The 72089-nt window shown below is 33.1% G+C and overlaps 1 protein-coding gene across 1 annotated transcript; it reads left to right on the top strand.

Moving 5' to 3' along the window:
- Window positions 1-13601: 13601 nt before the first annotated feature.
- LOC134694140 (scavenger receptor cysteine-rich type 1 protein M130-like) lies at window positions 13602-56010 on the top strand. The gene is made up of 7 exons (XM_063555136.1): window positions 13602-13635; window positions 14874-14994; window positions 21048-21192; window positions 24739-24922; window positions 25781-25901; window positions 54421-54593; window positions 56000-56010. The coding sequence occupies exons 1-7, from the start codon at window positions 13602-13604 to the stop codon at window positions 56008-56010; spliced, it is 789 nt and encodes a 262-aa protein (XP_063411206.1).
- The last annotated feature ends 16079 nt before the right edge of the window (window positions 56011-72089 follow it).

Here is a 72089-nt window from a genome sequence, read left to right as displayed (position 1 = left end):
AATCATCAAACCAAATGGATAACAACGGTCATATTCCTGACATGGTACAGACATGTTTCGTATGTAGAAAATGATGGGTTAAACCTGTTTTTTGAAATGTAGCTAGCCAAACCTCTCATTTGTATGACAGTCATGTCAAATTCTCTTATATTGATCCCGATGTGTGAACAAAACAAACAGACATAATGTGTAAAAATGTCAAAAAAAAGGGGAATGGTAGTCAATTTAAAATGTCAAAATCAAAAGCTGAAACACATCAAACGGATGGATAACAACTGTCAGATTACTGACTAGGTAGAGGCAGTTTCGTATGTAAAAGAAAAGGTGAGTTAAACCTGGTTTTATAGCTAGATTAACCTCTCACCTGTATGACAGTCGCATCAAATTTCATTATATTGACCACGTTGTGGGAACAAAACAAACAGACATATTGTGTATAAATGTAAAAAAAAATAGGTGAAAGTCAGTCAACTTTGTGTCATTTTAAAAATAAAAAAATATCCACAAAGAGGCACACACACACACATCAAACGGATGTATAACAACTGTATTCCTAACTTGGTAGAGGCATTTTCGTATGTAGAAAATGGTGGGTTGAACCTGGTTTTATTGCTAGATAAACCTCTAACTTGTATGACAGTCGCACCATATTCCATTAAATTGACCACGATGTGGGAACAAAACAAACGAACATAGTGTGAAAACATGTAAAAAAGAGGGGAACGGCAGTCAACATTGTGTAACTTTAAAAACAAAAACAAAATATAGCAAAGAAGCACAAAAAGACATGTAGAAAAAGCACATTAGCAAAAATAAAAGACAACAGTGCAACAACACAATGACGGAATATCTAAGTACAGAACCACGTCATATGTATAATGCCTTTGAACAATCTGCTTAAGATATTGGGACAGACTAAGATGTCAAAAACATGAGGAAAATACCGGCCGCCACTCATTTAATCTAGCTGAAGCTTAGTATGACATTGATTTTTGGTGAACTGATATATATTATTGTTAATGAGCAAGCTGAAGCCTTCATTTAATAGTGGAATGGTCTCACTGCATTTAAAACCCAATGTTGCATTCGACTATTTGTTTCCCGTTTCCGTTCTCTGTTCTTTTCCGATAAGATCGTTCAATTATTTGTGTAAAAATTAGTAAGAAGACATTTGATATAATTGGCAACATGTTTGTTTCGGTTATCATCTTCACAAACATATTGATTGGAGCCATCAAATCAAAACTGACTAGTAGCTAGCAAAGTTTGCATAAGCGAACGACAGAAAAAAAGGAGCAAGTAAATATATATGAAAAAAGAAGACGTTGTATGATTGTCAATGAGACAACTCTCCACAACAGCCCACAGAAACTAACAGCGATAGGTCATCATACGGCATTCAACAATGAGCAGAGCCAAGCCACATCGTCGGCTATAAAAGTCTCCGAAATCACAAATATAAAAAAAATCATAGGAGAACTCTAACGGTATAATTTATGTTTTCGTTCAAACAAAGAACGAAAAACAAGACAAAACCATATGAAGTAATAACAAAACTCTATCAAGTCAATACAAAACAATATCTTGTAATATTGAAAATCATTAAGTAATGACTATTCCATGTTGAATTATATAAAAACAGCATTACTTAATGTCAAAACCATATAATGTAAAGACAGAATATCGTCAAGTAATAATAAAACAGCATAACGTAATATCAAAGCTCCACATAAGACAGCTGTGGGGTTACATATATCTAGACCAATGGCTTATCAAAGTGATCAAGTCTTCATTACCGTTAGTATTCAGAACCTACTTCGATTGTCCAATACAAACAACAATGCCAACAATAGAAACTTGGTAGCTTTCAATGTATTTTATGAATCTTTTTCAATCATTTATCCTCAATTCCATCGTCTGCTGAAAACTTAAGGTTTATCCTCAGAACTGTTTTTATAGAGATGTAACACCACGCCTCACCGTGTATTTGTAATAAGTCCCGCCTACTCACCTATAATGGAATATATATACGGTCTTCACACTGTTTCTTTTAACAAAGAATATTTCAAAAAAGTATAGGAGGTCAGGTAAATTAAAACATTCGTACTAAGTAAGGAATAAGGCAGTTTTTATACATTCGTTTGGTGTGTTTGACCTTTTTTGATTCTGCCATTTGATTGTTGATTTGAATTTCCTCGGAGTATGGTATTTTTATTATTTTACTATCTTATTGAAAAAGTTATAATTCAACAAGAATGATTTTAGATTTTAGTTTTTTAATATATTTTGGAATTAAGTATGACGTCCGTTACCACTGAACTAGTACATATTTTTTGTTTAAGGGCTAGCAGAGCACGGTTCCGGGTGCGGTATTTTCTCGCTGTGTTGAAGAGAATTGGTGACCTTCTGCTGTTTTCTGCTCTTTTGTCGGGTTCTTGTATTTTTGAAATGTTCCCCGTTTCTTTTCTTAAGTTTACCTAGAATAAAAACTTCAGGAAAAATAAAGTATTGGCTACAAAGTTAATACATATTGTAGATGTTGCCAAAAACCCCAGTAGACTGTACTCAAAATGTGAACCGAAGTCTTTTTACATATTGGAGATTTTGTTCATTTACGATGTTGTTAGAGTTTAAAAGCTAAAGAAACAACTTGAATGCAAACTTCGAACTAATTGTCTTCCATAGCAATTTTGCAAAATTGAAAACTGAATCCTAGCAACAAGATGTTCTACATCAGTGGTTGCGGCTACAGTAATTCGAAATTGTTATAATTTCAACATAAATTGTACATTACTAAAACGAAGTGTTTTTGTATTAAAAGTAATATCACAACTGTTTTCATGTGAAACGCAAATACAAAGTCAATTCTGGTATCTATGATGGGTTTAATTTATTCTGCAAGTTTTAAAACAATACAATGAAATCGTTCCAACGTTAACGCATTATGAACCTTCTCCCTTAGAGGCAAGGAGGTCAAACAGAATGGTCTCAAAGATAAGCAAACTCCTCACGGGAAGGATTGTGCCTGATGTTCATATGATGAAATCATAATCTTTCAGTCAGTTTAATTGAAGTCTGGAGCTGGCATGTCAGTTAACTGCTAGTAGTCTGTTGTTAATTATGTATTATTGTCATTTTGTTTATTTTCTTTGGTTAAATCTTCTGACATCAGACTCGGACTTCTCTTGAACTGAATTTTAATGTGCGTATTGTTATGCGTTTACTTTTCTACATTGGCTAGAGGTATATGGGATGGTTGAGATATCACAAACATGTTTAACCCCGCCGCTTTTTTGCGCCTGTCCCAAGTCAAGAGCATCTGGTCTTTGTTAGTCTTGTATCATTTTAATTTTAGTTTCTTGTGTACAATTTGGAAATTAGTATGGCGTTCATTATCACTGAACTAGTATATATTTGTTAAGGGGTCAGCTGAAGGACGCCTCCGGTTGCGGGAATTTCTTGCTACATTGAAAACCTGTTGGTGACCTTCTGCTGTTGTTTTTTTCTATAGTCGGGTTGTTGTCTCTTTGACACATTCCCCATTGCCATTCTCAATTTTACTATTATAATAAGATAAATTGTGTTTTATTTCAGTTAGTTACTTCAATGCAACACACTTATACCAGTCCCTAGAATGGGAATAACTCGTGAATCATTTCAGGCGTTTTGGTATTTTCAATATTATTTAGGCATCAGTTGCTTGTGGCAACAAATCTTCATAACATAAGATACATATAATATAATTGCATCCGATAGTCATACAAAAAAAAGTAAAATCACAAAAATACTGAACTCATAGGAAAATCAATTTGGAAAGTCCATAATCACATAGCAAAATCAAAAAACAAAACGCATCAAAAACGAATGGACAAGAACTGTCATATTCCTGACTTGGTACAGGCATTTTCAAATGTAGAAAATGGTGGATTAAACCTGGTTCTATAGCGCTAACCCTCTCACTTTAATAACAGTCTCATCAAATTCCGTTACATTTACACGAGAGAGAGTTAGTTATAAAACCAGATGTAATTTATCAATTTCTACATAAAAAGGCCATACCAAGCCAAGAATTTGACAGTTGTTTTCCATTTGTTTGGTGTGTTGATCTTTTCATTTTGCCATTTGCTAAGGGACTTTCCTTTTAGAATTCTTCTCGGAATTCGTTATTTTTTGTTAATTTACTTTTATACATACCGATAAAAGTTTATTAAATTGAGATTAATATAATAATCAAAGATAAATATAATATGATTAATAAAGAATGTGAGATTAGAATGCATTCTTCAACCCAAACATACGCTTAGTACGAATATGGGTAAATACGATTTAACAAAAAAAAAAGGGAGGTCGCATATCTAAGTACTTTTCTCTCTCACAATTTATATGGGAAACAGAAATAAAGCCGGAAATGACAATATTGTTATGAAAAGTAATATAATCTGATATATAAAATCAAGAACACGGACGGACATTAAGGGACTTCTATCTATGTTCAATATCCGATTATATCAAAAGTGGACTTTAGAAATCATCTGATAACAAAGAAATATACGTCCTTATGCTTATTTTGATATAAAACTAATTAAAACCCGCAAAAGGAACAGTTTTTCCTAGTTTTATTTTTCATCCTTTTTATTTCAAGATGTTAAACTGTTACCAGATTTTTTATAGATGCTTTTATTAAAATTGAGAAAGTGAATAGGGAATGTGTCAAAGAGACAGCAACCTTACCAAAGAGCAAACAAACGGTCTAAAATGAAGCGAGAATATCCCGCATATTGAAAAGTCCTTTAGCTGGCCCCGTAAATTTAAAAATGTTCTGATTGATTTATTCAGACATAATATATAATATCAACTTTCCTTGAATAGAAAAGGTCAGAATTGGGATATTAAGTTTTAAAGTTCCAAACGGTAGGTAAAACAAAAATCTAAATCAGAATATTATAGGCTTCTGATGCAGTGCATATTGAGAACATGTTGTCAACATCCGATGATTTTGTGCACTTTCATTGACAGTCATTGTGTTACTATCTACTAACTATGGGTTGCTGCGTAAAATGAAAATATTTTGAAACCAGGAGTTGAAGATAGAGTTTGAGTTATAAAAAAAGGCAAATCATATACATTTCTAACATACTAACACCTTCTTTTGTTAAACATTATAAAATTACACACACTGCGAAAAATGTCAAATCGACTGTTTACATATATAGAGAAACATAAAACATAATGAATATGTTTACAATTACATTTGCGTCACGTTAAAAGTTACTGCCAATGGATGGGGAAAGTCTTTTCTTAGATGAACAGCAATATGTTAAAATGTCTCGAAAAAACTTCACAACAAGATAAAATCTGACTCTTTATTCTGTATTTCATCAAGGAAAAATCTTACAAGAATTTTAATTTTAACCCTTTGTGAAACTTCACATTTGATAATGCCATTGTGTCTACGGATTTCATACCATAGCCCTCCTTTTTAATTCAATAATTTATTATTTTGATTGTATTCTATTTCTAATGTACAGTTAACCTCTCTTTTTATAGGATACTCACTGGTTCTCAGAAATACATCGACATCATTTCCTGAATTTTTATGACACAAGAATTGTTGTATATATTTTAAGTATTATTTTCCGGTCATTAAACATTTTCTCACAGGAATCGGCTCGAACGTAAGTATATTTTTCAAAGGACTACTTTCATGTATTTCACGAAAATTATATTTCAAAATGTAAATTTTATTATATTTGACTATAAGAATGCACATTTCATATAACCAAGAAAGGAACTATGTATCATCTACATGAAATATATATATTTAGAGCGAAAACTATACACACTATTTTCTGTATTTTTTTTTTAGTTTATAAAAATTAAAAAAAAAAAAGATTGTTTTGATGCACAGAACGAAAGAAAATAACGAGTATGTTTATTGTTTAAGATGCCATGTAAACGACAAGATCACTAACTGTTTTGTATAATGTTTTCGTATTAATTGTATAAAACATATGACTATAGTATTTACATGTATCTTTCCATAGATTTCTATCTCGACCTAAAATGAAGACCGGTTTGATATGATATTTAAAAAACCCAAACGGGCTCCTGGGTAAAAAATAAATAGTTAAAAATTGAATTGTCCAGTCTGATATTTAAACGACTCATGATACATTGAAGACCCTGTATTCAAATCGAGTAACGAAGAACGCCAAAGGTACAATTGGTTGGAGAGATAGTTTATTTTTTTAATATGACACTTGTTATCAGTTTGATTTATTGGTTGATAAAGTTGACATTTAATTTTGTCAAGTTGTATGTGGACTTCCCTCTGTTTAATTTACATTTGAGTTTGATATTTTTGTTACACTATTCCCATGAATAATTGTTAGCGGGCTCAAACTACAGTCGTTTAATACATATTGTTATAGTGTATTTTCCAACATGTAGTGTTTTAAACAAATACTCATTGAAATGATTCTCTCTAGCTTTTTCATACAACTATCATTAGCATTTTTTTCTTTCAAAAACTAAGAAACAATTTAAGGATATTAGTTCCTCTGCTTTTTGAATTTTTGCCAGATTTTCGGAATCCTCTGATTTTAACCATGTATTAACATTAAAAAAATTTGCCCACTAAAAAGTAAAATCCCAAAAATACTGAACTTAGAGGAAAACCGATTCGGAAAGTCCATAATCACATGGCAAAATCAAATAACAAAACGCATCAAAAACGGATGGACAAGAACTGTCATAATTCTGACTTGGTACAGGCATTTTCCCTACTTTTCTTTTCATATTTTTATTATATTTTATTTAAAAAGCCATGTTTCAAAATCTTGTGAAATCCTTGTTATTTTTTCATAGCGCAATTTAACAAAAAAGGTGCCAATGTTAAGTGAACAAAATTTAGAGAAAATTATTTCCCGCTAAATTTTCAACGGCTTATATCTCGGAAACAAGCACACGGATCCTCCATTTTTTTTTGCTTTTTTAGTTTCTTTATTCATATACTTTCTTCAATTTATAATAGTCTTTTAAAAAGCGTGATATTTCTAAACATAGAAGCAAACATCCTCAATAAGATTGTTTCACTCCAATTTGTGACTTCTAGCCGACGTGTTTTTTTTTCAACAAACAAACGGCAGTCAATTAGACCTCAACTATGCACTTCTTCTTATCAACTGGTATATCTATTCATATCAGGATGAATTGACAGAGGAACTTCTTAGCCATACATGGCTAAGAAGTTAACAATATTCGTAAACGTCACTTTTCGCAATATAGATGACGTTCTCTAACTAAATAATTAAAAACAAATTGTTGAACGCATCTATATCCTAGAGTATGAGTCTGTCTCATATTTTGACATACATCTACAAATTGACAATGAAGATCGGTTGAAAAATTAAATTTACATCACAGCAGAAGATGTTAGTTTCCTGATTTGGAATTTTTCATTTCTATTATACATTCCAACAGCGCATGCCTACGCTGCATATATATATCTCGCAGTTTAAACAATATTTTAGGGCTCATTTTTCCTATCATAATGTTGATATTGGGTAGGTGCTAACAAGGAAGCCATTTAACCACGAGTTCCATGTAATGAAGCTGATATCACCCAATCGTACCTTTTATAGGCTCCATCGCTAGTTGGTTGACCTTTATGAAATATCTGCTTTATAGAAGACGACTGATATGGTCTCATTGTCGTAAATAAAATCAGGTCCGTTTTTACCCAGATTATGACCCACCGGTTTCATGAGAAACACGACATGTGTAACATGTGGTGCAGGCTTTTCTTACCCTGGAAAACCTGAGATCACCATCAGTTTAAAAGGGGGTCGAGTGCTCAGACTTCAATCTTCTATGTTATGCTTTGGTACTGTTTTCTTTTTTGAAGCCATGACTTATTTTCGATTTATGAGTTTGAAAGCCCTTTTGAGTTCTTTGGCCTCTCTTTTAAAACATTCGTTAGAACACCTATTATGATTAGAAACTTTAATGATTATAGGAGCTAGGGGGTAGTGATGGTTAGGTGGGAGTAGGGGATAAAAATGATGCGAGTAAGGTACAAAGTAATCTCTTTCAATCTGACTAATTATTACCGAATGCTTATTTCAGCATTATAACTTTTTATAGTATTTTGAACAACTTGATTTGAAAATTTAAAATTGTGATGTCATTTTGGATGAAGGAAACACATTATGTCATCTAAAATTGAGCATGAGCTGACTTCTTCTCCGGCTCGTTTCATAAACAGTGGTTAGAGATTTCATTTCAAATACATAAATAAAAAAAAACTATCCTGCTATAAAAGAAGGAAGTTTTTAAGACTAGATCAAGAGATATCTCAGTAAATAGATTTAAAAGAGATGAAAAGGAACTGATAAAAACCGCAAATTAATTATATTATGAAATATATGTAAATCACAACAGCTTTAGAACTCATTTCTAAAAATATTGAAATATTTCAACATATATCGGAAGTACAACAATGTATAAAATCTTTTTGAATAATTTTTTAAATATATAATTTTTTTAAAACTAAAATCAACAACGTATTGCAGTTATCGTCATTCCTTTATTGAGTAAACCTCGAATGATATTATTCTGTCAAAGTGTTTAATAAAAGAAACATTCATAAGGTTCTGCTATGGTCATATGGTGCTAGCAAAGATTTTAAAAAGTCATATTCCCAAATTGTCCACAAAAACAAGTCAAATCAAACTGACAGTATAAAAGGGTCAATTTCATATGATAGTTAACAATACTTGCATGTACAAGGGCTTTAAATAAAACGGTCGCACAGAAGTTGTGTACACAAGATGTCATTCTAGTGCGATATTCGCAAAAAGGTCAAAGGTAAAATAATAGTCTTTGCAATTCCCATAAAAAGGTTCAAATAAATATTAGCCTACGTTATGGCAAAGTTCATACGACGCAAACTTACAAAGTTCGAGGATTTCTATCAGAGGATTTGCGTTCAGAACTGTATGATTGTAAAAAAGGTCAACTGCGATAACTCAAGAACAAATAGCCAATTCAAAATGAGAGTATAATTTAGTTGATAAATACACCCACCTATAATTTACAATAGTGCATCGACGTTTTCAATTGAGGGATTTTTGTACCGACAAAGTCAACCTTGTAAAGTCATGTTGATTGATTTTTAAGTTAGCTTAGAAATATTAAGCAGAAGTCATATTAACTGCAATATTCTACACTTTATATGAGTAAAAGTATTTAAATATGTTAGCTAATTTAGCAATATTCCTTTGTAAATGAAACAGTGGTTATCAAGTTTCTCATACAGGTATCTTAAAAGAATGTCAAAAACGGATAAACAATAGTTATGTTAACGAAAACGAAAGTTTTATAATGCCTATATTTATAGGGCATTATCTATGTGTTGAAGCACATTAAAACCATTTCACTAGCTACGGGTGATAACGTTTGTGTGAGAGGAAATAATAACACTACAATAATGTCATTTTGCCTGACCAATGATGCTCCTTTTAATTCGTACTATATGTTTGTTTGGGTATATCAAAAGTGGTAATTATAAAAATCAATGAACTGGAAACAAATCAGCCGATGTAATTCTCAATACACAATCGAAAATATTGAAATTGACTATATCTGGGAGGTATTCTGATAATGTCCAAAATAGAGATTGTAAGTACTTCAAAATACAGAAAAATTCCTCTTAATGTTTTAAAATTCATTTACACAATTGCATATTCCCATTATTTATCTCAGGATTGTTGAAAGATCTTCAAAGGACCAATTAAAAACGCGCTTAATTGTGAGACCGTTTAGAATTTTGTTAAAGCCAGAAGTCAATTACGATAGACTTGAGAAGAAAAAAATAATGCTTAAAATCCACTTTATTTATAAAATGTGTTGGCTTTTCGTAGCTTTTATTTTCAACTTTAATTGCAGAGACATGCTCGCGGTAGCTGGGTTATGCATCACTCTATCAATGATGTCAACAACTGCTCAAGAAGATGGTATGTATGGCACAATTTATCCGGTCTTATTGGCTTCGTGGTTTCCTACCATTGGTAACGATTTTCTTAATTAAGATGACCCGGAAAACGATGGCTGCCTTATTCTTTTTCATTCATAAAATTTTCTATATATAATCAACTGTCTATTCATTGGGTAGTTAATTATCGTGTAGTCAATTGTCATGGAATACAGGTAATTTTAAATTTGCCTTATAAGCAATTCTGGTGCAAAGATTTACATTATTTTATATATTTTATGGTAACCATCAAAATAAATACGTCACAACGATATTTAAAGAACTTTTTTCAACCAATTTTTGATAACGATTTACAGCAAAAAAAAAGATTGCAATGGAATTTACTTTTTGAACCATTACGTTTTTTTTCAAGAGAGAACGTTACTAATATGCAGAAAGTCTTAACTTAATTAATATGGTTTTTTTGAGTGATCACATACTCAATTTTATTCATCCGAAAAGAAAACATTTATTAAACAAAAAAAAACACTTATTATCAAGGATCGGGTCCCTTATTTTAAATCTTAAAACTAAAATTAATCGTTTAATATTTAAAACATACTTGTCTGTATTATGCACATTTTTTTAAGGAGCCGCTTGCACGAAAATTGATTGATGATATAACCTCTGTATAATTTTTACAAATCTTATAAAGCTTACCGTTCCTGTATAGATTGTTTGTGAATGCTCATATGGGTCTTATGATCATGCATATACCAAATGAATATTCCTTTACATAAAAAGTAAAAAGTAAAATCACAAAAATACTGAACCCCGAGGAAAATTCAAAACGTAAAGTCCCTTATCAAATGGCAAAATCAAATGATAAACACATCCAACGAATGGACAACAACTGCCATATAACTGCCTTGGTATAGGCATTTTCAAATATACAAAACGGTGAATGCAGGAACTCCTTGGGAAGAAAGATAAGAAGTTAGCAATATCCTTTAACATTACTTTCCGCTATATAGATGATGTTCTTTTACTAAACAATTCAAAATTTAGTAACTATGTCGAACGCATCTATCCCATCGAACTAGAGATAAAGGATACTACAGATACAGTTAAGTCGGCTTCATATCTTGACTTGCATCTAGAAATTGACAATGAGGGTCGGTTGAAAACAAAGCTTTGCGACAAAAGTGATGATTTCAGCTTTCCAATTGTTAACTTTCCATTTCTAAGTAGTAAAATTCCTGCAGCACCTGCATACGGAGTATATATCTCCCAATTGATACGATATTCCAGTGCTTGCATTTCCTATGATGATTTTCTCGATAGAGGGTTGCTGCTCACAAGGAAGCTATTTAACCAAGAGTTCCAAATGGTGAAGTTGAAATCATCCCTTCGTAAATTTTACGGACGCCATCACAAGTTGGTTGACCGTTATGGAATAATTAGTTATCAAAAGTACCAGGATTATAATTTTATACGCCAGACGCGCGTTTCGTCTACATAAGACTCATCAGTGACGCTCAGATCAAAACAGTCAAAAAGCAAAACAAATACAAAGCTGAAGAGCACCGAGGACCCAAAATTCCAAAAAGTTTTGCCAAATACGGCTAAGGTAATCTACTCCTGGGGTAAGAAAATCCTTAGTTTTTCGAAAAATTCAAAGTTTTATAAACAGAAAATTTATAATATGACCATATAATTGATATTCATGTCAACACCGAAGTGCTTACTACTGGGCTGGTGATACCCTCGGGGACGAAACGTCCACCAGCAGTGGCATCGACCCAGTGGTGTAAATAGTTATCAAAAGTACCAGGATTATAATTTTATACGCCAGACGCGCGTTTCGTCAACATAAGACTCATCAGTGACGCTCAGATCAAAACAGTCAAAAAGCCAAACAAATACAAAGCTGAAGAGCACCGAGGACCCAAAATTCCAAAAAAGTTTTGCCAAATACGGCTAAGGTAATCTACTCCTGGGGTAAGAAAATCCTTAGTTTTTCGAAAAATTCAAAGTTTTATAAACAGAAAATTTATAATATGACCATATAAATGATATTCATGTCAACACCGAAGTGCTGACTACTGGGCTGGTGATACCCTCGGGAACGAAACGTCCACCAGCAGTGGCATCGACCCAGTGGTGTAAATAGTGATCAAAAGTACCAGGATTATAATTTTATACGCTGATATTCATGTCACAACCGTTTCACAAATGATATTGAATATGTTCCTTACGTCGTAACTACAATCCCCTTCCCTTTCATAAATGTGACCTACCAAATTATTCTATTTACCGGATTTGTAATCACATAAGCAACACGACGGGTGCCACATGTGGAGCAGTATCTGCTTACCCTTCCGGAGCACCTGAGATCACCCCTAGTTTTTGGTAGGGTTCGTGTTGTTTATTCTTTACTTTTCTATGTTGTGTCATGTGTACTATTGTTTTTCTGTTTGTCTTTTTCATTTTTAGCCATGGCGCTGTCAGTTTGTTTTAGATTTATGAGTTTGACTGTCCATTTGGTATCTTTCGTCCCTCTTTTATTTTACAAATAATCTATTGTTGATTAATTTAGACATTCCATCTTTCTTACTGAATGTTGTTGATGTAAGCAATTATAATAGTCAAAATTGAATTCCCTAACGTATAGTCGGTTATAAAAGGCCCCGATATTGTAACACTATTTTCTTAACCCTTGCCTCTTCCCTACATTAAATATACTATTATACTCATCTTCAATATAATGACTGAAGAAGAAAAATTTAACTTCAGAATTGTATTCACAACTTATGAATGGCAAATCAGGAGAACAAAAGATACAAATTTCGCTATTCCTAAGAAATTAAAATTCGCTCGAGAAAATACAACATGTTGTGTTTTTTAAATACATGTGTAGCGGGGTTAAATAGTTATCAAAGGTACCAGGATTATAATTTAGTACGCCAGACGCACGTTTCGTCTATATAAGACTCATCAGTGAATCCTCAAATCAAAATATTTAGCAAGCCAAACAAGTAAAAAGTTGAAGAGCATTGAGGATCCAAAATTTCAAAAAGTTGTGCTAAATGCAACTCACGTAATCTTTGCTTTGGAAAAGAAAATCCTTATTTTTTCGAAAATTCAAAGTTTTGAAATCAGGAAATTTAAAAAATGACCACATTATTGATATTCATGTCAACACAGAAGTCATGGTTAAACGTGTTTTTGAAATCTCAACCCTCCCCCTATACCTCTAGTCAATGTAGAAGAAAACGCACAACAATACGCACAGTAAAACTCAGTTTTTAGAGAAGTCCAAGTCCGATGTCAGAATAGGTAACTAAGGAAAATTAAAAAAAAATGATATTAAAACAAAACACTACTTGCAGTTACTTACATGCCAGCTCGAAACCTCAGTAAAAGTGATCGAAAGATATGTCTACATCATATAAATATCAAGTACAATCCCTCCCGTTAAAGGTTTAGTATTATACCATCATAAAATATTTGAGAAGAACAGATTTGTTTGTCTGTATGTATTTTGGACCTCTTGTCCTTTTTCTCTAACGGCTCAACCATGCTTGACACATCGATCTGTGTCATCCCTGCTATTGAACACTAAAACATGGCCACTGAGCTTGATGGACCAGCAGTAGGTTGTAAATCAGGTTGCATTGCTTGTATTGGTCGGTCCGACATCTCATCATGATTCTTTACTATAACAGTTCCCTCTACCTGTTCATCAACTCCTCACACCATGCCCACGTGTTCTGGTAGATATTTGTGACATGACTGGGTTAGTTTAAACATATTTATTTATAGTGGATTGGGAAACAAGTTTTGCAACTTAAATAAATCCCTTTTCACTTTGCGGGTGCGAGTACTGCCTTGTATCGGCATTAGCCTACTCTTTTTCGAAATCTACAAGGGTGTCTTTAACGTGCAAGAGATATGGCTCTCTCTTAACACGGGTCAGCCATTTATCGTCCCCTTCCGACGGACTATCATCGTTTCCTCAAGACCATTCTCGCGAATGGTGTCAAGGGAGAGCCGAAAATTGAGTTCCTGAAATTTTCATCCCGAACGGGAATTGAACCAGGAACCTTTGTGTTAGTAGTCCGATGCACTAACCACTACACTACGGATCTCGATGACTGGGTTGTTTCCGAGAAATATACTTACTAATTAGAAACATAAGGAATAGAACAGTGTTTATATGGAACACGATGTTGACGTTATTGCTGAGAACGGAAGTAAAATCGCGGTATGAACGTAGTCTAATCTGGGTAAAAACGTGCTATAAGACGAAGCAGTTGAAGCGTAGTAAGAGCGGATAGCTCGTGGTATGGTCGTAGTGAGAACGTGATGAACGTAGAAATATCTTGATAAACGAAGGGAGGTCGCAGAGTAAGCGTAAGAGTGAGAACGGCGTATAATCGTTGTGGGATCGCTGTAGAAGCGTAATGAGAACGTAGTAACATCGTCAAAGCAACGAAAATTAACATTTTCATGCCGCTTATACCGCAACCTCACCACTATCTGAATTTATTTTAGATCGCGGTGAGCGTGGTGCGATCGTGGTCTAGTGGGACTGGGGCTTAAACAACAGTTTAACTCCCTCGGGCAAAAATGATTTTTGATGGATTTAGCTTTCATTTCTGTTCTTATTTGTGACATATAACTCTTCAACCGATTTTGGTAATTATTCGTGGTGAAGGTAAAAAAAAAAAGCACGTCAGAAGCATGACATTTATAAAGTATCGTTCTCATTTTTTTTACCAAATTTGTCAGTAGTTATTTGCATCTATTATTTTACAGCTATAGAAATGGTGACAAATCATGTTTTAAGCATGTGTACAATATGTGTATCTATACATGTAAATGTTCCTCATTTCAGGTGATCTACGATTAGTTTCTAGAAGACTTGAGATATTTCACAACCTAACATGGGGCACAGTTTGCGATGATAATTTTGACGATGCTGATGCTCACGTAGCTTGTACGCAACTTGGCTTCAAGTAAGTATTTCATTTCTTATTAGAATAATATTCTCTACGTGAAAACTATTAGCCTTGTATGGACTATTTTTTCATATATGTTATTTTTAATTAATTATCATTGCCAGAAATAAACACATTTTTTTTTTGAGAAATAAAGTGCCAAGTTCAATTATCGTATACTTGTTTATAAATTGAGCGTATAAGGACCGACTACTAGTAAACTTTTTGGATTCCTACACCTAGGAAGAATTGCTGAAACAGATTTTTTTCGCATAATGAATTCATAAAGATAAATAACAGAAAAACAATTGACGGAAAAAAAATGAAACGTATTTTATTTGAAAAGACTTCAAAATCAAAAAAAATAAATAGTGTAAAATGACGGTCGGCATGGATAACATATTTTAAAAAAGCTCCGTTGGAAGTTGGTCATGATACTATTTGGCTTTAATTTTTTTAAACAGAATGATAAAGTTCTAACACAACACATACATTGTAACTGTTTCTATCCAGGTTTTTATTACAAAAAGTGGTAAATATAGAAAATGTTAGTATTGTTGCCTTTGGTAGAATAAGTAGTACCGTTTCCCTAAATTCCATTTAAATGATAAATTCAACAACTATAACCGTTATATTGATATTTTTTTAAGATAGTAAGAAATTATGTTAACATATTGCTGAAATTGAAAAACAGAGCATTATTTTACTCAATCGAATGTTATGGACAATAACTGTCCTATTGTAGACTAAAACTTTTCAATTTTACATGGAAATCTCAACACAAACATTTACGACTAAAGATACGATGTTTTCGCTTCCTATTTTTAATAAACTTTTTTTATTTGACGGCGTGTATACTTTGACACTATCTTATGGTTTTCATATACATTGTATCTTAACTCGATCGCTATGCCGGTGTAAGAAGTGACGTTTTAGAATTCAACAAACTTACTTTATTTATAACTGAAAAATTATTGAGTCAAATATCTCATTACCACAAATTTCTTAAAACCTTTATGAAATACTACCATATATTTAAAGATTTGGTTTGATAGTTTGACTGTACCTACAAACGAGTGATCATATCCTGTTTTGACGATGACGTTGTTTATCGAACTAGTAAATTTTAATACGATCCAGGTGAACTTATCAACCCTTGAATAAACTTGTTCCAAAAGGTCAATAAAATTAACGGTACCAATTTTCTTGCACCAGATGCGCATTTCGACAATACAGGTCTCTTCAGTGATGCTCGTGGGCAAAATATTTGAAATCCAAAGCTTATATAAAAGATCAAGAGCTATAATCCAAAAGGTCCAAAAAGTATAGCCAAATCCGTAAAAGGAATCAGAGCTTTGCATGAGGGAGATACATTCCTTTATTTATAATAATTTCTAATATTTTGTAACAGCAAATTTTAATGACACAAAAATCCGTATTTTCATGCCAGTACCGAAGTACTGGCTACTGGGCTGGTGATACCCTCGAGGACTAATAGTCCACCAGCAGAGGAAATGACCCAGTGGTAGTAATAAAATTAACGGTACCAATTTTCTTGCACCAGATGCGCATTTCGACAATACATGTCTCTTCAGTGACGCTCGTGGTCAAAATATTTAAAATCCAAAGCTTATATAAAAGATCAAGAGCTATAATCCAAAAGGTCCAAAAAGTATAGCCAAATCCGTAAAAGGAATCAGAGCTTTGCATGAGGGAGATACATTCCTTTATTTATAATAATTTCTATCATTTTGTAACAGCAAATTTTAATGACACCAAAAATCCGTATCTTCATGCCAGTACCGAAGTACTGGCTACTGGGCTGGTGATACCCTCGGGGACTAATAATCCACCAGCAGAGGCATCGACCCAGTGGTAGTAATAAAATTAACGGTACCAATTTTTTTGCACCAGATGCGCATTTCGACAATACATGTCTCTTCAGTGATGCTCGTGGCCAAAATATTTGAAATCCAAAGCTTATATAAAAGATGAAGAGCTATAATACAAAAGGTCCAAAAAGTATAGCCAAATCCGTAAAAGGAATCAGAGCTTTGCATGAGGGAGATACATTCCTTTATTTATAATAATTTCTAATATTTTGTAACAGCAAACTTTAATGACACAAAAAAATCCGTATTTTCATGCCAGTACCGAAGTACTGGCTACTGGGCTGGTGATACCCTCGGGGACTAATAGTCCACCAGCAGAGGCATCGACCCAGTGGTAGTAATAAAATTAACGGTACCAATTTTCTTCCACCAGATGCGCATTTCGACAATACATGTCTCTTCAGTGATGCTCGTGGCCAAAATATTTGAAATCCAAAGCTTATATAAAAGATGAAAACTATAATCCAAAAGGTCCAAAAAGTATAGCCAAATCCGTAAAAGGAATCAGAGCTTTGCATGAGGGAGATACATTCCTTTATTTATAATAATTTCTAATATTTTGTAACAGCAAATTTTAATGACACAAAAAATCCGTATTTTCATGCCAGTACCGAAGTACTGGCTACTGGGCTGGTGATACCCTCGGGGACTAATAGTCCACCAGCAGAGGCATCGACCCAGTGGTAGTAATAAAATTAACGGTACCAATTTCCTTGCACCAGATGTGCATTTCGACAATACATGTCTATTCAGTGATGCTCGTGGCCCAAATATTTAAAATCCAAAGCTTATATAAAAGATGAAGAGCTATAATCCAATAGGTCCAAAAGGTATAGCCAAATCCGTAAAAGGAATCAGAGCTTTGCATGAGGGAGATACATTCCTTTATTTATAATAATTTCTAATATTTTGTAACAGCAAATTTTAATGACACAAAAAAATCCGTATTTTCATGCCAGTACCGAAGTACTGGCTACTGGGCTGGTGATACCCTCTAGGACTAATAGTCCACCAGCAGAGGCATCGACCCAGTGGTAGTAATAAAATTAACGGTACCAATTTTCTTGCACCAGATGCGCATTTCGACAATACATGTCTCTTCAGTGATGCTCGTGGCCAAAATATTTGAAATCCAAAGCTTATATAAAAGATGAAGAGCTATAATCCAAAAGGTCCAAAAAGTATAGCCAAATCCGTAAAAGGAATCAGAGCTTTGCATGAGGGAGATACATTCCTTTATTTATAATAATTTCTAATATTATGTAACAGCAAATTTTAATGACACAAAAAATCCGTATTTTCATGCCAGTACCGAAGAACTGGCTACTGGGCTGGTGATACCCTCGGGGACTAATAGTCCACCAGCAGAGGCATCGACCCAGTGGTAGTAATAAAATTAACGGTACCAGATGCGACCCAGCATTCACACTGTGATTAGATCTTTGAATTGTTTTATTTGTCTAAATATTCATTTTGTTTTCCGTAAATTAAAACCAAACTAAATATTCTTATACACACGTATATAAATTTACGGTTTTATAGTCTGTAGATAACTGTATTTTGGTGTTTTTTACTGCAGAAAAACGCGTGGTGCGCTTGTATTTACTGAATTATCAATTATATTTTTAATAAGATATCAGTTTATATCTCAGTGAATATGATTTTTTTTATCATAAAATCTCCAAGGCTTTTTAAGCTTAGAGTTGGGTTAAGATTTCTCCGATTTCATTTTAAATGAGATGTGTTTTTGAACAAACACACATTTAATGAGTTTTCCGAGCAACAAAAAAAATCAAATCTGACAGAAAATCTTTTCTTTAAACAATTTCTTTAATCATATGATCTCTCAATTCTATTAACCTCACATCTCTTCCATTTCAATTTGCATGTTGTTGATTCCTTCTTTTTCTAAAAGAAACAGTTTCCAATTGGAAACAAGTCAAAATGAAAAAACTTAGATATGTATGTATTCTTCTGTATGTATAACATGAACATGAAGAAAAGGAAATCAAATTTCAAAAGTGTTACGAAGCCACCAAATTCGTAGTACGGTATGAACTGTACAAAATCGGAAAGCCTATAATAGACACTTCTGTCCGTTTGTCACCCCTTGTCTGTTCCAAGAAGCTGATGCGTTTCTAGTTCTCATAAGCTTCTCGAATTTTAGAGCGTCGTTTAATTTTTTTTAATCATGACCGTTTAATTCTCGGTCTGAATAAGGAATGTACTAGCGAACTTACAAACAATTTCTTTGTGAGCAGGTTACTTATGTTTAGACAGTGGTAGACGGTACAAAAAAATTGAAAGTATATTAACTAACTATGCTTAAATAAAAAAAAAAGAATGTGTGGTATGACTGCCAAATGGACAACCCTTAAAAAGAGACTAAATAAGTCAGAAATTAACAACTATAGTCCGACGTATAGCCTCTACAACTAACAAAGCACATACGACAAAGTCATCTGTAAAACGAGAAAACTAAGAGCATAAGTTATGTACGAAATAATGAACGAAAAGCAAGTATGTAACACAGCAACAAATGACAACAACTGAATTGTATGCTATTGGAGTGGGACAGGTACAAATATAAGAATATGATGTGGTTGAACTAGTTGGAAGGTGCCAATGCTCTCCTTACCCGGGACTGTAGTGTAACAGTACAATAAAAATACTAACTTTTTCAAAACCAATTTCAAAACTTAGATGAACACAAATAGAAATCAATTTAGCAAAAACTAAGGGTGAACGTAGACGGGTAGTAGTACATCTACCAACAACAACACAAACTACTGATATGAGAGTATTTGCAGTAATTGACAGCTAGATCAAAGCCAATTAAAGTCAATAACAATTAATAAAAAAAATATAGGACTGAATTATCCCGTTAATATCTCGTTTGTTTCTGTCGACGTCCATTATAATTTAAGCAGTAAAGCTGAGTTTTACAAAATGTACGAAACTTTCCGGTATTGTACTTTCAACCTCTACAAATATTGTTTTATTTCTTTTAGTAAATCAATAAAGACAGCTTTGGCTTGATCATTTAATAAAATGGCTCAGTAAATTCATTTTTTAGGTCAGACTTTAAAAAACTAAACCGTATAATCCAAATTGTGATATGTAATCTATTCCAGATTAAGGGCCATCATACTATTTGTAATCAGTACCAGTAGTACTTTGATGTTTGTTAAGTTCTGTATTTGATGAAAATATGGATAATGATTTATCCCTCTCAATACATTGTTGTTTTAATTTTGGCTCTCAACTCTCAAGATTTAAAATTTCTTCTGGAAGAGACCATGTATCATCCTTGGCTCCAGCAACATGTTTTTAGGGAAGCTATACACCTTGCTGTTTGTCTACAGTTACTGGACATTATAACGATTCCGAACAATACAACCCTAAACACGTTTAAATCTAAACATGTATCACTAGTGTTTAAATTCTAAGCACGATTTTTACAGTGATAATTAAAAGTTAATTGGAGAAAATAGTTCAGAAACATCCATGTTTATGTATATTTGATACCGGGAAAAACGGACGATAATTAGAGAACTTCGATGCCGGTTTTGAGCAAGTTTTTAATTGAAATTCAGTATGAGCGCAGCTTTGCCCCACGAAAATATTTCAACATAAGATGCATTTAGTTGATAATATTGCTCTGACAAAATATTTTGTTGGGGCAAGAATGCGCAGGTACTTTTTTCATAAAAAAAACTTGGCGAAAATGGGTAAAAAATTGCGAAAAGCCAACAAATATGCACGTGAAGTGTTGTCAAAACACGGCATTGTGACGTCATAACAACAAAAAAACATATTTTTCATAAAATGAATATGTCCAACGGAAAAAGAAAGCCATACACATACGAATAAGTAGAATTAAAAAAATTCTCGAAATTGAGGCCAATATTGGCCTTTATAGCCCCTTCTCCTTTGACGTCATTAAAGAAATTTCTTGACAACATGAACATATCTGACTTTAATGGTCAAGCTTAATTTTTTTTAAAGCCAGTAATATGTCTCTTTTGAATTCTATGAAAATCTTGGTTGAAGCTATGTTACAGTTATCTTCAGAATAATATATCTGATCTGCTGTGCTATCACAGAGGGTGAATAAAAATTGATGCTATTTGTATTTTTTTTTCTAATTGAAATTTAACGATATTTGCATTATTACAGCGATGGAATTTCCTTGGATTCCAGAGTACCTGCTGGAAATGGTACAATTTGGCTTGATGAAATGGAATGCGCTGGAAATGAACGAAGACTGGCTCATTGTTCAAGAAATAAATGGGGTGTGAACAACTGTGAGCATTCAGAAGACGTAGGAATTCATTGTATAACCTCCACTGATGGTACGCATTGGTATTGGCATATCAATTTAAAAAAACATTCAAAATTTAGCATGCAAAATTCCCGAAGTTGCACTCACAATAATTAATTAATAATAATAATACTGTTTTAATTTACACTTGATTTTTTGATATTCCAATTTAAAATATATTGGCGAATAATATCACTCGTGGCATAGTAACTGGTACAATATTGACCAACATAATTATACGTCGTGAATTAAACATATTGTATTTATAAATCCGGTATGTTGAAACCCGGATGGTTAATTATCCATGTTTAAATACACACAACCCTAATTTACTCGCGGTAAAAATTTTGGCAAAATGTCCGGAACACATTTTTTTTTACCAAAATAAGAAAAACGATTTTTCAGACATTTTTTTAAAGAAAAACCATTAAAAGAAATTGATGATAACATTTGAAATGAATCTTTTGTCAAAACTTAGAAAAAATGATTTCTGAACTAAAAAATATTAAATAATATTCTCCCCGTGGTAATAGTTATCAAAAGTACCAGGATTATAATTTTATACGCCAGACGCGCGTTTCGTCATGGTAACATTTTCTAAATTTCCAAACTTAGTAGTTTATAATTCGACAATTGGAAGTAAAAATGTTGTTGAAAAATATACAGTATATTTTCTTCGAATTAAATTTTGCAAGTGTATTCCCTGGTATAACAACTAATTAAATGAACGCTTTTATCTTTATTAACGGAATTTTGTACCGGTGTTGAAAATGCACAGTCTCTCAGCCTCGACTGCAGATTGTGGGTTTTTAACACTTATCTAAAATTTTATACACGACTAAATACGATTTGAGATGTTAAAGCCTCCTTCGATGTAATTTTTTTTTCAAGTCTGTTTTATTTCATTCGCTTATCTCAAAATTAAGTACGGCAATTTTCACTTAAACTATAGTTGACTCTATACATGCTATATGAATTCAGCTAATTAAAGGCAACAGTAGTATACCGCTGTTCATAAATCCATTGACAAAAAACAAAATCGGGGTAACAAACTAAAACCGAGGGAAACGCATTAAATATAAGAGAAGAACAACGACACAACACCGAAACGCAACACACACAGAAACGGAACAAGCATCAGACAAAATACCACGAGAATAACAATTATAACATCAAAACCAAATACATGAATTTGGGATAGACAAGTACCGTGCCACGTCTTATCTTAATATCTCAAAAAAAAGAGAATACAAACGACACAACGTAAAAATGCAACACAAACAGAAACGAACAATAATTTAACAATGGCCATCTTCCTGACTTGGTACAGGGCATTTTTAAAGGGGAATAAAAATGGTGGGTTGAACCTGGTTTTGCGGCATGCCAAACCTCGCACTTAAATGGCAAAGTTAAATATAAAATTAAAATGACAACATAATATTACAGGACTACAATACAAATAAATAGGAGAACATATTAGACAAAGTCACACATGATTAATAGATAACAAAAAGCATCAGGTTTAAAATTCAATACACCAAAAGCGCGCCTCGTCCACACAAGACCCACCAGTGACGCCCAAATATAAAAGATCGATGGTGAAAAAAGTACAAAGTTATACAGCACTGAAGATCAAAAGTTGAAAAAGGTTGTGCAAAATACGGCATTGTTTTATGCCCGGGATAAGAACATCCTTATTATATAGAACAATTAAAAATTACGATAGTTAATACAAGTTCCAATTTTCTATATAGCCTATGATGCCAAACTCACCGTTTGATCACTAAGCTTTTATGAACTTTTATTTACTTTTTTATTTTCTCTCAATCGGCATTAAATCAAATGGTGTATAATTATTTTTAAATAAGTATAAGAAAGATGTGGTACGATTTACAAGTGAAACATTATATTCTGCACTCCCGTTCCTCTCATACTAAACTAATTATGATGGCTAGCTATTTTGGTATTTAACGGCATTTTTAATTATCGTAATTACTTTCATTAGTGACCAGTTCTCATACAAACTAAACACTTATAAGAAGTATTGAGAAAACAAACTCATCAAAGATAACTATGTGGCTGTCAAACAAGTGAGAGGTATAGCTAACTTTAAACCAAGTTTAATCCACCATTTTCTTCAACAGAAAATGCCTCAACTAAGTCAGAAATATGGTAGTTATTATCAATTCGTTTGATGTGTTTGAGCTTTTGATTTTGCCATTTGAAAAAAAATTAATAACTTAAAAACTTCAGCTTATAAAATCAATAATAAGCTCAGGGCGAATCCTGTGTTGTTAAAAGAGATCGTAGAATATTTGGCCGAGCGTATACGTAACGATGTAATTTTTTTTACCTTTTTGGGGCTAAAAAAAATGGAATGATTTGTAAAACGCACTAATTGAACGGTTTCTGACTTCGGACATGTATTGTATATTTTATAGTTAGTGTGTAAAGGTTTGAATTTTTTATGTCGGAATAATGGGCTGTCGGAGTAATGGGTTGTCGGAATAATGGGCTGTCTATCTATAACTTGTCTTTTATGAAATCCTTGAATATATCCAAATCTATGCTCCAATATGCTTAATGTCGGATTTGTCAATAAGAAATGGACGTGGAAATATTTTCCCAAGTCAGTCACTGAAATTAAGGTCACAACTAGCATCTAAAGAATGCATTGCGATTTTGTGATTCGCATCCAAGATGTACCTGATCATACATACTAATACAATTAATGTTTTACTTTATTTATTCATCGATATAAATGATTCCTTCAAAAAAATTATTATGATTTTTTCAGTGATCACTTCTGTATCAATCTGTCGTCTTAGCCTTAAGGTTAACCAAAAACATCTTCCTCTTATTTTTGTCAAAATAAAGTTCAATGTTTTTATGGACATACAAAAGAAATTCAAGCGTTAAAAAAATTACGCCCGTTTGTCATTCATTTAATGCTTAATAATTTTGTTGACTATTTTTTTTTCTAATAGCAAAAAACTAGGCAAGTTATTGTTTTCAACCCAGGAACAACCATAAAGATTTTAAGGCAAACATCAGTGCCATATTTTTTTCTCTAAAATATCTCCCACCCGCCTCCTTCCCGAAAATCTAATGGTTCGTACCTCCGAATTTGAATCTATTTAGAGATTACTTTATGGGAATCATTATTCAGCGGTGTTAATAATGGACGAGGACCTGTCGCATTAAATATGTTATCGTAGGTAAATATTATAGCTGTTGATTTTTTTATCATGTCTATTGCCTTCTGTTGGATGGAGTTGTGAAATCGGAGTCATTAGTCCTTCTCGATTGAATACGTCATGCTTGTTTTCTTTAGCCTTAGCAATGTACTGCTGTAATTTGAATTTAAAAATGACTGTTTTTACAAAAAAACGAATTGAAATATCTTGGTGAATTGCAAGTTGGAATTTAAAAACACTTCGTAGTGTTCTTGTTTTTCCTCATTATTTGTAGTCTGATTTCGTGTGAAGTGATTGTTTTTCTAGAACGTGCCTTTTTTGTAATAATTGTTTGGTTTTTCTTAAGCAGGAACAAGCCCGTCAACCAGCTTGTACAGTAATATTAGCTTCTGGCTTGGAGGTCTTGTTTGCAGATCTTATAATTCCAGTTTTGCGAGCATGTTTGAGACGTAACCATCATCTTTGGAATTGTAGTATCCTGAATGAATCTAGCATATTGTTGTTGTATTGTTTAAAATTTGTTGATGTTCATAGTATGTAGGGTTTTTATACTATTGTGTAATACTCCATTGTTAACCTGACCAATGAGATATGTGCGGTTCTCTTGCGTTAAGGTGGGCAATATATCAAATTCCTTCTCATGAATCCTAGTGTTGAGTTTGACTCCATCGCTATGTTGGATAATGGGTTGTTCATTTTATGTTCTCTGATTTTTGAAGGCCTTATTTTGAATTTGTTGAAGTATTTATCCGTTTAAACTGTAGATTTTTAGCTCTTGTGTTGTATGCTTATAATGTAGCATTTTTTGCGTAGAACCTCGATCCCCATACTTCTAGGTTCATGAGATCTTCTTTAAGGATGTCATTGTCTTGATTAATGTGTATAGTAGGCATTCACATGCGAAGGGTAGGTCTGAAAATCAAACTGCATATCAGTATGACAAAGGAGTATCGATTCTAGTCATTAATATATTACACGCGCATACAAACGAACTAATTTATAAGTAACAAATTGTCGCATTTAATACACAGGAAATGCCAAAATCAACGAAATATTGCTGTTTAACTATTTTACAGTCTTGGTAAGAAAAAAGTGCAAGTAAAGGGTAGCGTACGCCTCTTTGCTCCACTCTGAATCCGTCACTTCATTTGTTAAGGAACTTTCCATTATGAATTTTTCTCGCAGTTCGGTATTTTTGTTATTTTACTTTTGTTGTACGCCAGACGAGTGTTTTCTACCAGAAATACGGCAATGACGTTCGAATAAAAATGACTAAAAAGACCAAATAAAGTACAATGTAAGCAGGAAATATAATTTTTTCGAAAATAACAGAAGTTATGACTTTATTTCTTACAATAACAGTGTTTAACCAATAATCTTTAATATCTTAGGTGATTTACGACTAAATGATGGAGTTATATACATGTTTTACAACGGAACACTGGGCACAGTTTGCGATGACAACTTTGACGATCTTGATGCTCAAGTTGCTTGTAGACAACGTGGCTACAAGTAAGTATTTTATTTAAGAATTTCAGCTGATATTTTTGGAATGTATTTTATACATTTCAAGGCCTGACACAAAACGTTTTTATTTTTGTAATGTTTTCCAGCTTAATTGATGTGCAAGTAAAAGATATTCGATGGGTTTATCAATAACTGTGGATATTTCCTATTATTTTGGAGTAGTGATCACTAATTAAATTGTAAAACTAGTGTCTTATTCAATTATTCTTTTGAACAATACAATGTTATCATAAAACAAGGCGTACACGTTGTTTGTGTTTAGCTCCCTTTGTAAAAATATTATTTTAATGTTTTTTTTCATTAAATTTTCCATTTTGCATTGATTATTTTTTTGTTTATATATAAAAGCAAAAATATGGACATGGCAGGAGAAACATGACGTGACCACTATTATATGAAGTATTGTGCAACAACATAGTATTGCTCAATAGCAAGAAATCTTCAAATGCATAGTATTGTGCAATAGCATAATATTGCACAATAGTAATTGCACAGTTTTGCGTAATAGCAAGTAATCATCAAGAACACAGTATTGTGCAAAAGTGAGAAATCCTCAATTGCACAGTATTTCGCAATATCAAGAAATATCAAATTGCACAGTATTGCAAAAAAAAACAAAATAGTGCGAAATGGCAAGAAATTTTCAATTGCATAGTATTGCGCAATAGCACGAAATATCGAATTGCACAGTATTGTGCAATAGCAAGAAATCTTCAATTGAAAATAAATAAAAATATATCAACCCGTGTCAAAATTTTAAGATCTTCCACCACATTTATTTCTGTCAGAAACCTATATTATATTAAAATTAAGACAGTTTCAAACTTGAATATTGTGTCCAAACTTGCACCACACGTTCAGAGTTCGACATCAGTGGTCGTATATGGCTGAGCTAAGCGCAGCATTTTATTATCATCTGTAACCATTTATCATCGCAAGATAAAGATACAAAAAGAATTCTGGTTAAGGGAATTAAACACATTTATGTGCAATGGTATCTTTCTATCAAAAAAGAGTAAAACATAGAAGTAAGTATCATTATTTTATTCTTCATATTTCAATCTTAATGTTAATTGAATAGTAGGTCCAAAAAGTAAAAACACAAAAATACTGAACTCCGAGGAAAATTCAAAAAGGAAAATCCAAAATCAAAAGGCAAAATCAAAAGTCCAAACACATCAAACAAATGGATAACAACTGTCATATTCCTGACTTGGTACAGGCATTTTTAATGTAGAAAATGGTGGATTGAACCTGGTGTTATAGCAAGCTAAACCTCTCACTTGTATGACAGTCGCATCAAATTCCATTACATTATCACCGATGTATGAACAAAACAAACATACTCAAAGAGTAAAAATGTCAAAATTAGGGGTACAGCAGTCAATATTGTGTTATCATCTTAATATCACTACAAAAAAAAACACAGAAGTAACGAAGAAGTAAAGTTATTTCGTAGTGCATTTTTTAAAGTTATTTCGTAGTGCATTTTTAGACAGTAAATGAAAAAAAAACATCTGCGCTTTCTCAATAATATTTTTACAATGTGTTGTACTTATGGACAAATTATATCAAAATAACAAAAAACATCATAAACTCTAATTCAAAATATGGACAATTCTATGTTAAGGGGGTTTGAAATCTTTTGACAGCTTCCGAAGTGCTAATTTGAAACCTTTTTCAGCTAGACCAAAGCAATAATTTAATTTAAAATGCATGACCCAATTTTTATTAAAGTGTAATTTCATTCTCCTTCTTGCTGTTTAAGGCATAAAACAATAAGAAATATATCATATAAAAAAAAAGATGTGGTATGATTGCCAATGAGACAACTATCCACAAAAGACCAAAATGACACAAACATTAACAACTATAGGTCATCGTACGGCCTTCAACAATGAGCAAAACCCATACCGCATAGTCAGCTACAGTAACGGAATATATATAAACAATTTATAAAACAGTCGAAGAATTCTTATTAAAACTATATTGAACAGCCCGACAAAAAATGGCGTATATAACAAGATATATTGTATATTTCAAACGAGTTGTTTTAAAAAATCCTCATCTCTTCGATAAATAAACAATGCATTTCTAAATTAGTTGACATAGCATATTCCCATTAATTTGTTTTAAATACATATAACTTGAAAGTTGATATTATTTCGTTTGGTGTATTTGATCTTTTGATTTTGACATTTGATTACGGATTTTCCGTTTTGATTTTTTTGTATTTTTGTTATTTTAATCAATACAAAATGCTACATTTAGTTTAACTTTCTTTTATTTTTAGTTTGTGGTTTAGATATTCTAAACTCGATTTATTTTGTTTTGAAATAATTTTAAAGCTTTCTATGAAAAAATCAAACAGTAGGTAAAGTCGAAGTTCAAATAGAAGAAATGTATTAGTATGCATCAAAATGAATAACAATGGTATTTCACCCTTTCAGCGAAATATTTGATTTAAAAATTTTAATGTCACAAAATTTGATCACGAAAAGAACTCGATACATGGTAACTAAGGAATGAGTATGATAAACCAATCCATATTCGAATATGTGTGACTCGTAACAAGAACGGGCTACATTAAAAAAAATGACTGATAAGTGTTTACCTATTTTTGCCGTCAGTATATTGGGATCGTCGAATTTACAGTTTTTTTAACACCAGTGATTTTTACCTGTTTTTTAATGTTTATTTAGACTAAAAACAATGTGCATGACATTAAAATATATTTTGAAATAACGTAGAAAAAGGATTTTTATTTACAGATTATCAATTGGAGAATCGTCTCCTGGATATTTGCTTGAATTCATTTGTTATGGTTTTTGTTAATATTCAAACAAAAATTATAGTTGGTGTGTTTTGCTATGTCTTTTTTTGAGGATTTGTTTTCTTTTAATCAATTGATGACTTTTGAACATCGGTATTTTTGCTTTTATTTGACACCGTAAATGCAACAGCCGTTTAGGAAAACCTTAAGCAATACGAAACATGGGTTATATTTTTTTTTATTCTATTTGTGATTCTGTTGATAAAAGGATACCATTGACGATGATAATGAATCTAAACATTCATGTTTTATAGATACAGTATCAACTTATAGGCTGGTGTCATGCAGGAACTTCTTAGAAAGAAAGATAGGAAGTTAACGATATTCTTTAACTCTACTTTTCGGTATATAGATGATGTTCTTTCACTAAGTTATTCAACATTTGGTGACTATGTGGAACGCATCTATCCCATCGAACTAGGAATAAAGGATAATACGGATAAAGTTGAGTCCGCCTCAGAAATTGACAATAAGGGTCGGTTGAAAACAAAACTTTACGACAAAAGAGATGATTTCAGCCTTTCCAATTGTGAACTTTCCATTTCTAGGTAGCAACATTCCAGCAGCACCTGCATACGGGGTATGTATATCCCAATTAGTACGATGTTTTCCTGCCTTCATTTCCTATCATGATTTTCTTGATAGACGGTTGCTGCTCACAAGGAAGCTTTTAAACCAACAGTTTAAAATGGTGAAGTTGAAATCATCCCTTCGTAAATTTTACGGACGCCATCACGAGTTGGTTGACCGTTATTGAATTCCCGTTTCACAACTGATATCAGAAATGTTCCTTACGTCGTAACTACAATTCCCTATCATGAATGTGACCTACCGAAATCGACTATTTACCAGATTTGTAATCACATAAGCAACACGACGGGTACCACATGTGAATCAGGATATGCATACCCTTCCGGAGCACCTGACCTCACCCCTAGTTTTTGGTGGGGTTCATGTTATTTATCTTTAGTTTTCTATGTTGTGTCATGTGTACTATTGTGTGTCTGTTTGTCTATTTCATTTTTAGCCATGGCGTTGTCAGTTTATTTTCGATTTACGAGTTTGACCGTCCCTTTGGTATCTTTCGTTCCTGTTTTACAGCCATTAAATAATCCAAATTTTTATATATTGCAACTCAGTATTTATATAGATCAGTAATCAATTAATAATTAAGGGTATAACATTGATGTTATACGTAACAAAATATTCTACGTTTTGTTTTTTTAATTATATCAACGTTTCATTAAAGCAATGGGATATTTGTAAGAGGAACAGAGACATCTGTGAAAAGAAACATGTTACTTGACAACGTTGATTGTCGTGGAGATGAAAACAAATTGGCAAATTGCCCTCATTCAGGATGGGGTGTTGATGACTGTTCTCGTGGCGAAAATGTAAAGATCGAATGCAACAATAAAGCTGAAGGTACTTATAGTTATCAAAAGTACCAGGATTATAATTTTATACGCCAGACGCGCGTTTCGTCTACATAAGACTCATCAGTGACGCTCAAATCAAAATAGTTAAAAAGCCAAACAAATACAAAGTTGAAGAGCATTGAGGACCAAAAATTCCAAAAAGTTGTGCCAAATACGGCTAAGGTAATCTACTCCTGGGGTAAGAAAATCCTTAGTTTTTCGATAAATTCAAAGTTTTGTAAACAGAAAATTTATAAAATGACCATATAATTGATATTCATGTCAACACCGAAGTGCTGACTACTGGACTGGTGATACCCTCGGGGACGAAACGTCCACCAGCAGTGGCATCGACCCAGTGGTGTAAATAGTTATCAAAAGTACCAGGATTATAATTTTATACGCCATACGCGCGTTTCGTCTACATAAGACTCATCAGTGACGCTCAAATCAAAATAGTTAAAAAGCCAAACAAATACAAAGTTGAAGAGCATTGAGGACCCAAAATTCCAAAAAGTTGTGCCAAATACGGCTAAGGTAATCTACTCCTGGGTTATACAGTATCAAATATTTTTTTCAAGAGTTGACACAACAATTATATACCCTTTTCCAATACATATATAGAAATCTTGAGACTTAAAGTTTCTTGCAAATAATAAAGTTGCCTAATCTATGTGAAATCAAGGTTAGTGTCGAATCTCTTATAATTTATGTTTGACATAACACTTAGTTTATAAATATTCAGTCATCTAGAAAAGAACCATGAATAAAAATAAAAGAAACATAAGACATTTATTTTAATAATATCTAACTAACATTATTCACGTTCCCATAAGTTTTTCTTTATAGATAAAAATTGATACAGTTATAGTGGAGGTTATGACGTTACTAACGTCAAATGTTATTTTCGCGACGTCAAACTGTGACGTATCGAGAAAGATGCATGTTTCGACTGATTTTTATCATTCAAACTGATTTTATTTGAAAACGAGTTTACGAATACTCATTTTTTTAAATTGACATTTGATTTTTTTACGTATGAATATTTTGTGTACCAATTTTCAAGAAAGTGTCAATAATACATTTTTTTTTTATATTTGATAGATATACAGCAAAAAGTAACGTTTTTCTACATTGATTCATGAATATTTGATAATATGAGTTATTTGTAAAAATAAAATGCTTAAATTCAGATAAACTTTATTAACCAGAAATTACAGATCACTGAACAGCTTGTGTTTATTCTTTTAAAATAAAAAAAAGTGTTTCTTTCGAAAGGAAACAAACATCTAAAAATCAAATATCTGAAATTCTACCTCATTTTACTCAAAATTTAGCACATGAAGGTATATATAATTTTTTACATATTTGATTTAATCAGGTAAAACAATATGAGATCATAACTGTATCGTATGAACATAAAACAAATAGTGTGATTATGTTTAACGATTTATACTGTTTTTGCCGCGATGTATTTACAAAATTATTGAGTTGATGGTCAGTAACTCGACAGGTATAATCGAAATTGTGGTTTAGTTTTACCCCCAAAATAAAAGAAAACAGTGAGTAATGATTGCCAATCAAACATTTATCCACCAAAGTTTATATTAAAGTGAATTTTAACAAGTAAAGGCAACTTTATGGCCTTCAACAATGAGAAAAACCTATACCGTATAGTCGGCTATAAAGGACCCCGACATGGAACATATATTACAATTCAAGTCAGAAATCAAACGGCTTAATGTATACCAAAACAATTTACGAAAACCAAACATGCAAGACATGAAATAATGACATCCACTGACATAATGGATCTTGACTGGGGATAGGCACATACAGAATGATAGTCTAAAATAAAGATTACAAAAAAATGCTGATATTAACATAGATATATTTTATTGTAAAACTGGTTACTGTTATTCATTTATTAAAGCAATCAATTCTAATATAATCAACCTTTCATTTCATTTTGAGCTTCATATATAAACATTCATATCGAAAATTGCGGTTCTCATCATTAGTATCTCGAAACAAGATTAGATAACTGTACTGTAAATAAGTTGCTATCGCCTCTAACGAATGTTGCTCGTACGAATCATGCTTTTTACAAGTTGTGAATGTTCTTTAAAAATAAAAAAAAAACAGGTTAAGCAATGAGAAACATTCCGATCAACCTGAATGACGTGTGAATTTAAAATTTAAACACATTTCATAATTATTGATATGAAGGTGTATTTTAATGTTGTTGTTTTTTGTCACTTAACAATATGTTTTTTTACAAATTTTGTGTTATTTCGACTTCTTGTAACAGTTATAACACTTAATGTATTGTTTACTAACTATCAATCATTTGCAGAGGATCAAAACGTTTTTGAGGTTGAATTTTTTTTCATAAAACCATAAAGGACTTAGAAAATGTGCAACACAAACTTGTCTATTAAAAAGCTAATCCAATCCTGATATATCTACGTATATATCTGCGGGAATAACTGAAAAAATTAGAACGTCTTTAGATTTCCAAACCACATGTGAGTGTCGTCCCTTAATTTGACGAATGCAAGGTGATAGTTACCATGGATACAAATGCTTAGTTTTCATTTGTGCGGGGACAAATGTTTTAAAAGCTAATTGTGTAGTCAGAAAAAAATAAAGAATATACAATAAGTAGAATTATTGTAATCATCAAAATTTTAAACATATTCATACATAACAGTATAACAGTTTTAACTCTGTTGCTATGGAAACAATTTCATGGTGATTCACAAGTTTGACATATCGCGGTGTGATAAATTTGCCATGGTTAGAATCCCTTGATGCAGAGTCAAGAGTGTCAACAATTTACAAAAGTTTTTTTTTACCATATATAAAAAAGACATAGTGTGTTTAGATAGGAGGTCGTTAGCTAACTACTCCAAAATTTAGGTGAAGGTCGAAGTTAAATTTGATGTTCTAGATGTTGAATTTTGCTGTAACTTCTTATTGGAACATAATAAATGCGTTGGGTCTTTTACATTAAATGCAAAAATATTGACTTTTATGTATAAAGTAATTCAGGTTCTTTAAACCAGTCAGGGTAAAATGAAACTAGAAATGAAATTATGTAAACTGGCAAAAAAAATTAAATAAAATATCATACAGTTTTGAAATCACCATAAATTATTCTATTAATTGACACCAGTATTAATATTTTAATATTTGAAACGAAAATCGATTGTTTTCTGAACATCTGTTGTTTTTTTTCCCTCAATTTTTGTGTTTTTGGTTAACTTTTGTTTTGCAATACGTCGCTAAGATATTCCTTACTTAAATTGAACGCATCATGCGCTTTGAAATTATACAGGTCAAGGTGAATGTTCAATGCCATATACTTATTTGTTTACTTAGTAAGTGTTCGTATCTCCTTCAAACTGCAAAAGCTATGTAGAAATGCCTGAAGTAATTGTTTTAGTTGTTGAAATCAAGAAAGGGAGCATTTGTTTCAAAGCTATCTGGTAGCATCTTAAGGAAGTAATAGCCGCTAAAACAATGATGCAGCCACAGGATCTTTTGAAAAGGCTTTTTTTTACACATGACCTCGTAAAACATCTAGCTACCTTGTTCAAACCGGAATTTGCAATATTTGCATTTATTCAAAGGATAAGAACTAAGAAATCCTCTACATTTGGAATCAGAATATCGCAACTTTTGAATGACACTCGTGATGACCTTCTGTGAATCGGAATAACACAATTATCTCCCTTATTTTAGAGCGAAGAAATCTACCTTATTGCATTATCTCCCTTAGTAAATGTGAAAGTACATAGGAATCATATAATTTTGGAATCATTGTTAAATTGTTTTCATATGAAACCAGACACACCGAATTATATATCTTATTTCACAAACAAGTCACTAGCTAAGTATAAATGTTTCAAATAAAAAATTACACCAAAACTTAATTTTTTAGACAGGAAGAAGCTTTCAATCTTCCTCATTTCAAGTGACACAACTAGAAACCTTATTCTTATTGAAAAAAGTTTAAGATTAATTATTTTTTGATACTCAAATACCATATAATATATATCAAATAAATTTATTTATACTTTTTTAATTTCTATTTTGCACTTAGTCTAACGTTGTGTGGAAAGACTTCAAAAAGAGGAACAATAGATACTAGTCAAACTCATTGATCGAAAATAAACTGACAATGCCAAGGCAAAAAATAAAAACGAACGGACAAATTAAAGTACAGACGACAACATAGAAAACTAAAGACTAAGCAACACGTTTCTCACCAAATTATTCTCTGAATTCACTCATAATTAATGAGCTGCAAGATTTTATTTTTAATTGTAAGCTCCTTTTTATGCTTTCTTTCCTGAAAAAACAACAACACAAAACTGTAAGTGCACCGATTAGATACTAATGAGAGATATCTGAACAATCTCAAGTTATTGGAGGCTATGTGGGACTTAAAAAGTGATATTTTATCATGACCAATATATCGAAGTAAGGGTTTATTTGTTGGGGCAATTTAAAAACTATTGAATTGCTGCCTCATTTACTTATAATTAACATATTCTTTCTATTGTATTATTTGTAAAATGGTGCTTCTTTAAACTTTTTTTATGAAGATAAATTGTTTCCTTTTAGGAGACTTGCGTATTTCTTTAGGAAGACTCGAGATATTGCACAATAACGAATGGGGAACAGTTTGTAGTCACAACTTTGACAAAATCGCAGTTGAAGTTGCTTGTAAGCAGCTTGGTTACAGGTGATTATACATACATTTATGGAATAAACGTTTCACAAATGATATCGGATATGTTCCTTAAGTTGTAAAAAAAGTCCCCTTCCATTTCATGAATTTGACCTACCGAATTAGACTATTTACCGGATTTGATATCACATAAGCAACACGACGGATGCCACATGTGGAGCATGATCTGTTTACCCTTCTAGAGCACATGAGATCACCCCTAGTTTTTTGTGGGGTTCGTCTTGTATATTCTTTAGCTTTCTATACTGTGTCATGTGTACTATTGTTTGTCTGTTTGTCTTTTTCATTTTTAGTCATGGCGTTGTCAGTTTGTTTTCGATTTATGAGTTTGACTGTCCCTTTGGTCCCTCTTTGGTCCCTCTTTTTTAACCCATGTGACTTTTTTAACCAATATTTTATAGCAGATAAGTGAATGCATAATAACAATTTTAGATATTTGGCTATTTCATTTTTCCTTGACGAAAATTCTGCACCACGGTAACAGCTTTTGGTACAATTTCATTGACATCCTCTATATTTTTCCCCAAAAGTTCATACGTAGAATGTATGTCTTAGACAAACAAGAGGCTATAAAGTACAACAGAACTCTACTTTCATCAATTGATTTAGAAATATCACATTAATCTCTTTATTTGTAGAAATGGGAGTGTTCAGAAAAACACAATAGAGACTGGCATTTCAAGAATATCATGAATATGGTTGGATGAATTACGATGCAATGGAGGAGAGGCTAAATTACGTGATTGTTCCCACATAGGTTGGGGGAAACATTCTTGCAGCCATAGCAATGTTGTTGGAATTCGTTGTATGGAAGGAGACGGTATGTAGTGCCTTTATTTTGTCAATACAAATACCAAATACAAATAACAAGGTATTCCAAGCAGTGAAGTTAAATAAACATTGAACTAAAACATGTTGAGTCTGAATATAACTATGTTCCTCCTAGGAATCAATAAGTAAATAATTATTTAAATTATCAGTTCATGATAAATCTGAATAATGTTGTATATGTCTCTCGTTCATTTATCTCTTAATTTGTTTTCCTACTTTTTTAACTACTTAGCGTTGGACGATCCTGATTCAGGTAAATCAACATAAATTTCCATTCAAGTAAAATCAGACAATGATGGGCGTTAATTAGATAAATGTAATGATATGCATACTGTACCCTTCTGGCAATTTCAATTGTATTATCTAAACAATTACAATGCACGAAACTTCACAGAACATATCAACAAGCAATGACTCAGTTACTAATCAATGCTACTATATAATTTAGCTTGATTAAAGTAGTTTTGGTAAGTTAAGCATACATGATTAACCTTATAAAACGTTTTACTCGTAGGTATATTACTATTTGTGCACCGGTTAGTAAAGTATAAGTGAGCAGTTTTTTTTTTTATGTTCGTTTAAAAGCAGCAAATGCAGTTTAAATCTTCCACTTGACTAGAAGTATGTGAACCAATGCTCTCTCACTATAAAAGCGATAATGGTATTCACAAACACTTTGGCCATGTTGGTAACCTGAATTTCAAAACAAAAGTACTACTTTCCTACATATTCAAAACATGGAGGAAAATATGGTTTCAACATAATCAAATCGTTCTTTGATTTGTAAATAAAGGCAAAAGTAGTATACCGCTGTTCATAAGACATAAATCGATTGAAAGAAAACAGATCTGGGTAACTAACAAAAATAAAGGGAAACACAATTAATCAACTATAAGAGGAAAAAACGAAACTACAGAAACATTGAAGAGCAACACAAAACAAAGAACAATGTAACGAACAAAGAAACGAATTCAGAAATAAATACTGCCATTTTCTTGACTTGATACAGGACATTTTTAGAAAAAAAAATGATGGAATAAAACCAAACATAGCTTGAATGTTTCTCATGATGTGCTTATCAAGTGTTGTTAATGTGAAGTAGATCCATCATCCAAAATGGCCGCTAGTGGGGGACTTAGTTTAACATAGGATCCTACGGGAAATGCATACAAATGTCTCTTTTGTATTAGAGAACCCTACATGGTATTAAACCAAACATAGCATGTATGTATCATATGAGGTGTTGACCATGTGTTATTACTTTTTAGCCGATCCACCACCCAAAATGGCCGTCAATAGGGGGCTTAAGTTTAACATTGGGACCCTATAGAAAATACATACAAATGTCTTCTTTTAGAGAACCACTAATTTAATCAAACCAAACATAGCATGAATAATCCTTATGAGGTGCTGACCATGTGTTGTTACTTTGTTGCTGATATATCATATCCAAGATGGCTTCTAGCAGGGAACTTAGTTTAATATAGGACCCTATGAGAAACACATACAAATGTCTTCTTTAAGAGAACTACTGTCTGGAATGAAACTAAACGCGTCATAAATGTTCCTTATGAGGTGCTAATGAACTGTTGCTACTTTGTTGCTGATTAACTATTCAAGATGGCCACATCAGTATTTATCATTAAATTATGGGGTCAATATCTAACCAAATTTTGCCTTCAAATTATTTAAGTCTGTTATGATTTTAATCTTTTTTATATGATTGTACCGTATATATCTTGAATTGTTCATTTGAATTTAACATAAGTATCGGGACCACTTTCTTTTAAAACATAGAACATATATTTGACAGCAGGCCACTTATTTCCGGATTTTTAAATTAAATTCCACTGCATTATGATTTCAACACAATCACACTTACTTTGTTATATATTCAAAGGCGATGTACGTGTTAATTCAAACAGACTTGAAATATTTTATAACGGAATGTGGGGAACAGTTTGTAAACACTACTTTGACGACATAGATGCCGCTGTTGCGTGTAGGCAACTAAGATATAAGTAAGTCAACGCCATTTTAGATACATATTTTTACTGATATAATCACTGAAATGTATTAATATACTAGATACATTTCCAGGGTATATCCATAGTAAGCTATGGAATCAATTTACGTACGTAGTTTCCATTTTCTGTCTGATACTTTGCAGTTAACTTTATCTAGCCATGCCAGTTTACAGAATAACCCATTAGTACATCCGTTTGCTTTAAAAGAAACAAATTAAGGAGAGCATACACGAACTCTTGAGTTATTGCCTCTTAGAAACAAACATGACACAAAGGGTGCCATTTGTCCATTAACATATAAAAGAATGTCAAGCGTTTAAATCAAATATATTATTTCATTTTACAGTCTACAATATATATGTTTTAATAGAATCCACTGTCGTCTTATCGCTTATTGAATAAAACTTCCTTGTTTTCATGAATTTTGACATACAAGTGTCAGACCACCAATCAAAATACCTATCTAATTAACTTTGTTTCAATTTCTATATCTTTCTTTATATAAACATAATAGAAACCAGGCTTATCATGAATTTTACGCGTATAATCTTTCTACATTCCAATTTTTAACCAATGTTTAAAGTTTTGGGTTGATATACGATAGTTCGGAAGTCAACTGCTACTTTAAAGAACCCTGGTTTTCTGAAAATCTTAAATACGTTTACTACGGAGCACATTACTCTTAAGATTTAAATCCAAAGCTGGACAAGTAAATTGTAGCTCCAAATGGTACATATTTTTCTCCCTTATCACAAGTGTCATTATTGCTAATTTTTTGGTGAGTTAAAGTAAAGAATTACACAAAAAAAATACTAGTTTTTGGTAGGAAAGGACTTTATCTACATTGAGTGCATATATATGTATGCCTTCGCTGTTTCATGGATTTCATATTTATATCTTGACATGGTATTTTGAAGTGACTTGTAAGTGTTTCGATTGTTCTATTGTAAATATTATTATTTATCATATTTGATACAATTCATTGCAGTTTGCAGATAAAACTTAATGTTACATTTACTGGTACATGAAAATAGTAGATTGATTATATGGGCAATATTAGATTATAAAATGTCAAAACGTGTCAAAATTTTTGAAATATTAGAATAAAAACATAAGAAAAAAATAATAAGTAAGTACGTAGTGGACAACCTACTCCACAAGCTAACACAATCGTAGTAAAAGTAAACTTAATGGAAGGTAACATAATACCAAAAATTTAACATTAAACGGGACGGGTGATTTGGTTATCCTACTAACAAACGACGTAATGGTCAGATAAACCAACAAACCGATGGATGATTAATTTTAATAAAGGCCGGTCGAAACATCTTGTTCTCACTGTTGTTCAATTAAATATTGCAAACCTAGCCCCATATTTTTAAAGATATTGTTAACATCAAGTTATATATCTATCACTGAGAATTTTTAGTCCGGTTTTAGATTGTGACGTTCTTTTTTCACCATCTTAAGGAGTTAATATATCTCAACTCGCTCATATATGTAACAACGTATTTAAAATTCTAACGAAATAAATCTATGTATTACTGAAAAATGATAACACGAGAGTTTGCGATGTCACAAACTGGTCAAATATTTACTAAATTCTATCATCGGTAAAAGGACATCAATCGTAAATATTAATCAACATGCAAACATCTTTTATGATCAGATATTCACATATTCTCAATATTGCATAGTAATAATCTTTAGAAAACACAAAAAAGGTCGGCATTCACCCTTAAAAGCTAACCAAATCTTTAAACAAACGTATTCAGAAGGCATTTAGTTACATCCATAGGGAATGTTGAGATCTATCGTGTTTGCGCCTGTTTCAAGACAGGAGCCTCTGGCCTTTGTAAGTCTTGCTTTTTCAATTTTTGAATTTTTCGAAAAACTAAGGATTTTCTTATCCAAGGCATAGATTACCTTAGCCGTATTTGGAATAACTGTTTGGAGTTCTGGATCCTCAATGCTCTTCAACTTTTATACTTGTTTGGCTTGATAAATATTTTAATATGAGCGTCACTGATGAGTCTTATGTAGACGAAACGCGCGTCTGGCGTACTAAGCTATAATCCTGGTACCTATGATAACTATTTACACCACTGGGTCGATGCCACTGCTGGTGGACGTTTCGTCCCCGAGGGTATCACCAGTCCAGTAGTCAACACTTCGGTGTTAACATGAATATCATTAATGTGGTCATTTTTATAAATTTCCTGTTTACAAAAGTTTGAATTTTTCGAAAAACTAAGGATTTTCTTATCCCAGGCATAGATTACCTTAGCCGTATTTGACACAGCTGTTTGGAATTTTGGATCCTAAATGCTCTTCAACTTTTTCCTGGTTTGGCTTTATAAATATTTTAATATGAGCGTCACTGATGAGTCTTATGTCGACGAAACGCGCGTCTGGCGTACTAAATTATAATCGTGGTACCTTTGATAACTATTTACACCACTGGGTCGATGCCACTGCTGGTGGACGTTTCGTCCCCGAGGGTATCACCAGTCCAGTAGTCAACACTAAGGTGTTGACATGAATATCATTAATGTGGTCCTTTTTATAAATTTCCTGTTTACAAAAGTTTGAATTTTTCGAAAAACTAAGGATTTTCTTATCCCAGGCATAGATTACCTTAGCCGTATTTGGCACAACTGTTTGGAATTTTGGATCCTCAATGCTCTTCAACTTTGTACTTGTTTGGCTTTATAATTTTTTTGATATGAGCGTCACTGATGAGTTTTATGTAGATGTAACGCGCATCTGGCGTGCTAAATTATAATCCTGGTACCTTTGATAACTATTTACACCACTGGGTCGATGCCACTGCTGGTGGACGTTTCGTCCCCGAGGGTTTCACCCTCCCAGTAGTCAACACTTCGATGTTGACATGAATATCATAAATGTGGTCATTTTTATAAATTTCCTGTTTACAAAAGTTTGAATTTTTCGAAAAACTAAGGATTTTCTTATCCCAGGCATAGATTACATTAGCCGTATTTGGAACAACTGTTTGGAATTTTGGATCCTCAATGCTCTGCAACTTTGTACTTGTTTGGCTTTATAAATATTAGATATGAGCGTCACTGATGAGTCTTATGTAGATGAAACGCGCGTCTGGCGTACTAAATTATAATCCAAGTACCTTTGATAACTATTTACACCACTGGGTCGATGCCACTGCTGGTGGACGTTTCGTCCCCGAGGGTATCACCAGCCCAGTAGTCAACACTTTGGTGTTGACATGAATATCATTAATGTGGTCATTTTTATAAATTTCCTGTTTACAAAAGTTTGAATTTTTCGAAAACTAAGGATTTTCTTATCCCAGGCATAGATTACATTAGCCGTATTTGGCACAACTGTTTGGAATTTTGGATCCTCAGTGCTCTTCAACTTTGTACTTGTTTGGCTTTATAAATATTTTGATATGAGCGTCACTGATGAGTCTTATGTAGACGAAACGCGCGTCTGGCGTACTAAATTATAATCGTGGTACCTTTGATAACTATTTACACCACTGGGTCGATGCCACTGCTGGTGTACGTTTCGTCCCTTAGGGTATCACCAGTCCAGTAGTCAACACTAAGGTGTTGACATGAATATCATTAATGTGGTCATTTTTATAAATTTCCTGTTTACAAAAGTTTGAATTTTTCGAAAAACTAAGGATTTTTTATCCCAGGCATAGATTACCTTAGCCGTATTTGGCACAATTGTTTGGAATTTTGAATCCTAAATGCTCTTCAACTTTGTACTTGTTTGGCTTTATAAATGTGTTGATATGAGCGTCACTGATGAGTTTTATGTAGACGTAACGCGCGTCTGGCGTACTAAATTATAATCCTGGTACCTTTGATAACTATTTACACCACTGGGTCGATGACACTGCTGGTGGACGTTTCGTCGCCGAGGGTATCACCAGCCCAGTAGTCAACACTTTGGTGTTGACATGAATATCATTAATGTGGTCATTTTTATAAATTTCCTGTTTACAAAAGTTTGAATTTTTCGAAAAACTAAGGATTTTCTTATCCCAGGCATTGATTATCTTAGTCGTATTTATCACAACTGTTTGGAAATTTGGATCCTCAATGCTCTTCAACTTTATACTTGTTCGGCTTTATAAATATTTTAATATGAGCGTCACTGATGAGTCTTATGTAGACGAAACGCGCGTCTGGCGTACTAAATTATAATCCCGGTACCTTTGATAACTATTTTCACCACTTGGTCGATGCCACTGCTGGTGGACGTTTCGTCCCCGAGGGTATCACCAGCCCAGTAGTCAACACTTCGGTGTTGACATGAATATCATTAATGTGGTCATTTTCATAAATTTCCTGTTTACAAAAGTTTGAATTTTTCGAAAAACTAAGGATTTTCTTATCCCAGGCATAGATTACATTAGCCGTATTTGGCACAACTGTTTGCAATTTTGGATCCTCAATGCTCTTCAACTTTGTATTTGTTTGGCTTTATAAATATTTTGATATGAGCGTCACTGATGAGTCTTATGTAGACGAAACGCCCGTCTGGCGTACTAAATTATAATCCTGGTACCTTTGATAACTATTTACACCACTGGGTCGATGCCACTGCTGGTGGACGTTTCGTCCCCGAGGGTATCACCAGTCCAGTAGTCAACACTAAGGTGTTGACATGATATCATTAATGTAGTCATTTTTATAAATTTCCTGTTTACAAAAGTTTGAATTTTTCGAAAAACTAAGGATTTTCTTATCCCAGGCATAGATTACATTAGCCGTATTTGGCACAACTGTTTTGAATTTTGGATCCTAAATGCTCTTCAACTCTGTACTTGTTTGGCTTTATAAATGTTTTGATATGAGCGTCACTGATGAGTTTTATGTAGACGTAACGCGCGTCTGGCGTACTAAATTATAATCCTGGTACCTTTGATAACTATTTTCACCACTTGGTCGATGCCACTGCTGGTGGACGTTTCGTCCCCGAGGGTATCACCAGCCCAGTAGTCAACACTTCGGTGTTGACATGATATCATTAATGTTGTCATTTTTATAAATTTCCTGTTTACAAAAGTTTGAATTTTTCGAAAAACTAAGGATTTTCTTATCCCAGGCATAGATTACATTAGCCGTATTTGGCACAACTGTTTTAAATTTTGGATCCTCAATGCTCTTCAATTTTGTGCTTGTTTGGCTTTATAAATATTTTGATATGAGCGTCACTGATGAGTCTTATGTAGACGAAACGCACGTCTGGCGTATTAAATTATAATCCTGGTACCTTTGATAACTATTTACACCACTGGGTCGATGCCACTGCTGGTGGACGTTTCGTCCCCAAGGGTATCACCAGCCCAGTAGTCAACACTTTGGTGTTGACATGAATATCATTAATGAAGTCATTTTTATAAATTTCCTGTTTACAAAAGTTTGAATTTTTCGAAAAACTAAGGATTTTCTTATCCAAGGCATAGATTACATTAGCCGTATCGGAACAACTGTTTGGAATTTTGGATCCTCAATGCTCTTCAACTTTGTACTTGTTTGGCTTTATAAATATTAGATATGAGCGTCACTGATGAGTCTTATGTAGACGAAACGCGCGTCTGGCGTACTAAATTATAATCCAAGTACCTTTGATAACTATTTACACCACTGGGTCGATGCCACTGCTGGTGGACGTTTCGTCCCCGAGGGTATCGACATGAATATCATTAATGTGGTCATTTTTATAAATTTCCTGTTTACAAAAGTTTGAGTTTTTCGAAAAACTAAGGATTTTCTTATCCCAGGCATAGATAACATTAGCCGTATTTGGCACAACTGTTTGGAATTTTGGATCCTCAATGCTCTTCAATTTTGTGCTTGTTTGGCTTTATAAATATTTTGATATGAGCGTCACTGATGAGTCTTATGTAGACGAAATGCACGTCTGGCGTACTAAATTATAATCCTGGTACCTTTGATAACTATTTACACCACTGGGTCGATGCCACTGCCTGTGGACGTTTTGTCCCCGAGGGTATCACCAGCTTAGTAGTCAACACTTCGATGTTGAAATGAATATCATTAATGAAGTCATTTTTCTAAATTTCCTGTTTACAAAAGTTTGAATTTTTCGAAAAACTAAGGATTTTCTTATCCAAGGCATAGATTACATTAGCTGTATTTGACACAACTGTTTGGAATTTTGGATCCTTAATGCTCTTCAACTTTGTACTTGTTTGGCTTTATATATATTTTGATATGAGCGTCACTGATGAGTCTTATGTAGACGAAACGCGCATCTGGCGTACTAAATTATAATCCTGGTACCTTTGATAACTATTTAAACCACTGGGTCGATGCCACTGCTGGTGGATGTTTCGTCCCCGAGGGTATCACCAGCCCAGTAATCAACACTTCGGTGTTGACATGAATATCATTAATGTGGTCATTTTTATAAATTTCCTGTTTACAAAAGTTTGAATTTTTCGAAAAACTAAGGATTTTCTTATCCAAGGCATAGATTACATTAGCCGTATTATGCACAATTGTTTGGAATTTTGGATCCTCAATGCTCTTCAACTTTGTACTTGTTTGGCTTTATAAATATTTTGAAATGAGCGTCACTGATGAGTCTTATGTAGACGAAACGCGCGTCTGGCGTACTAAATTATAATCCTGTTACCTTTGATAACTATTTTTCACCACTGGGTCGATGCCACTGCTGGTGGACGTTTTGTCCCCGAGGGTATCACCAGCACAGTAGTCAACACTTCGGTGTTGACATGAATATCGTTTATGTGGTCATTGTTATAAATTTCCTGTTTACAAAAGTTTGAATTTTTCGAAAAACTAAGGATTTTCTTATCCCAGGCATTGATTATCTTAGCCGTATTTGGCACAACTGTTTGGAAATTTGGATCCTCAATGCTCTTCAACTGATGAGTCTTATGTAGACGAAACGCGCGTCTGGCGTACTAAATTATAATCCTGGTACCTTTGATAACTATTTAAACCACTGGGTCGATGCCACTGCTGGTGGACGTTTCGTCCCCGAGGGTATCACCAGCCCAGTAATCAACACTTCGGTGTTGACATGAATATCATTAATGTGGTCATTTTTATAAATTTCCTGTTTACAAAAGTTTGAATTTTTCGAAAAACTAAGGATTTTCTTATCCAAGGCATAGATTACATTAGCCGTATTATGCACAATTGTTTGGAATTTTGGATCCTCAATGCTCTTCAACTTTGTACTTGTTTGGCTTTATAAATATTTTGAAATGAGCGTCACTGATGAGTCTTATGTAGACGAAACGCGCGTCTGGCGTACTAAATTATAATCCTGTTACCTTTGATAACTATTTTTCACCACTGGGTCGATGCCACTGCTGGTGGACGTTTTGTCCCCGAGGGTATCACCAGCCCAGTAGTCAACACTTCGGTGTTGACATGAATATCGTTTATGTGGTCATTGTTATAAATTTCCTGTTTACAAAAGTTTGAATTTTTCGAAAAACTAAGGATTTTCTTATCCCAGGCATTGATTATCTTAGCCGTATTTGGCACAACTGTTTGGAAATTTGGATCCTCAATGCTCTTCAACTGATGAGTCTTATGTAGACGAAACGCGCGTCTGGCGTACTAAATTATAATCCTGGTACCTTTGATAACTATTTACACCACTGGGTCGATGCCACTGCTGGTGGACGTTTCGTCCCCGAGGGTTTCACTAGCCCAGTAGTCAACACTTCGGTGTTGACATGAATATCATTAATGTTGTCATTTTTATAAATTTCCTGTTTACAAAAGTTTGATTTTTTCGAAAAACTAAGGATTTTCTTATCCCAGGCATAGATTACCTTAGCCGTATTTGGCACATCTGTTTGGAATTTTGGATCCTCAATGCTCTTCAACTTTGTACCTGTTTGGCTTGATAAATATTTTGAAATGAGCGTCACTGATTAGTCTTATGTAGACGAAACGCGCGTCTGGCGTACTAAATTATAATCCCGGTACCTTTGATAACTATTTACACCACTAGGTCGATGCCACTGCTGGTGGACGTTTCGTCCCGGAGGGTTTCACCAGCCCAGTAGTCAACACTTCGGTGTTGACATGAATATCATTAATGTGGTCATTTTTATAAATTTCCTGTTTACAAAAGTTTGAATATTTCGAAAAACTAAGAATTTTCTTATCCCAGGCATAGATTACCTTAGCCGTATTTGGCAAAACTGTTTGGAATTTTGGATCCTTAATGCTCTTCAACTTTGTACTTGTTTGGCTTTATATATATTTTGATATGAGCGTCTCTGATGAGTCTTATGCAAACGAACATGATTAAACGCGCGTCTAGCGTACTAAATTATATTCCTGTTACCTTTGATAATTATTTACACTACTGGGTCGATGCCACTGCTAGTGGACGTTTCGTCCCCGAGGGTATCACCAGCCCAGAAGTCAACACTTCGGTGTTTACATGAATATCATTAATGTGGTCATTTTTATAAATTTCCTGTTTACAAAAGTTTGAATTTTTCGAAAAACAAAGGATTTTCTTCTCCCAGGCAAAGATTACCTTAGCCGTACTTGGCACAACTGTTTGGAATTTTGGATCATCAATGCTCTTCAACTGTGTACTTGTTTTGCTTTATAAATTTTTTTTATATGAGCGTCACTGATGAGTCTTATGTAGACGAAACGCGCATTTGGCGTACTAAATTATAATCCCGGTACCTTTGATAACTATTTACACCACTGGTTCGATGCCACTGCTGGTGGACGTTTCGTCCCCGAGGGTATCACCAGCCCAGTAGTCAACACTTCGGTGTTGACATGAATATCATTAATGTGGTCATTTTTATAAATTTCCTGTTTACAAAAGTTTGAATATTTCGAAAAACTAAGAATTTTCTTATCCCAGGCATAGATTACCTTAGCCGTATTTGGCAAAACTGTTTGGAATTTTGGATCCTCAATGCTCTTCAACTTTGTACTTGTTTGGCTTTATAAATATTTTGATATGAGCGTCTCTGATGAGTCTTAGGCAGACGAACATGATTATACGCGCGTCTGGCGTACTAAATTATATTCCTGTTACCTTTGATAATTATTTACACTACTGGGTCGATGCCACTGCTAGTGGACGTTTTGTTCCCGAGGGTATCACCAGCCCAGAAGTCAACACTTCGGTGTTGACATGAATATCATCAATGTGGTCATTTTTATAAATTTCCTGTTCACAAAAGATTGAATTTTTCGAAAAACTAAGGATTTCTTCTCCCAGACAAAGATTACCTTAGCCGTACTTGGCACAACTGTTTGGAATTTTGGATCATCAATGCTCTTCAACTTTGTACTTGTTTTGCTTTATTAATTTTTTTATATGAGCGTCACTGATGAGTCTTATGTAGACGAAACGCGCGTCTGGCGTACTAAATTATAATCCCGGTACCTTTGTACCTTTGATAACTATTTACACCACTGGGTCGATGCCACTGCTGGTGGACGTTTCGTCCCCGAGGGTATCACCAGCCCAGTAGTCAACACTTCGGTGTTGACATGAATATCATTAATGTGGTCATTTTTATAAATTTCCTGTTTACAAAAGTTTGAATATTTCGAAAAACTAAGAATTTTCTTATCCCAGGCATAGATTACCTTAGCCGTATTTGGCAAAACTGTTTGGAATTTTGGATCCTCAATGCTCTTCAACTTTGTACTTGTTTGGCTTTATAAATATTTTGATATGAGCGTCTCTGATGAGTCTTATGCAGACGAACATGATTATACGCGCGTCTGGCGTACTAAATTATATTCCTGTTACCTTTGATAATTATTTACACTACTGGGTCGATGCCACTGCTAGTGGACGTTTCGTTCCCGAGGGTATCACCAGCCCAGAAGTCAACACTTCGGTGTTGACATGAATATCATCAATGTGGTCATTTTTATAAATTTCCTGTTCACAAAAGTTTGAATTTTTCGAAAAACTAAGGATTTTCTTCTCCCAGGCAAAGATTACCTTAGCCGTACTTGGCACAACTGTTTGGAATTTTGGATCATCAATGCTCTTCAACTTTGTACTTGTTTTGCTTTATAAATTTTTTGATATGAGCGTCACTGATGAGTCTTATGTAGACGAAACGCGCGTCTGGCGTACTAAATTATAATCCTGGTACCTTTGATAACTATTTACACTACTGGGTCGATGCCAGTGCTGGTGGACGTTTCGTCTCCGAGGGTTTCACCAGCCCAGTAGTCAACACTTCGGTATTGACATAAATATCATTAATGTGGTCATTTTTATAAATTTTCTGTTTACAAAAGTTTAAATTTTTCGAAAAACTAAGGATTTTCTTATCCCAGGCATAGATTACCTTAGCCGTATTTGGCACAACTGTTTGGAATTTTGGATCCTCAATGCTCTTTAACTTTGTACATGTTTGGCTTTATAAATATTAGATATGCAAGTCACTGATGAGTCTTATGTAGACGAAACGCGCGTCTGGCGTACTAAATTATAATCCTGTTACCTTTGATAACTATTTACACCACTCGGTCGATGCCACTGCTGGTGGACGTTTCGTCCCCGAGGGTATCACCAGCCCAGTAGTCAACACTTCGGTGTTGACATGAGTATCATTAATGTGGTTATTTTTATAATTTCCTGTTTACAAAAGTTTGAATTTTTCGAAAAACTAAGGATTTTCTTATCCCAGGCATTGATTACCTTAGCCGTATTTGGCACAACTGATTGTAAATTTGGATCCTCAATGCTCTTTAACTTTATACTTGTTCGGCTTTATAAATATTTTGATATGAGCGTCACTGATGAGTCTTATGTAGACGAAACGCGCGTCTGGCGTACTAAATTATAATCCTGGTACCTTTGATAACTATTTACACCACTGGGTCGATGTCCCTGCTGGTGGACGTTTCGTCCCCGAGGGTTTCACTAGCCCAGTAGTCAACACTTCGGTGTTGACATGAATATCATTAATGTGGTCATTTTTATAAATTTCCTGTTTACAAAAGTTTGAATTTTTCGAAAAACTAAGGATTTTCTTATCCCAGGCATAGATTACCTTAGCCGTATTTGGTACATCTGTTTGGAATTTTGGATCCTCAATGCTCTTCAACTTTGTACTTGTTTGGCTTTATAAATATTTTGATATGTGCGTCACTGATGAGTCTTATATAGACGAAACGCGAGTCTGGCGTACATACTTATAATCCCGGTACCTTTGATAACTATTAAGGCTCAACACGATATAATGATGACCTTAATATTTTATATGTTAGTTTGTCACTTACTGCTGACCTATATGAATGCAATGAGCAAAGATAAGTTCTGAATATTTGAATATATGCATGAAATCTCTAAACACATCAAATGGTTTAACTCAGGACAAACTACTTAATTCGTGAATACAAATATCCCCGTCTTTTGTATGTGGCCGTTCTGTTTTACTCACAGTTTGATTAATAGCAAATATTCTAATAAATCTCTAGTTTGCATGTACTATTTCGTGATTAACCGCTAGAATAAATCTTTTTAATTCTTTTAATTCTAAAACCCAAAATTTACCATTTTTAATTTTCATGTTTTTCTTGTAAGCTACAGTCAAATCCAAAGTTGATATTTCGTAACTAAGGAGCCGCCATGTTGTCTTCCTGAAATCAGTAATATTCGAATAAATCAGCGGCGATAGAATAGAAAATAAAACATGCTACTTAAAGTGCTTCCCTTTTTTGTTTTACGTGTTCGTTTTTATTCTGTGGTAAGTCACTACTTCGTTGTTGACATGGACAATACTTATATGATCATCTTTATAAATTTACTGTTTGCAGAAGTAAAAATTATAGCCGTATTTGGCATTATTTTTTAGAATTTTAGGTCAACATTACTCTTTAACTTTGTGCTTGTTTGGCCTTCTTTATTATTTTGATCTAAGCATTACTGGTGAGTCTTATGTAGACGAAACTTTTAGGCCCGAAAACACAGTTATTTCGTAGTGCATTTCTTTTTGACAACAAACTCAAATTGAAAAAAATCAATAATATCAAAATTATAGAAACTTCTACCAGCTCTAACTCAAAATATTGACAATTCTGTGTTAAGGGTGTGTAAAATTCAGTTTGACAGCTTTAAAAAAAATTTGACCTTTTAGAACTGGACCTATTCACTACTAAACATAACGATTCAGCATCCAAATTTGACATGTTATTACATCCCCCTTCTTAATATTTCAGGCATTTAATATCAATATATAAATTGGGAAAGTGTATCAAATAAAGCATGCAAGTTATACACTGTTTACACTAGGGACTATATTCGTAGACAACGAAAACCAAAGGACGATAACCGTGTCCTTGGACCACACGTATAGTGTATCAAATTATGGGTCTGGTACCAAGAGTTCCAAATTGTGAAGTTGAAATCATCCCTTCGCAAATTTTACGTACGCCATCACGCGTTGGTTTACCGTTATGGAATAACCGTTTCACAAATGATATCGGATATGTTCCTTACGTCGTAACTACAATCCCCTTCCCTTTTATAGATTTATGAGTTTGACTATCCCTTTGGTATCTTTCGTCCCTCTTTTGATAACTATTAGCATGTCGAAATGTCATATTTGTAATGTTTGTTTGTGTATTTCTCTGTCCTGGATGTTCTTGCATTAAATTGTACTGTAGTCCTGTCATGTAATGTAATATTGCCAAAAAAGTGCGTTGGTTGGCTAGCCGCAAAACCAGGTTCAACCCACCATTTTTTCGTACAATGTCCTATACCAAGTCAGGAAAATGGCTGTTGTTATCTTATAGTTCATTTCTATATGCATTGCATTGTCGTTTTGGTTTTTTGTCGCACTTATAGTTGATGTGTTTACCTAAATTTTAGTTTGTAAAACGGATTTGTTTTCTCTCAATCGATTTATGACTTTCGAATAGCGATATACTGATGTTGCCTTTATTGAACGTCATCGACAGACAAAAAAGAGATGACTAAGTCTGAATGATATCGAGCGAAAAATACCAGAGGGACAGTAAAACTCATGGATCGAACATAAACTGACAACACCATGGCTAAAATAAAGAAAAAAAAAACAATCAAACAAATAAAAGAACAGAACACACAACATAGAAAACTAAAGACTCAGCAACACGAACTGCGGGAGAGCTCAATTGCTCCGGATGGGTAAGCTGATGATGCTCAACATGTGGCACCCGTCGTGTTGCTCATGTTAATACAAACGCAGTAGATAATATAACTCAGCAGATCATATTCCTGAAAAAGGAAGGGGATTGTAGTTACGACATGAAAACATATCCGATATCATCTGTTATACGATTATTATTTACTAGTAAACCAACTGAAGGCGTAAAATTTACAAAGGTTGATTTCAACTTCACCATCTGGAACTCCTGGTTTAATGGCTTCCTTGTGAGAAGCAACACTATATCAAGGAAATCATGATAGTACTATCAACCAAAGACTATCGTATTAATTTGGAGATATATACTCGTTTACAATTTGGATACTGAAATTATCTATTTGTCGTACATTTTATTTTTTGAACCGACCCTCATCGTAAAAGATTCACCATTCTTGAAAATGTTCTTTTAGAGATTCTTGCTTAGCTGCGCGATTATTCACAAAGTATCTTTATGTAAATATGTTGATTTAATATACGAAGTAGAATAACATAATAGCATTTTGATCCTCATTTTATTTTTTTCCGGTACAAAATCAATTCTTCTCTATCAAACCCTTAAATTTTATAACATTATTTCTTTTTCATCTTCATTGTCAATATATCTTATAATGTCCTGAATAATTCAATTAGCCTCGTTTAAGGTTCTACCTTAAGCAAACCCGTTATGATCCGCAAAAATGATGAGATTTAGCCTTTCCGATACTTTATGAGTACTTTATTCGTCGGTATCATTTTTATTGTGATTAGGGAAATAGTTACATTTTGGTAGGTTCTTAAAATTCGTAGATTCTATTTTTTTCTGAAAAACATCGAGTAAAGCAATTGTAGCTATCAGAAACAAAGATTTTTGAAAACGATCACTTGTTTTCTTTTATTATCCGTGGGACATTTTCACTAACTTATTTGTCTCATATTCATCAATTTTTAGATATAATAATTTTTCAAAAATAAGCTGATAATCTATGCTTATAAATTTTCTCAATTGAAGAAAATTGGAAAGTAAACACTTTTATTTTTGAACAAGTGTTTTCAGAATTGGTCATCAACCAGAGATCGAATGATCAACAGATAAACAATTATCGAAGGTGTTCATTATGTGTGAAACATGTCATGAAAACAGTTACATTAAAAGTGCTTCAAATGCATTTTTGGATTGAAGAACTTATTTTTAGTAATTTTTAAAAAAGCAAGCCCAATATGAAGCTATCGATTTTGTTCGTGTTATAATTCTGAAGATATGAAATGACTTTTCATCGTATATCATCACTAGTCAGACTTTCATTGATCGAATTTTTGCTCATAAATATGTTGAGGTTAACAAAGTCGTATAGTTTATGGGTGTGAAGAACAAATGAGAAAATTCAGTCTTAATTTGTGTATAAAATTACAAGACCGTTTGCTGACATCGATGTATTCTTTAGAAAATAGGTCAAACATACTGGTGATCTTTCCTTGCCTAGATTTCCCTTGCAATTGTTTCATTTCGTTAGGCACTTAACTTGTAGATTAAGCCATTCAATTGATTCATAACGAATGACTGTACTCTCACAGTATATTCTTTGCAACAGTTAGGTAAAGTGCTCGGTGTCAAAATTTCTATATTTTCTTTTTCTCTCCATCATTAAGTGTGGTTAAACCCCTGTTATGTTAAGATTTACCCAAAACTTATTAAAGATATGTCTTGTAGTTAAGAAGTCATCATTTATAATATCCCAGTATAAAAATAAAAAATGATACCATCTCCGCCAGGTGATTTAATCTGTTGAGTCATTTAAATCAAATACATCTTTAACATTGCAGATATTTATATTTCTATATACCATGTCAATGCGTTTCTTTTTTTTTTAATGAGTAATGGCACATGCATTCTCGCCGTTTTCATCAAGATGCTTGATTTTGTTGATTTGTACTGTACACATTATTTGTAAGACGCTTGTCGCAAAAATGCATTTTAGAGACTTATCGCAAAAATTAATAACGCATGCGAACATGTACATCGATTATTGCAGTTTACATTATTTACGTCAGAAATATATTGTCAATCTGTATTGATTTCTGAAAAAGATCTGTTCCGGACCATATGAATATTTTGGCGTATGGTCATGACCATATGGGTATATACTGATATGGTCCGACTGTACGCGTATGGTCGGGATAATTAACAGGTTAATTAACTCAAATTAACTCATCATATAACCCTTCTAGTTGTCACGTTATTAAAAAGACATTACCAAAGGTCATTTTATTATAGATCTGTTAAAAATTAATAATAAAAAGATTAAAACTAAAATAAAAAGCAGTTTCACATTGTTAATTTCATCACTAGTCAAACCTTTAGTAAACACGTTTTATTTTTTAGATTTTCATTATCAATATGTTATAACGAGTGAATGGCAAACTTCCAAAAATATTTGAATGATCTGTTACACAAGAAGTAAACTGTTTTACTATAAAAGAGGGACGAAAGATACCAAAGGGACAGTCAAACTCATAAATCTAAAACAAATTGACAACGCCATGGCTAAAAATGAAAAAGACAAACAGAAAAACAATAGTACCCATGACACAACACAGAAAACTAAAGAATAAACAACACGAACCCCACCAAAAACTAGGGGTGAACTCAGGTGCTTCGGAAGGGTAAGCAGATCCTGCTTCACATGCGGCACCCGTCGTGTTGCTTATGTGATTACAAATCCGGTAAATTGTCTAATTCGGTAGGTTAAATTCATGAAAGGGAAGGGGATTGTAGTTACGACGTAAGGAACATATCCGATATCATTTATAAACTGACATTTAAGTCGACAGGATAAAGAGTCTTATAATTTACTTACTTTTGAAATTTTATATAATAAGCATTAGCAGTGCAATATTCGGAATTTTGTTACTTATACGTGTTTTGTTTTTAAAAAAATGAATGATGTCACCAGCAAGGACACTAAATTATTTAAAAAATGTCTGGTAATATGATGTAATTCAGTCAAGCTACTTAATTGGAGATATAGAGCTTTTTAAAAACACCGTGGACACATCGGAATGACCCAGGACCCCAAAAAAGCTATGGTTTCGTTTGGAAGTCATTGTCATCCTATGCATAGATAATCGATGAAAACTAACTTTGCCCTCAGTACTTAATGTTTATGCAGCCTTTGAATTATAAATGATAAATTTGCATGTAGCCATCGATGTTTTTTATAAAGTTTAAGTTTAAGCATATCATTTTTTGAATATACCTGTATGGTCCAAATACAAATATGGTCTGGCCCGTAAATAACCAAACGAGTATATACTTATATGGTCGGACCATATGAGTATTCGCAAATGGTCATGGCCATACGCGTATTGTCCAAATACTCATATGGTCCTGAAGAGATCCATTAAAATTTTGATATTTTAACTCAGTGAGAAATGACGATATTTATATTTTTACAGCACTGGAAAATTTATTGGCGCCATAGGTAATGGTACAGGAAAAATATGGCTTGATAATCTTGGATGCTCTGGAAATGAACTTAAATTAGGTGACTGTTCAAGTTCAAGTGGGGATAGTGTAAACTGCGAGCACAACGATGACGTTGGCATTGAATGTTTTAACTCGAATGAAGGTAAGCATTTATTTTGTCTATAAACTTACTTTTGTCTTGGAGAGGGATAAATCCTACTTTATAAAGGATCACTCTGATTCAAACCATAAATTCTCAAAATTTGACATTATCAAGATGCCTGCTTTTTTGATTGGCAAAATATTTGCTACGTGCGGAGGACTTGTTTTTCAAAAGACTGTCGGCATTCCAATGGGAACCAATTGTGACCTTCTTCTTGCCGACTTGTTTTTTTTATTATTATGAGACTGGGGAAGAAAGATAGGAAGTAAGCAATATCTTTTGACTTTACGTTCCGCTATATAGATAATGTTTTTCACTAAAAAATTCAAAAGTTGGTGACTATGTTGAATGCATCTAGAAATTTACAATGAGAGTCGGTTGAAAAGAACTTTACGACAAAAGAGATGATTTCAGCTTATCAAGGAATCTATTAAACTAAGAGTTCCAAAATGGTGAAGCTGAAATCATCCCTTCGTAAATTTTACGGACGCCATCACGAAATGGTAATCCCTTATGGAATAACCGTTTATTCATAAATGATATTGGATATGTTCCTTACGTCATAACTACAACTCCCTTCTCTTTCATGAATGTGACCTACCGAATTAGACTATTTACCGGATTTGTTAAAGCATGAGCAGCTAGACGGGTGCCACATGTGAAGCAGGATCTGCTTACCCTTCCGGAGCACCCGAGAACACCCCCAATATTTGGTGGGTGTTCTTGTTTCTTATTTTTTAGTTTTCTCTGCTGTGTCAAATGAACTATTGTTTGTCTGTTTGTCTTTTTTCATTTTCAGCCATGGCGTTGTCTTTTTCGTCGATTAATGAGTTTGACTGTCCCTCTGATTCTTTCGTCCCTCTTTTATCTTAATTCGAACACATAAAAAATATTGACAAATTTCGTCTGCAGTGCAAAAGGATAAAAAACAATTACTACGTTTTCTTCGTGTAAAACGATTTGTGATTGCAACTTTTAATAGCTTGCTGTACGTTTTAGTTTCATTGCAAGAATATTAAAAGAAATAAAAATCAAACACAGTGCGATATTGGCAAATGTTTTTAAAACTGTCGTAAAATATTGATTATTTACTTCCAACCAAAGTTAAAGGAAGACAACTTTCTTCGCAATATTGGATACCTAAATTACATATTATTATTAAGTGTTCTTGAAAACAACGTAAAACTGCTTGTTCTTCCAAGTGCTCTTTGAAATTTCTTTCTACATTATTGACATCAATGTAATTATAAATCATAGCCAAGTTTCACAGTTTAAACTACCTATTCTAAATAAATTTAAATACTTTAAAATTTGAAAGATCTGAGTAAAATACAATATATTACCTCTTGCAATTGTATTGTATATGGTTTTTTTGGCCGAATGTTAATTTTTTCATATGATTTCAGATTCCCAATAATGTTATTTTTTATTTATTATTATATGTGTATTTCTGTGAAGGAGGCTTCAAGCATCAACTACATATGTGAAATATATATGTAGGACATTGAACCGCGATGCTACTCCGAACCGCAATGGCCACGCTGATGTGCGTTGACACTGCAACGTCAACTTGTTGTTAAGAAAGCTGAAGTGCAATTGTGTAACTTTGACGTTGAGTGTACAAGCATAATATTGTAGCGAGCCAGGGGTTGACTAACCCAACAGAAAACAAAATTAAATCTCTGAATTCCAACCACTTGAAAAAGTATAAAACTCTAGACTATATGACTATAGTGACAAGACTGAATATTCTATGACTAAAGGTTCTCCTGTTTTGATAGAATCCGGACAATCAGATTATAATTCTATATCCTGGTGAAAAGAACACCAAACAAGTTTTGAAGTTTCCATATATTTCTTTATTTTTATATATTATGGGATATTAACTCATCAAATATGTATTTCACAATATAAGTATACATGTACAGTAATTACATAATGATAAAAGTTCTAGCACCTCTCTAAACCAGTCTCAGAGCTCCCAATAAAAATGTAGGAACTAATCTGTTTATCAATTTATCAATTTTAAATAAGTTAATTAAATGTGTTGAAATACATGGGAAAAATACAGTAGGAGGTTGTGATCTCTAGTTTTATATAGTACTGTTGATAGTACTATATAAAAATTTGTACTGATATATATAACTAACAATTTCTATAAATATAAAGATTCATAATTCGTGCAGAAGTTAATCAGAAACCTTTTCTGATTTAGATAAGTAAGTTTAGGAAACTGATACCTTATCAGTTCACAATATTTTAGATAGCTATCAGGACCTTCCTGATATAAATACAAAATAATTTGGTTAAAAGAAATACTGTCAAGTCCTTACTTAGACAGCATTCTGCAAAATCAAGGAAACTGTCAGGTCCTTCCTGAAACAGTACCTATTTTAAGTTAACAGTTAGAATTTAATATGGTTTCCAAACCTCATGGAAACCATAACCCTTAATTCCAAAGATTGCCTATTTATTCCTATTTTAAAGTGTTTTAAAATTTACAAACATCAAATAACTATTATAACTAAAGCATTGCCTGGAAAATCCGTAAAATTAACTAAAGGTTTAAAAGTATTTACAGTTTCTTAAATTTAACTTAACATGACTGATCAGAAAACAAGATTGAAATGTTAAGAGCCCGGCTCCTAAAAGTCCGTTAAAATAAGGTTTAACTTTCAAAACTAAAAAGACATTGTTTTTACCTTTTCAATCTTAAATAACTATAAATTTTTTGTCTAAAATTAACTTTGAATAAAAAATTTGCCTTAACAAGCCAAAGTTTTAAGCAAGACTAACGTTTTTAGCGTTTTTTACGTCACCGTTGGAAATGTGGGAAGTTGGATTGTTGGATGTTGGAACGTAGGAAATTCCCGCGGAAGCTAGATTTAAAGAAAAATAATTATTTATGAAAATAATTCGTAAATTCAAATAAAATACATTTCTCATCTTATTTTCATATAAGAGCTTCTACTATATTATTCAATTTAATTTTCCTTGGCAACAATAAATAAAGTTACAACTGCGCCACCGGAAGAAACGGCTTGTCTGTGAGAACAAACATGTGTGTGTTAGCGGCTGACAAAAAATACAGAATTCACCGCTAAAACAACTTGACAGCTTATAAAAACTATGTGATTACTTTATATACAACTCATGGATATACGATATGCCGATGAGTACAACTGTGAAAGCGTTAAATTAAAAATCGAACTAATAATCATCAACGATCAGATTGACATGTTATAACTACTGCGCATGAGCAGGAATGTACACATTTATTCATAAAGATAAACACTTAGAACAGGTGCTCGTAATTTACATTTTATAGTCTACAATGGAAAACTTCATATAACAACTATTCAATCAACAGGACTGATATCAGAAATAACATTTCTTCATACAACAACTACAGTTTATTTTCAACACGCATAAAAATAGCGTTTTTTAACAGTAACACTATGTGGATTGACATCAGCACATGTTTAAAAATGCAAATTAAATTTGGAACGTGGCACTGGCAGCAGACGACACTTTATCCTTATATATCAACATGGAGAAGGACAAGGAAGTTATGTTAACAAGAGTCAGATATTATACAGATATTGGGAAGTATGTGATGCCAATTTATTTCTGTTTAACAGTTTCAAAGATTTCAACTGTAAAAAGTTAACTTTATGTGCCGTAAATCATTCAAAATGAGAATATAACAGTTGTGAAATTTCTAGTCAATAATAAAATTGAATAAAATATGTTCTATTTCTATTACATTTGTAAATGTATGTCACTGTCATGACTGTTTCTAATCAAAAAATTAACAATTACAAAATGATCAAAAATACTTAAAGCTGCTTGTCTTAACAATACATTGCATATGGTGAACATTCAAATAAATAACATCATAAATCTATGCACAATTCAAAACATACAATTCAAACACTGCAAGTACTTGTCATATAATACACACAATAATATCAACACAATTCTTATATTAGATTGAGAAGGGCTGGTGCCTTACAATATCACTGGGGTAAAGCTGATGACCGTAACTGCATTCACGGTCATCCCAAGATGTCGGATGAAAAAATAGGTCAGTTTTTTTATTGTCTGTTAAGGTGTTTCTACATCATTTTCTTTACAAAGCATACTTTGATACGATGTAAATTTATAAAAGATTCACACGGAAGTCACAAATCTCTACCGAGGAACGTGTATAAAACGGGAATTTGGATTTGAAAAATTCGCTAGGATGACCGTAAATCGGAATCGAGATGACCGTAACAGGATTAGCGATTCATAACAAGGCTGACCGTAATTGGTTAAAAGAGGACCGTAAATTGTTAAGGATGACCGTAACTTTTAAAGGATGACCGTCAATTCTAAAAAATATTCATATTTGTATTCATAACTTTTTGTCGAGTTTGTCTCAATAGAGGTTCGTTTAGCGGTTAAAAATATGTTTTATCAATTTCTTTTCAACTATTTGCCGTATTCAGAGTTTATGACAATGATGGTAAATTGCATATTTCTAGTAAATAATTAAATATTTAAAGAATGACTGTAATTTTTTTTTCTGTCTATGAAGAAATAACATAAACAGTTTGGTGCACACTGAATAACGCGCGTAGCGGGTTATTTAACAGTGTGCATCACATTTTTTTTTATGTTATTTCGAATAGACAGAAAATATACAACAGTCATTTCTCATAACTCAATTCAAAATTCCATTTTTAACCATAGAAAACCATGAAAAAATGTTGATGACGTCACGGTCACATGACTAAATTATGTCTATCGGCTCATAACAAAATAACGTCAGCCAATCAGAAGACGCGTTACATCCAAAATTAAATTATTTATTGATAACAACGTTAAAATTTGAATACAAATCAAATATTTTATTTTTCCAATCAGGGTCCCAAAGCGGGCATTTATCTGGAGACCAAAATGACACAAAAACCAACAACTATAGGTCACCGGACGGTCTTCAACAATGAGCAAAATACATACCGCAAAGTCAGTATAAAAGGCCCCCTTAATAACAATGTAAAAGAAATTCAAACGAGAAAACTAACGACTTAATAAAGTTCATTTTTAATTCCGTTGGACACCCTTCTTGGACATTATCGCCACTGACTTTAAAATTGGAGGAACATCTTTTGAACGCTATAGTTAGTTCTTCTAAATTTATAATTTGGTTTTCACTTGTATAATTTAGATTTTTTACAGGTGCCCTCCAATAATATATATATGCAACACTATTGTGCAAAGCAGGTGCAACATATATACACCTGTTTCCTTGGGTTATAAGTTACAGGCAGGTTAAAATGTTTACATAGTAAGCACATTGTCTACAAGATAGCTCATGTTCAACGCTAGCAAGATTCCTCTTTCATTCGGATACGATTTAATACAGTTGGTGAATTATGTATTTGAAGCAAGTCTTATTTTCTTCTACCTTTAGGATAATGCAGTCTTTAAATACGTTTTATACCAACACAATTAGTTATTTGATGCAAAAATGGTAATACAAATACGGATATCTGTTAGAATCGATGGTCATCCTTTATAAATTACGGTCATCCTTTACAAATTACGGTCATCTTTTTACCAATCACGGTCATCCTTGTTTTATGTTACGGTCATCTTGAAAATATTTTACTTACGATTTACGGTCATCTTAGCGATTTTTTCAAATCCAATTTCCTGTTTCATACACATTTCTCGGTAGTAATATGTGATTTCCGTGTGATTCTTTTATACATTTACATCGTACCAATGTATGTTTTGTAAAGAAAATGCTTTAGAAACACTTAAACAGACAATACAAAATCTGACCTAATTTTTCATCCGACATCTTGGGATGACCGTGAATGCAGTTACGGTCATCAGCTTTACCCCAGTGAATATGATGAATGAATTTTGATCCTCATTAAATGCTAGCCTCGCATTTATGAAACTTTTTCTTTTCTAGTCACGTCAAACCAAACAAACAAAAGACTTGTTTTTGTATTTTGGTTATTATCTGCCTACATCATAACATCATGGAATCAGAAAATAGACGGGATGGTTCAGATAAAATAAAATAGTTTCGATTTAGAGAACATGTCTTTTGATGAAGCTTCTTGGTACAATAAAAAAAGCGGGTTCAGAGCGGCGATTTATAGTATTAATTAGGCAGGATCCATCTAATTTTATCAATAATTCTATTATCTTGTTCTGGTCATGTCATAGCTAAGCAATTGCTCTAACCATTTGATCGTGCATCTACCTGATATCATAAAATTTTTAAGAAATATAAACCGCCATGTAAATTTATGCTTCACTAATAGTAACACTTGACGCGTATACTGTCCAAAGATTGAGACTTAAATGTTTTTTCGCTGAGCAGCAGAAATTAAGATGTAAATCAAAATGGGACGGTTTGAGTTTATTTTTTGCCTAATTCGTTGCAGAGGATTAATATTGTAAGCACAATCAAATTATTAGATTGTGTGTTTTCATACGAAACAGGCTTCATCTTAAGAATAAAACAAAACTATCTCGACTTAATATAACAAATAAAGACAACAGTAGTATACTGCTGTTTAAAATTCATTAATCGATAGAGAAAAAACAAATCGGGTTACAAACTAAAACTGAGGGAAACGTATCAAATATAAGAGAATTACGAAACAACAGATACACAACACCGAAACGTAACACACACAGAAACGAACTATAATGGAAAAATGGCCATTTTCCCGACTTGGTACAGGGCATATTATGAAAATCCCGCTTTAATGGCAGTGGTAATTATAACATTAAAATGACAACATAACACGACATGGTTACAAAATATAAATAGATAAATGGGAGAAAATACAAAAACCTGTCAAATGATTTTTTTTTTAACCCATTCAAGGCGTTATGATGCCATAAGGCATCACCTTGGTACCGCCGTATGATGCCTTAATGCATCACCTTGCTACGGCCGCGTGATGCCATAATGCATCATGGAAAACGAAAAATACTCTGACCTACTTTCAGTTTTAATATCAGATCAATTACGTAAAGCTGTAAAGCGTAAGTTACCACAATGTGTTAACAGGTTTCAATTATTAATATAATGTATAAATTTTGACAATGAAAGTCATTGGTATGTTATTTCTTCGTACTTTCGATTTGCGTTCATGATAAAATAATATGCCGCCATTTTTTCAATTTTGTTGACATGTGTAGTCAACGTGATCGCTTTAAAAAAATTAAAGGTCATTACCTTACACACAAAATATTTAAACCATGTGTGTTCCGCTGTTTTAAAAATTAATGATATTTTCTTATGACTGTTAAATAAAAAAGATAAGCCGGTAATGGCTGTCTCTTTCTGTATCATCTTCGCATGTTGTTGATTTACGCTCTGTTGACGACCGGAAGTTTACAGTTTTAGTCGACAAATAAATTTCACACGACCTGCAGGTGTTCTCCCAAATAAGGAAATCCATATTTTTATGCAGCCAATCAAATTTTTCTAGGCTAAAAGGCGGTTCTATAGTAAAATTGTAGTGAAAAACGTAGTATTGTAGTCTGGGAAAATTAAAAAAAATGTCTGAATCTTTGGATGAAGAGTTTGACGGATTTTCGCCAAATGAAGTTGATTTAGCTGCACAGCGGTACAATGATAGGCTTGAACAACTTGGGATAGGTGATTTAGATGTTGTTGATAGTGATAATGAATTTTCTGATGAAAAGGACCCACTTGTTGATGAGGCTAGTGACCATCCTGCTGAAGCCGATGGGTGGCATGCACATTTTGATTATTATGAGAGGGGATTACCACACATATTTTTACCACTTGGAAATACTGGTCCTACCACAGTTTTTGATCCAGATAAAGAGCCTGTTGATTTTTTCTCATTGCTGTTTACCAATGCCATTTTGCAATACATCATACAGGAGACAGACAGGTATGCTAATAAACAAATTTGTGATCATCCTGTAAAAACAAGTCTCCATGGATTACACCAACTGTTGAAGAAATGAAGGCTTTTCTAGGTTTATGTTTCTTAATGGGTATCAATGTAAAACCAGACATAAAATCCTACTGGAGCACAGATGTTTTGCTGGAAACCCCCTACTTCAGTAAAGTCATGAAAAGGGATCGCTATATGCAAATTATGCGGTACATCCATTTTTCAAATAGTGAGCAAGCCCCACAACCAGGGGATCCAAATTATTTTAAATTATACAAAATTGAATCGTTAATGGATATGTTCACAGATTCTATGGTTAGCCAGTATATCCCTAAACGACAACTTTCAGTTGATGAGGTGATGGTTCCATTCAAAGGACGACTGTCTTTTAAGCAGTATATGCCAGCCAAGCCTACTAAATGGGGAATACAAATGTGGGTGATAGCAGAAGCTAATACAGGATATGTTTCCTACTGTCAGGTATACGGTGGGAGAACAGATGGTGCAGCTCCTGGTCTGGCAAACCGAGTAGTCAAAAATAGTATTGAAAAGGCAAATATTATAGGGCAAGGGTACCATGTTTATATGGACAATTACTTCACTTCTCCCACCTTATTTACAGACTTTCATCTTTTAGCTGCCTGAATCGTTTTTACATATTTTTGTAACATACACCTCATATGCTTCAAACTATTCGGTACTTGAATCGTTCGTTTCTGTCTATTATATTTCCTTCGTACGCATGACACTTTATTTGCATGTTGGTGAAAACGTCACAATGACAAAATCCAAACGTCACGCAACCATCCCCCTTCAGCGGACATACCATTGCACATCCGATTCGTCATATCAAAAGCTTGCATTTCTATTCATAATTTCCATGTAAGAAAGTTGTTTTTTAAATATTATGGATGCCATCTTAAGTTGGTTAACCTTTATGGAATATATGGGTCATAGTTAACGACGGATATGTTGCAACTGTAGTAAGCAGAATCCGTCCTCTTTTCGTTGAATGTGCCACATGTAGAGCAGGATGTGTTCGCCATTCTGGAAAACCTCCCCAGTTTTTAGCTGGGTTTGTGTTGTGTTTTGGATACTGTAGTTTATATAAAAAAAAGAATCTGATTGCCAACTATCGATAAGCGACCAAATGACACAGGCATTAACAACTACATGTCATCGTACGGCCTTAAAATTGAGCAAAGCGAATACCGCATAATCAGATATTATTTTGGTTTTTGTGGTTTGTCATGTTTAGGATTAAAATTAAATTAAAATAGGGAGGGTTAGTACAGTATTTAAGAAAGTTTAAACTCTTAGAAATTCGAGGCATAAAAATGTAGCAAATATGCCTCTTGTAATTGGTCTCTTGATGGTAGCCGAGCTGATTTTGAATAGATTGACAAAAGTTCTGAATCTAATACATTACTCTAAACATCCCGTCAATGTGTCTGTATTATCTTACTTTTTTTGCTGGTGTGTTTTGTATATGCGACTTCTTGTGTTTCTTTGGTTCTTATAACGTGACTCTGTACTTTAAAAGATCTTGTCAGTATTTAATTGTTCTATAATGAGTTTGTGGATTCTTATAAATTCCAATGAACTTTTGGACTATTTTAAACTTCGGTCTATATTCTGAAATTAATTCTTACATACTTTTGATTTTTAACCATGTATGCTAAGATTGCCAATGTGAAATTTTAAAATTGTTTGTATAAACATTGAACGACAAAAATATGTGACTTTTAAAATTTTCTGACGTCAGACACGCGAATGAATGTGTTTGCAGATAGATGTTTTGTGTTCTGTAAAATTGTTCCTTTTAAAATTGATGCACGATGATGACTGCTGTACCCATATTTTGACTATTTTATTTATTATGTTTGTTTAGTTCACGCATCATTGTGAATATAACGGAATTTGAGGAGACTGTCAACAAAGTGAGAGGTTTATCGCTATAAAAACCAGGTTTAATCCACCATTTTCTACATTTGAAAATGCCTGTACCAATTCAGGAATATTACAGTTCTTGTCCATTTGTTTATGATGTGTTTTGTCATTTGACTTTGCCATGTAATTATGGACTTTCCGACTGGATTTTACTCTGAGTTCAGTATTTTTGTGATTTTACTTATTTCTATTACGCTTGAATAAACATATTTCTTCATTCTTTCATAAGGTGATTTACGTGACAACTTACAGAGACTTGAAATATTTCATAACAACGAATGGGGAGGCGTTTGTAGAGAAGAATTTAACCATACAGAAGCTGCAGTTGCCTGTCGACAGCTTGGATACAGGTATGGTCACAATCTTACAAGAAGATAATTAGTTTTGCTTTAATGTGGAATGTCTAAACAAAAGTAACCTCCCTCAAATTAAAGCTTATCGTGTAATTAGAGATATAGATCTATTAACGCAGAGTAAAAATGCAGAGGTATCAACGGACATGTTTATTTAAACATTTGGAGTAACATTTTGGTAATTTAATTGTTTTTTTTTTGGCATATACATTTCTATATATGTATGAAATTCTTAATTTCTTCATTTTATACAGGAGGTGAAATTGAATAATTTGATAACGGATATGTTCCTTATGTCGTAACAACAATACCCTTTCCTTTTCACGAATATGACCTACCGAATTAGACTATTCTACCGGATTTTTAATAAAATAAGCAACAAGATAGGTGCTACATGTGGAGCACGTTCCGCTTACCCTTCCTGAGCACCTGAGATCACCCCAAGTTTTTTAGGGGTTCCTGTTGCTTACCAGGTTTTTCTCAGATTGATTTCTCGACCAAAATCGGCACAAGCACTGTTTTTTTTGTGACGTTTTCAATTATTTTCGACTTATGAGTTTGAATTTTCATTTGGTACCTTTTGACTCATTTTTACAGGATAAGTTACTCAATTAAATTGTGATTAAACATACGTGGATTCTTAATAGATGTAATAAACATGTTAATAAATGTGTTCTCTTCATCTGTGATACATCTGTAGAATTCTTATAATATTCCTTAAAAGTTTTCCATTGTTTCAAACATACATACATGTAGGTTCAAATTACTGTTAACTACACTATGCTCAGTAAACAAGAATAAAAAGACAGTTTCAAATTTTATTTCAGATGCGTTCTATTAACTTCATCTTAAAAATGCATCTGTCAAAGTGTGATCATAAGTATTTACAAAATTGTAGCATCTAACACATCATTCAAAGATGTCATTACTAGTAATATAAATTTAATTTCAGATCTGGATATGTGGATGGTTATGATTCATATGGTGGCAAGAAAATATGGTTAGCTGAAGTAAACTGCAAAGGAAGAGAAGTAAATTTGGCTTCCTGTCAACATGCCGAATGGGGGAAAAACGATTGTAAATATATTGTAGAAATAAGCTGCCATAACGAAATTTTAGGTATGTACTTTTATTCAATATGTTCTTTGCTAGGATTTATACCATTGCTTTTCATCAATAAGTAGTCTCAAATCTTTCTACATTGCAAATTCATTTTTTGATATACCTACATCTTAAACGATCAGAATAATTATGACAGTCAAGGTTAATAAAAACCACAATGAGATTCCAATGAGTCATAAGGGTGGTCGGTTCTCATGTTTTCTCCTTTTGTTAATCGTAGGTTGTATCATGCTTTTAGTTCACAGCTTTCAACTTTTTCGAGTTTTCTGTTTTAATTCTCTCAATCTTTGTATTTGATTTGACCTTTCAGTCTTTTTTTTATTATTATTTAAGCGTCACTGGTGAGTTTTAGTTAAATTCTAAATTTAAACCTGGCATGTTTGATGAGTTTAGTTTTCTTCATATTTTGGATCTGTCTTTTCTGGACACAATATTGACTGCTGTACCCCTATTTTTGACATTTTTACTCTTTGGGCATGTTTGTTTTGTTCATGCATCGTTGACTATGTAATGGAATTTGATGCAACTGTCATACAAGGGAGAGGTTAAGCTAGCTATAAAACCAGGTTTAATCCACCATTTTCTACATTAGAAAATGCCAGTACCAAGTCAGGAATATGACAGTAGTTATCCATACGTTTGATGTGTTTGGACATTTGATTTTGCCTTTTGATTTTAGACTTTCATCTTTGAATTTTCCTCGGAGTTCATTTTTTTTTGTGTTTTTACTTTTTTCTGGAAGATATGAATATACATATTTTGAAAAGAAATCCCTGTATTTCTCAATATTTTAAAATTTTCTACATTTCTTCAAACACTTCATTAGAAAATGCCTGTACAAATTCAGGTATATGACAGTTGTTATTCATTCGTTTGATGTGTTTGAACGTTTGATTTTGCAATTTGATTAGGAACTTTACCTTTAATTTTCCTCTTAGTTCGTTATTTTTGTGATTTTACTTTTTTGCAAACTCAAATACAAGTAAACATGACTATTCATTTTTATATGGCGCAATCAGACACGTGCATATTATAATCAATTGGAACCCTTCTTCGTTGTCCCTCTTTGTCCTCCCGTTAAGTCTCTCGCAGTTGTTAATTTTTCAAATATTGTTTTCGAGTCTACTGTATCAACTGAAACCAAACTTGGTTTGAATGACTTTTAGGGTATTCAGTATATAATTTAGTATCCGTGTCAACTTATGAACAGGGCAATCAGAGCTTAAAATAGAACATAAGGATAAAAGTCCGTTGTCTTAACTCTTTTTTACCTTTAGAACATAGAGAAAATCTGCTACAAAAACAAATTGAGAATGATAAGATCTATCAATATCTATGTGAGCCTTTGTCGCCCTTAAAGAAGCTTTTCATCAGTTTAATGTATACGTCCACTTCATGTTCATTTGAGTTTTCAAATAAGATGGTATCAAAGAACTGAAGAAAAAAACATTGATCTTCATTACAGATGAATGCGCAATTAAATATACTATTTGAAATTTAAAACAAAAAATCGTTTTACGAGAAGAAAAATATCATGAAAAGGTTAAAATAAATTTCAACTTATTTTTGTTATTTCTTTATTTATTTATAAAATATGGAACACAACATTTTTATCAAATATAGTTTTCCGTGTATTCTTCAGAATAACGCAAACTATAAGAAGGAAGAAGGAAATTATTTCTGGTGTTCCATCTGTTCGGAATTCCATAATGACTTTATTTTTTGTTGTAACATGTATAATAAAAGCACTATAATTGGTGAAAGCATACATTTTAATGATACGCTGCAATCTGTTACTTTATACTAACTGAATTGCATGTAAACATGTACTTAAATGTCATTCGTTATAAATTTTCGTGATACATCACTTTTATTTACTGGAAGAAATTTAAACAAGAATGTATCACTAGTACACAGATGCTCCAATCACACTTTCATTTTCTATACTGAGTGGACTGTGAAGATGGGATAAAACTCTAACTTGTCATTTAAATTTAAAAGATCATATCAAAGGTAACATGTGTACTAAGTTTTAAATTGATTGGACTTCAATCTCATCAAAACATTCTTCGACCAAAAACTTTAACCTGAAGCGGGACAAACGGACGCTAAAGACAAGAGTTTATAACTAGCACCGTATAATTATAGAATGTTGCTATCATATAAACTATCCATATCGAGTACTTTCAATAGTTATCTAAAAGATGCACTTTTTATTCCGTTTCTGTTTCATGATACTCAACTTAAAATGCCTTTGAATCATTTCATGGTATCATGATTGTAAAGTGATACTGTACTACATACTTTTAGATGGATACGAGTGCAACACGGAATTCAGCCAGGTATGCAGCATAAAATGGGCTTGCGAGTATTTTGTACAAATAGTAGCAGGCGTAGCAGCTGGATCTACTCTGACTGCCGTTTTGATTGTGCTGGTTGTTCAGTATGTTGTTTCACGGGAGAGGACACATACTAAAGGTATTATGACGCAAAGGTCTTTTTAATCTAGTTATAGGCTTGAAATTTGGTTTGATGATACTTTCCTTTCTTTGTTGATTAACAGTTGAACATTTGTCTCAGAGACATTGGAATGGGTACCTCTACAGCATTATTTTTAATTCGTTGACCTACAGATGGTAATATCGAGGTCATTTGGTCTTTTGTAGAGTGTTGTCTCAATAGCAATCACACTTTATGCCAATGGTTGCGTATGTTTCTTGGTTTTCTAAAAATCGTTTTAACTGATGTGTTATCTGTGCAAATTCTTTAATCAAGTTATTGTTTACTTTATCAAGAACCTTAATTAATGTGCATATCAACATAAGACATATTAATCATTTGTGTAATATCAACTGTATTCCTTTGTCCAATGATGATTTAAAATATAGTCTCTGTTTTTAAATAGAGTAACAGTAGTGTACCGCTGTTCAAAACTCATAAATCCATGGACCAAAAAACAAAATCGGGGTAACAAACTAAAACCGAGGGAAACGCATTAAATATAAGAGGAGACACAACACCGAAACGCAACACACACAAAAACGGACCAAGCATCAGACACAACACACACAAAAACGGACCAAGCATCAGACAAAACACCACGAGAATAACAAATATAACAAGAAAACCAAATACATGAATTTGGGATAGACAAGTACCGTGCCACGTCTAATCTCAATATCTCAAAAATAAGAGAAAACACAAACGACTCACCGTTCAAAGATAGGAAATATGTAACCTTTTCAATCTTTTATCTTTTATATAAATGCACATATTTTTATGGTGTAGAAACCTAAATGTAGTTGCAAAGTAGGGAAATCATGTAATAACTTGATGATTTTAAATAACATTGGCAATGTAAGTGCTCGAGACCCAACACTTGCAAAGAAACTTGTATCAAGTATGCCAATGCAGGCTAATTGTGTGGGATAGACATCTCACCTCTATGACACTATGAAACTTTGGACAAAGATCCCTTCGCAAAGAGTTGTTATGTTTATATAAATAATACAACAATTCAAACAGAATTTTCTACACATATTCCTGGACAACCCTTGTCGGAGACTGTCACATTGTTGTTAGCAAATGTCATAAATAAGTTCTTGAAAGCTTCAATACAAAATGTGTTTAACAGAACAGGTAAAAGAGTTGTTTTCATTTTTGAAAATCAATGTACCTAAACACGTGTTAACAGTTTGAAAAGAACCGGCTAATAGAAAGAAATATAAAGTAGGCTAAAATGAATTCGAAGTTCATCACAAAATTACAAAAGGAGACAACAGATTGTGATGATAAATATTAAAACCAAAATTAACTAAATGTTGTATACATACAGAAGAAGGTAATATTTTCGAATCCTAAAAAAACTATGTTTTTGTATTCTTGATATATTTCAAATTCAACTGTCTACTTGCAACTCTTTATAATAGATAAAAAGCAATGCTGAACGTCAAGTAATTCCGTCCATGTACAGGTTAACGAATTTAACGAACTTTGTGTTCATTGGTTGTGAATATCCCTTATACACCCCTTAAAAGTAACAAGTGCTTGCTTGCTAATACAAAGATGTGACGTGATATCATAACAATGACCTTGACTTTAAGCGTTGCAGTTTGTAAATAATGCTTGAGACGTACGCTTTATTCTCAAATGTGCATGATTTATGTTGTACAACCTGCAAAGGCAGTCTGGATCGATTTAGGAATAACATTTGTGAATTCTAAAATGTAAGTCAATATATTATTTTGTTATTAAAATCTCTTTTCTGGAAGGGAAAGCGTACGTAATATGGTGTTTCAAATCAAGTAATGCAATGAATCAAATTTGTAGAATATAGGATACAGCAGATATATCTTTAATGTTTTCAATCTAAATGTTATATTATGTGTACAAATATACGAAATAACATTTTCAACATCTCATTATCAAGTAGGAACAACCCGAAAATACAGCCACAAAAAGAAATATACAACGTCGTTCAGCAACCATTTTTGCATCCCAGGTAAAAATCGGATAAAATGGCGCCCATTGAGAATCTTGGATGACAACAATTTTTATAAAATAAATTTGTATTCAAAATCGTGAAATGAATGGCTGAAACGATTCCCAAATGGCGAACAGGGTTCTCGAAAATATGTAAACAAACTTTTTTTTGGTCAGTTTCTATTTATTTTTGCTACAAAGGATTCCCCGTCTGAACATGCGATGCGGGGGTTAAAAAAAAGTGATTTTTGACAAATAAATAACCAAAAACTGATACTTACTGAACTAAATTTTGTCAACAACTTCTTGATGCTTGTCCGTTAAAAAAACACGATGACGTCATCGGTTTGACCACGACGTTTCGCAGAAAAAATGTAAATGCCGGTAACTGGTAACTGACGGTAACTGGTCGCCGACCAGTAGAGTGAAGAGAACATTAATGATTTTTAACAAATATTACTTACCTGATCTGCAGCAAGAAAGTTTTGTATATGTGCCACCATCAGTCGTGTCAACTTTTCTTTGTGACGTCACTATAGCAAGTTCCGAAGATTTTACGTTATATCTGAATTTTTACCAACGAGGAACAGAGATGAAACAAACAACACGTTGAAAATTAAAAAAAAACCATCCTGTCGGAGGGAGAAGATATAAATCTACTGAGCATAAGAAAAATAAGCAACGGCCATATCCCTTTGAGTCGATTTACGATAACAAAAAGTGATTGCACGTTACAGCCGTGAGACGAAAATACCAAAGGGACAGCCAAACTCATAAATCGAAATAAACTTACAACGCCATGACTAAAAATGAAAAGGACAAACAGACAAACAATAGTACACACGACACAACATAGAAAACTAAAGAATAAACAACACGAACCCCACCAAAAACTAGGGGTACTCTCATGTGCTCCGGAAGGGTAAGCAGAACCTGCTCCACATGTGGCAATCGTCGTGTTGCTTATGAGATTTCGTACATAGTATAATTCGGTAGGTCACATTAGTGAAAGGGCAGGGGATTGCAGTAACGACGTAAGGAACATATCCGATATCATTTGTGAAACGGTTATTCTATAAAGGTCAACTAACTCGTGATGGCGTCCGTAAAATTTACGAAGAGATGATTTCAACTTCAATAATTTGAACTCTTGATTTAATAGCTTCCTTGTGAGCAACAACTCTCTATTAAGAAAATCATGATAGGAAATGCAAGCACAGGAATATTGTATCAATTGGGAGATATATACACCGTGTGCATGTGCTGCTGGAATGTTGCTACTTAGAAATTGAAAGTTCACAATTGAAAAGCTGAAATCATCTCTTTTGCCATAAAGTTTTGTTTTCAATCGACCCTCATTGTCAATTTCTATATGCGAGTCAAGATATTGGGCCGACTTAACTGTATCTGTTGTATCCTTTATCTCTAGTGCAATAGTCACAAAATTTTGAATTATTTAGTGAAAAACATCATCTATATAGCGGAAAGTAAAGTTAAAGGATATTGCAAACTTCTTATCTTTTTTCTAAGAAGTTCCTGTATGAAGTCAGCCTCAAAATAATAAAGAAACAAGTTGGCAAGAAGAGGGACATAATTCGTTCCTATTGGAATGCCGATAGTCTGTTGAAACATAATCATCA

This window comes from Mytilus trossulus, chromosome 13 (genome assembly GCF_036588685.1).
Source record: "Mytilus trossulus isolate FHL-02 chromosome 13, PNRI_Mtr1.1.1.hap1, whole genome shotgun sequence".
Lineage (NCBI taxonomy): Eukaryota > Metazoa > Mollusca > Bivalvia > Mytilida > Mytilidae > Mytilus > Mytilus trossulus.
This window is presented reverse-complemented; position numbering and strand designations above follow the sequence as displayed.

What these genes read in the sequence shown, in the direction of transcription:
- LOC134694140 (XM_063555136.1), top strand. Translation starts at nt 13,602, where the DNA reads ATGGCCACTGAGCTTGATGGACCAGCAGTAGGTT. An exon ending in ACTGTGAGCATTCAGAAGAC is followed by an intron (nt 21,193 to 24,738) that starts GTAGGAATTCAT and finishes TTTCTTAAGCAG; the next exon opens with GAACAAGCCCGTCAACCAGC. An exon ending in TGTAGACAACGTGGCTACAA is followed by an intron (nt 25,902 to 54,420) that starts GTAAGTATTTTA and finishes ATATTTTTACAG; the next exon opens with CACTGGAAAATTTATTGGCG.